Source organism: Arachis hypogaea, chromosome 2, assembly GCF_003086295.3.
Source record: "Arachis hypogaea cultivar Tifrunner chromosome 2, arahy.Tifrunner.gnm2.J5K5, whole genome shotgun sequence".
Taxonomy (NCBI): Eukaryota; Viridiplantae; Streptophyta; class Magnoliopsida; order Fabales; family Fabaceae; genus Arachis; species Arachis hypogaea.
This window is the reverse complement of record NC_092037.1, coordinates 10,239,532-10,311,620: the sequence shown is the minus strand read 5'-3', so window position 1 is coordinate 10,311,620 and position 72,089 is coordinate 10,239,532. Positions and strand designations below refer to the sequence as shown.

The following is a 72,089-nucleotide window of genomic DNA, read 5'->3' as shown; positions in this document are numbered from 1 at the left end:
TATTCTGTTTTCATCTTTGCCAATTTTGTAGAATTTGGGTTTTTAGCCCTCATTTTTATCGTGATCGCGCAGTGAATTCGATTTTCACTTTTTGTCGATCTGTAGCTTTATAATCGGGCGTTGAATGTTTTCAGAATAATACGACTTGAGCGTTTGTAGAGAATCTGAACAAATTTTATTAAAGGAAAATGCAAATATACATGAGGAGTTAATTTCCTAAGTTCGGTGATTTGTAGGTCTTGGCGGGGCGCCTCATTTAAAAACCTTTTTCAGGAAAAAGAGTGCGCCTTGTCCAAGATCTTTTATCATCCCTAGCTATAGTACCTTCTTAGGTTGCAGGCATACCATGATCTAGGAAGCTCTCGCCCGTCGAGTTTGAAAAGTTTGTAGTAGCCCTTTCTCAATACTTCTATGACTCGGAAGGATCCTTTCTAGTTTGCTGCCAGCTTTCCTTCTCTAGGTCGAGTTGTTCCTATATCGTTTTGGAATAGGATAAGGTCATTTTCAACAAAGGCCCGCTGTATTACTTTTCGGTTGTATTTGGAGGTCATTCGTCTTTTCAGCGCCTCTTCCCTTATCCGAGCTTTCTCTCGGATTTCTGGAAGTAAGTCGAGCTCTTCCCTTTGAAGTTGGGAATTGACTTTTTCGCTAAAATGGATTACTCTGGGTGATCCTTCTTCGACCTCCACTGGAATCATTGCCTCCATTCCGTAAGCTAATCGGAAGGGTGACTCCTTTGTCGTGGAATGTGGAGTCGTTCGGTACGCCCATAGGACTTGTGGGAGCTCCTCAGCCCAGGCTCCCTTTGCATCCTGTAATCTCCGTTTTATCCCTGCTAATATAACTTTGTTAGCAGCTTCGGCTTGCCCATTGGCTTGGGGGTGCTCAACAGAGGTGAATTGTTGTTTTATATTCAGGTTGGCCGCTAGTTTTCTGAAGCCTGCGTCTGTGAATTGGGTACCATTGTCTGTAGTGATGGAGTATGGAACCCCGAACTTTGTGACAATGTTTCTATACAGGAATTTCCGACTTCTTTGAGCTGTGGCATTGGCTAGGGGTTCTGCCTCGATCCATTTTGTGAAATAGTCTATTCCTACTATGAGGAATTTGACTTGTCCTGATCCTTGAGAAAAAGGTCCGAGGAGATCGAGTCCCCATTTTGCGAATGGCCAAGGTGAGGTTATGCTGATGAGTTCCTCTGGCGGAGCGGTATGGAAGTTGGCGTGCTTTTGACATGGCGAACATGTCCTTAAGAGTTCTGTGGCTTTTTTTTGTAGGATTGGCCAATAGAATCCTGCCCGTAGTACTTTTTTGGCGAGTGCTTGCGCTCCGAGGTGATTGCCACAAATGCCACTGTGTACTTCTTCTAAGATATCCTTAGAGTTGGAACTCGGCACGCATTTTAGTAATGGTGTTGAAATCCCTCTTTTGTATAAAGTATTATTTATGATGGTATAGTATTGTGCTTTCCGTTTTAACCTCTTTGCCTCTTTCTCATCTGTGGGGAGGGCCTCTGTTGTGAGGTAATTAATTATGGGGGTCATCCATCCCTGATCGCGACCTGTTATGGCTAGGACCTTTTCTTCTGAGATTGATGGCTTCTGTAGAATTTCTTGGATAAGGCTTCTATTGTTGCCTCCTGGTTTGGTGCTGGCTAGTTTTGATAGTGCATCGGCCCGGGCATTCTATTCTCGGGGTATGTGTCGAATCTCATACTCTCCGGGTTGTCCGAGTTGTTCCCTGGTTTTGTCCAGGTACTTTTTCATAGTGGGATCTTTGGCTTGGTAGCTGCCTGTTATTTGTGAAGTGACTACCTATGAGTCGCTGAAGATGATACGTTTTTGAGCTCCAACCTCCCTAGCCAGCTTCAAACCAGCTAGTAGTGCCTCATATTCCGCTTGATTGTTCGAGGCAGGGAACCCAAATTTGAGGGAGAGTTCGATCTGGGTCCCCTAGTCGCTTTCAATTATTACGCCTGCGCCACTTCCTGTTTTATTTGAGGAGCCGTCCACGTATAGATTCCATTATGTGGGGATTTCTGGTGTGTCTGTAAATTCCACAATGAAGTCGGCCAGATATTGAGATTTGATGGCCGTTCGAGCTTCGTATTGAAGGTCGAATTCGGACAACTCGACTGCCCGTTGCAAGATTCTGCCTGCCAAGTCTGTTTTTTGTAAGATTCCTTTTATGGGCTGGTTGGTCCGAATTTTAATGGTGTGAGACTGGAAATATGGGCAAAGTCGTCGAGATGTTATTATGAGAGCGTAAGCGAACTTTTCTATTTTTTGGTAGTTCTGCTCGGACCCTTGTAACGCTTTGCTGACAAAGTATATGAGTTGTTGCCCACTGTTGTCTTCTCGGACCAGTGCTGAGGCTATTGCCCGATTTCCCACTGCGAGGTACAAGATGAGTGGTTCCCGTTCCCGTGGCTGACTTAATATAGGTGGCTGTCCCAAAATTTTTTTAAAGTCTTGGAATGCTTGCTCGCATTCAACTGTCCATTCAAACTCCTTTCCCTTCCTTAGAGTGGCGTAGAAGGGGAGAGATCTTATTGCGGATCCTGCCAGGAATCTGGACAAGGCTGCCAACCGCCCATTGAGTTGTTGTACCTTTTTGATACAAGTTGGGCTTTTCATGTCGAGTACGGCCCTGCACTTGTCCGGGTTTGCCTCGATTCCTCTCTGTGTGATCATAAAACCCAAGAATTTACCAGCTTCTACTGTGAAGGTACATTTTTTGGGATTGAGTTGCATGCCGTATCGTCTTATGGTGTTGAATACTTGTGTCAGGTCGGATAATAACATCTCTTCGTTTTGCGTCTTCACTAGCATGTCGTCTACGTAGACCTCCATGATCTTTCCGATGTGATTTGAAAAAACTTTATTCATTAATCTTTGGTAAGTGGCTCCGGCGTTTTTGAGACCAAAGGGCATAACAATGTAGCAGTAATTTGCCTTTGGGGTTAAGAAAGAGGTTTTTTCTTGGTCGGGTGGGTACATTGGGATTTAGTTATATCCCGAGTATGCGTCCATAAAGGAAAGGTATTTGTATCCGGAGGAGGCATCTACCAGTGCGTCGATGTTTGGGAGCGGATAAGGATCTTTCGGGCAAGCTTTGTTGAGATTGGTATAGTCGATGCACATTCTCCACTTCCCATTTGACTTTTTTACCAAAACGACATTAGCAAACCATAGCGGGTATTTGACTTCTCTTATGAAGCCTGCCTCCAGTAGAGCTCGTACATGTTCTTCCACATCTTGAGAGTGTTCTGGTCCTAGCTTTCTACGCCTTTGTTGTACCAGCCGAGATCCTGGGTAGACTGCTAGCTTGTGGCACATTAGTTTGGGATCTATGCCTGGCATGTCTGCGACCTTCCATGCAAAGAGGTCGGCGTTGTCGCGTAGGAACTGTATGAGTGATTCTTTTATGTCCCCTTTTAGGAGTGTGCCGATGTTGGTTGTTTAGTCCGGGGTGTTCCCGATCTGGATTTTCTCTATTTCTCCTTCAGGTTGTGGGCGGAGCTCCTCCCGCCTCTGAACTCCACCGAGCTCGATTGTGTGGAATTCTTCTCCTCTGCCTCTGAGGTTTAGACTTTCATTGTAACAGTGGCGCGCCATCTTCTAATCTGCCTTTACTGTGGCTATTCCTTCTGCGGTTGGGAACTTCATGCATAGATGCGGAGTTGAGACTATTGCGTCGAGTTGATTTAACGTTGTCCGACATATTAGGGAATTGTAGGCTGAGCTTACGTCAACGACGATGTAATCTATTTTGAGAGTTCTTGACTGACTTCCCTTTCCAAAAGTTGTGTGGAGCGGGATGTATCCCATTGGTTGAACCGGAGTATCTCCTAACCCGAACAGGCTGTCCAGATATGCTCTGAGTTCTTTTTCTTCCAAGTCGAGTTTGTCGAAGGCGGTTTTGAATAAGATATCGGCAGAGCTCCCCTGGTCTATTAATGTGCGGTGAAGATTTGCGTTTGCCAGTATAATAGTGATGACCATGGGATCGTCATGCCCTGACGTGACGCCGGATGCGTCTTCCTTGGTAAAAGTGATCACCGGGATGTCGGGTGTTTCCTTCTTTTCTGCGACGTGGTATACGTCTTTGAGATGTCTTTTGCGGGATGATTTGGAGATTCCTCCCCCGGCGAATCCACCGTGTATCATGTGGACATGTCTTTCTGGCGTCTGGGATGATCGCGCGGTTGGTCCGACGTCTTCTGCTCTTCTTCTTTTCCTTTGTTCATCAACACGGGTGGCCAGATATCAATCTAACTTTCCTTCTCGTACGAGCTTTTCTATGACGTTTTTTAAGTCAAAACACTCATTGGTGGAGTGCCCCCGGATCCGATGGTATTCACAATATTCAGCCCGGTTTCCTCCTCCTTTTTTGCCTTTGAGTGGTCGAGCTGGTGGTATTTTTTCTGTGTTGCAAACCTCTCTATAGATATCCACAAGAGACACCCGAAAAGGGGTGTAATTGTGGTATTTTTTGATTTTCTCTCCATGGTGATCTTCTTTCTTTCTGGAATCTTTATCTTTATCTCGAGAGGTGAACCCGGCCTTTGAGGTCTCTCCTAATCGGGAATTTTCTTCCATGTTGATGTACTTTTCCGCTCATTCTTGCACCTCGTTCAGAGACGTAGGGTACTTCTTTGATATAGATTGACTAAAAGGCCCTTCTCGCAGGCCATTAATGAGGCCCATGATAGCGGCTTCTGTTGGCAGGTTTTGTATATCCAGGCATGTCTTGTTGAATCTCTCCATGTAGTTGCGCAGGGTTTCCCTTTCTCCTTATCTGATTCCCAGTAAGCTCGGCGCATGTTTAGCTTTGTCCTTTTGGATGGAGAATCTGGCCAGGAACTTCTTGGCCATGTCGTCAAAACTCGAGATGGATCTTGGAGGGAGGTTGTCGAACCATCTAATTGCTGCTTTTGTTAAAGTAGTTGGAAAGGCTTTGCAACGAACTGCATCTGAGGCGTCCGTGAGATACATTCTGCTCCTGAAGTTGCTGAGATGATGGCTGGGATCCGTAGTGCCGTCGTACAAGGTCATGTCTGGGAGTTTAAAATATTTTGGGATTCTTGTCTTCATGATCTCCTTGGTGAATGGATCTTGCTCCTTGCGGGTGCTATCTTCAGGAATGGATTGGCCGGCTTTAGTCTTGACATCGGCTTCAAGTTTTAGGAGTTTGTTCTCCAATTCCCGACGTCACCTTACTTCTCTTTGCAGGTCCTTCTCAGCCTCTCGTTGGCGTAGAATTTCTTCCTCAAGTTGTTTTAGCCGATCTTGAAATGCATCTTCGTTTGGGGAGTTCTTTTTGTTGATTTGGGGAGTATCTTTTGGTGTAATGTCTGCATTTTGTGTGGCGTTCTATCCTCTAGATCCGAGTCGTGGTTGTTGTCATGGTTGTCCGCCATGGTGCTGGGATGACTTCCAGGCTCCCCGGCAACGGCGCCAATGTTTCGAGGGTTACCTGAAACTAGAGGTCGATCTCGGACGAGATCTTCTATGCTGGTCGGAGCTGCGGAGTCCGATCTTGATGATGGTGGTCGGAGTCACTGTGTCCGACTCGTTGGACTTGGTGATGATGCTGATCCTTTGTCCCCGGAGGGTGGGGGTTACCTGCAAGGGACTCCGATACTTAAGTTAGCAAGGTTATTAAGCAGGTATTGAGTAGAATCAGAGTATGAGTTATACCTGGGTGCTCTAGTGTATTTATAATGGCGTAGGGTGACCTTCTTAGATAAGATAAGTTAGTTATCTTATCTTATCTTTATCTTATCTTCAAGTGAGGTCATTTTTATCTTCAAGGGAACCACCCTTCTTTCTGTAGGCTTGGGCTGCCGTAGGATTTGGGGTGTGTTCCTCTATTTGGGCCCTTCTTTGGGCTTTCCTGATGACTTGGCCGAGCTCTTTGGAAAGAGGTCGGGTTGCCCTGACCTGAAGAGGACGGTCGCTTTGCCTGTCGAACATCCCGGGTCGGACAGCTCGACTCAGGGTATGAACAATATTCATTTGGCTTTTAGCGGCAATTAAGGTCCAGCCGCCACTAAATTAACCTAATTGCGGAAAGTGGTGGATGATTCAATATTTACTTTTACTGGCGGTTCATCCTAACCGCTACCAATTTTTTTAAAAACCTCAACTTTGATATTCGGATGTAGTCTCTTTTCAAAGATCAACAGAGTATAAACTACTTAAATTCACACTAGTTTCTTCACTGTTGTAATATAAAAATGTTGTCTTTCGTAAAATTAGAGTTTTTCATTAGTATTTAAATTGAATTTGCCTGTATTTTAATTTTCGCTATATTTTAATAAGTTTATTTTGAGAAATATATTTGAGTCACTGTTACCTAAACCGTTTCACTATTTTTGGATTTGTTTTACGTAAAAAAAATTAATTAATTTAAGAATATATTCATTTACTCATGTGAACAAATTTGAAAATTAGATTTTCTCATTTATTATAAGATCTTCTAAGTTTGCATTCAAGCATAAATCTAAAAGAAATATGTAAAATATGTTTAATCAATGCAAATTTCAATTGAGCATATATTAATAGTAGGCTTCTATGAAGTTATACCTTACTAATCATAGATCAATAAATTCTTAAAATAGTGAAATATGTAATACCGCAATCCAAATCATTAAATTAAAAGAAACAATGTAAGTGTTAAAATAAAAGGTCAAATTTTCTCTTTAACATCGTATTGACCTGACCAGAAATATTCGTTCAGGAATCTATTGGCTTCACGTGATAGAGGATCTGATATGTCATCTCCAAACCATATTTTTTGTTCAGATTGAAGCCCTTTTTTGTAACGTGTACGTCATCTTCTCCTTGTTGGTCATCTAAAGTTTTATTATCTTCTTCTGAAACCTTATTTAGATCAAATTGCATGGACATGTCAATTCCAATGGAGGAGATGTCATCTAAATTGTCTGCTGAATCAATCTCTGTCTCATCTAGACTGTCATTAACTATTTCGCATGAATATTCAGCTAACATTGAAAATATCAACCCGCATAAAAAAAACTTAGTATAATCAGAAGAAACAACAACTTCCAAGTCATTAGATAGTAATTTAGAAAAAAAAGTATGTTAATTTGCTAACATAGGCTTCAAAACTAAACAAAAATAAACAACGATTACTATCTCCTTTGTTGACAGTTTGGGCAAATTTTTTGAAAAGAAATTCTGTAATGTGCAATTCTATAAATTTCATTTTCTCTTGTGATGCAATATCCAACTTAACTGCATGCTTTTTTGTAAAGCACATCTATATAATAAAAAATATAGTTCAACATCTTTTTTGATCAATACTTTGTCTTTATGATGAACTTTCTATATTATATATTTTTTACCTTCAATTCAGCAAGTATGTTTTCAGAGCTCGTCCTAGATGCACATGCCATAAAAATATATCCAAATTTCTTCTCATACATTGTTCCTTATTCATAAAGTTCTTACAAATATGAATGTTAACATTGCAAATATTATTGTAGCAAGTTTGTTAGCATATGTCAACTTAACATATGTATTAATCAAATATAGTCTAAGACAAGTTTAACAAGGTATGCTTAATGAACAAATCTACATGATAGATTCGTTAGCCATTTTCAAGTATTGGTTGAAACAATAGCGTCTTGATATAGCCTTCAACCAACACCTAACATTCACTTTGCGAAACCATATGTCTCTAGCAACAGAAATTGCATATTCCAATAAAGAGAATGGAGAGGCCATAGCCATCTCTTTAGCAAATGTTGTGCTTTCACAGCATGATGAAAAGTCCTCCGTTTTCATTTTTCCTGTTACGCTATTGATGAGCGGATAATTTATACGCTTTTTGGCATTGTTTTTAGGTAGTTTTTAGTAAGTTCAAGCTACTTTTAGGGATGTTTTCATTAGTTTTTATGTTAAATTCACATTTCTGGACTTTACTATGAGTTTGTGTATTTTTCTGTGATTTCAGGTAATTTCTGGCTGAAATTGAGGGACTTGAGCAAAACTCTGAAAAAGGCTGACAAAAGGACTGCTGATGCTGTTGGAATCTGACCTCCCTGCACTCAAAATGGATTTTCTGGAGCTACAGAACTCCAAATGGCGCGCTCTCAACGGCGTTGGAAAGTAGACATCCAGAGCTTTCCAGAAATATATAATAGTCCATACTTTATTCGGAAATTGATGACGTAACTTGGCGTTGAACGCCAAGTACATGCTGCTGTCTGGAGTTAAACGCCAGAAAAACGTCATGATCCGGAGTTGAACGCCCAAAACACGTCATAACTTGGAGTTCAACTCCAAGAGAAGCCTCAGCTCGTGGATAGATCAAGCTCAGCCCAAACATACACCAAGCGGGCCCCGGAAGTGGATTTATGCATCAATTACTTACTCATGTAAACCCTAGGAGCTAGTTTATTATAAATAGAACATTTATCTATTGTATTAGACATCTTTTGACAGTTTAATCTCTTGACTGTTTAGCCTTTGATTATTCGGTCTCTTGATCACTCAAGGGGGATGGCCATTCGGCCATGCCTGAACCTTTTACTTATGTATTTTCAACGGTGGAGTTTCTACACACCATAGATTAAGGGTGTGGAGCTCTGCTGTACCTCAAGTTTCAATACAATTATTATTACTTTCTATTCAATTCTCTTCTATTCTTATTCCAAGATATACGTTACACTTAACTTTGATGAATGTGATGATCCGTGACACTCATCATCATTCTCACCTATGAACGCGCGTGACTGACAACCACTTCCGTTCTACCTTAGGCCGGACGCATATCTCTTAGATTCCCCAACAGAATCTTCGTGGTATAAGCTAGATAGATGGCGGCATTCATGAGGATCCGGAAAGTCTAAACCTTGTCTGTGGTATTCCGAGTAGGATTCTGGGATTGAATGACTGTGACGAGCTTCAAACTCCTGAAGGCTGGGCGTGATGACAAGCGCAAAAGAATCAAGGGATTCTATTCCAACCTGATTGAGAACCGACAGATGATTAGCCGTGCTGTGACAGAGCATAGGAACGTTTTCACTGAGAGGATGGGATGTAGCCATTGACAACGGTGATGCCCTACATACAGCTTGCCATGGAAAGGAGTAGGAAGGATTGGATGACTGCAATAGGAAAGTAGATATTCAAGAGGAGCACAGCATCTCTATACACTTATCTGAAATTCCCACTATTAATTTACATAAGTATTTCTATCCCTTTTATTTTCTTTTTATTATTAATTTTCGAAACCCAAAACTATTTAATCTGCTTAACTGAGATTTACAAGGTAACCATAGCTTGCTTCATACCAACAATCTCTGTGGGATCGACCCTTACTCACGTAAGGTATTACTTGGATGACCCAGTACACTTGCTGGTTAAGTTGAACGAAGTTGTGAACTATGGTATTGGCATCATGTTTTTTGGCGCCATTACCAGGGAATGAAAAGCAATGAATTTTGCAAAATGGAATAACAATTGAATCACAATTTCGTCCACCAAGTTTTTGGCGCCGTTGCCGGGGATTGTTCGAGTATGGACAACTGACGGTTCATCTTGTTGCTCAGATTAGGTAATTTTCTTTTCAAAAATATTTTTCAAAATTTTTCTTTCTCTTTTTCGTTTTTCTAACCATGTTTTTTTTCGAAAAAAAAATTAAAATAAAAATACAAAAAAAAATAGAAAATCATAAAAATAAAAAAATATTCTATGTTTCTTGTTTGAGTCTTGTGTTAATTTTTAAGTTTGGTGTCAATTGCATGCTTTTAAAATTTTTCTTACATTTTTTGAAATTCCATGAATTCATAGTGTTCTTCCTGATCTTCAAGTTGTTCTTGACAAGTCTTCTTGTTTGATCTTGATGATTTCTTGTTTTGTGTTGTTTGTTGTTTTTCATGTGCACTTTTGCATTCATATTTTCCATGCATTAAAGATTTCTAAGTTTGGTGTCTTGCATGTTTTCTTTGCATCAAAAATTTTTCAAAATTATGTTCTTGATGTTCATCATGATCTTCAAAGTGCTCTTGGTGTTCATCTTGACATTCATAGCATTCTTGCATGCATCTTGTGTCTTGATCCAAAATTTTCATGTTTTGGGTCATTTTTGTGTTTTTCTTTAAAAATTCAAAAATAAAAAAAAATATCTTTTCCAAATTTTCGAAAATTTGAGTTGACTTAGTCAAAAATTTTCAAAATTAGTTGTTTCTTACAAGTCAAGTCAAATTTTCAATTTTAAAAATCTTATCTTTTCAAAATCTTTTTCAAAAATCATATCTTTTTCATTTTTTTTTATATTTTTCGAAAATTTCAAAAATCTTTTTCAAAATATTTTCAAAATCTTTTTCTTATCTTTATATCAAATTTTCGAAAATTAGCTAACAATTAATGTGATTGCTTCAAAAATTTGAAGTTTGTTACTTCCTTGTTAAGAAAGGTTCAATCTTTAAGTTCTAGAATCTTATCTTGTAGTTTCTTGTTAGTTAAGTCAATTTTAAAATTAAATATTTTTATCTTTTATCTTATCTTTTTCAAAATTTTATCTTTTTCAAAATTTGATTTCAAAATATCTTATCTAACCTCCTATCTTCTTATCTTTTTAAATTTTAATTTCAAAATCTTTTTCAAAACTAACTAACTTCCTATCCCTCTCTAATTTTCGAAAATATCTCATCTCTTTTTCAAAAATTCTTTTTAATTGCTTTAAATTTTAACTTTAATTATATATTATCTTTAATTTTCGAAAATCACTAACCACTTTTTCAAAACTATTTTCGAAATTTCCCTCTCTTTTCTTCTTCTATTTAATTATTTATTTACTAACACTTCTCTTTATCTCTCTTCATCTAAGAATCCAAACTTCTTATATCCCTTGTATTTGGATTCTTCTACCCCTTTCTCCTTCTACCAACATAAAGGAATCTCTATACTGTGACATAGAGGATTCCTCTTTCTTTTCTTGTTTTCTTCTCTTTCATATGAGCAGGAACAGGGAAAAAGGCACTCTTGTTGAAATTGATCCAGAACCTGAAAGGACTCTGAAGAGAAAATTAAGAGAAGCTAAATTACAACAATCCAGCAATAACCTTTCAGAAATTTTCGAACAAGAGAAGGAGATGGCAGCCGAAAATAATAATAATAATGCAAGGAGAATGCTTGGTGACTTCACAAAGCCAACGTCCAAGTTTGATGGAAGAAGCATCTCCATTCCTGCCATTGGAGCCAATAACTTTGAGCTGAAACCTCAGCTAGTTGCTTTAATGCAACAAAACTGGAAGTTTTATGGACTTCCATCTGAAGATCCTTATCAGTTTTTAACTAAGTTCTTGCAGATCTGTGAGACTGTAAAGACGAATGGAGTTGATCCTGAAGTCTACAGACTCATGCTTTTTCCTTTTGCTGTAAGAGACAGAGCTAGAATATGGTTGGATTCACAACCTAAAGATAGCCTGGACTCCTGGGATAAGCTGGTCACTGCCTTCTTAGATAAATTCTTTCCTCCTTAAAAGCTGAGCAAGCTGAGAGTGGATGTTCAAACCTTCAAACAAAAAGATGGTGAATCCCTCTATGAAGCTTGGGAAAGATACAAGCAGCTGACTAAAAGATGTCCATCTGACATGTTTTCAGAATGGACCATATTAGATATATTCTATTATGGTCTATCTGAATTTTCGAAAATGTCATTGGATCATTCTGCAGGTGGATCTATTCACCTGAAGAAAACGCCTGAAGAGGCTCAAGAACTCATTGACATGGTTGCAAACAACCAGTTCATGTATACCTCTGAGAGGAATTCCGTGAATAATGGGATACCTCAGAAGAAAGGAGTTCTGGAAATTGATGCTCTGAATGTCATATTGGCTCAGAACAAAGTGTTGACGCAACAGGTCAACATGATCTCTCAAAATCTGAATGGATTGCAACATGCATCCAACAGTACTAGAGAGGCAGCTTCTGAAGAAGCTTATGATCCTGAGAACCCTGCCATGGCAGAGGTTAATTACATGGGTGAACCTTATGGAAACACCTATAACTCATCATGGAGAAATCATCCAAATTTCTCATGGAAGGATCAACAAAAGCCTCAACAAGGCTTTAACAATGGTGGACGCAATAGGCTGAGCAATAGCAAGCCATATCCATCATCTTCTCAGCAACAGACAGAGAATTCTGAACAAAACACTTCTAATTTAGCCAATATAGTCTCTGATCTGTCAAATGCCACTTTCAGTTTCATGAATGAAACAAGATCCTCCATCAGAAATCTGGAGGCACAAGTGGGCCAGCTGAGTAAGAAAGTCATCGAAACTCCTCCCAGTACTCTCCCAAGTAATACAGAAGAGAATCCAAAAGGAGAGTGCAAGGCCATTGATTTAGTCAATATGGCCGAATGCACAAGGGAGGAGGAGGACGAAAATCCTAGTGAGGAAGACCTCCTGAGACGTCCCTCAAGCAAGAAGGAATTTCCTATAAAGGATCCAAAGGAATCTGAGGCTCATATAGAGACCATAAAGATTCCATTAAATCTCCTTCTGCCATTCATGAGCTCTGAAGATTATTCATCCTCTGAAGAGGATGAAGATGTGACTGGAGAGCAAATTGCTCAATACTTAGGAGCTATCATGAAGCTGAATGCCAAGTTGTTTGGTAATGAGACTTGGGAAAGTGAACCTCCCTTGCTCATTAGTGAACTAGATACTTGGATTCAGAAAACTCTACCTCAAAAGAAACAAGATCCTGGCAAGTTCCTAATACCTTGTACCATAGGCACCATGAGCTTTGAAAAAGCTCTATGTGATCTAGGGTCAGGGATAAATCTTATGCCACTCTCTGTAATGGAGAAGCTAGGGATCATTGAGGTACAACCTGCCTTGTTCTCATTACAATTGGCAGACAAGTCATTGAGACAAGCTTATGGAATAGTAGAGGACGTCTTAGTAAAGGTCGAAGACCTTTACATCCCTGCTGATTTCATAATCTTAGACACCAGGAAGGAAGAGGATGATTACATCATCCTTGGAAGACCTTTCCTAGCCACAGCAGGAGCTGTGATAGATGTCAATAGAGGTGAGTTAGTCCTTCAATTAAATGGGGACTACCTTGTGTTTAAGGCACATGGCCATCCCTCTGTGACAAAAGAGAGTAAGCATGAAGAGCTTCTCTCAGTTCAGAGTCAAGAAGAGCCCACACAGTCAAACTCTAAGTTTGGTGTTGTGAGGCCACAACCAAACTCTAAGTTTGGTGTTAAGACCCCATATCCAAACTCTAAGTTTGGTGTTGGGACTACACTAACATTGACCTGATCACCTTGTGGCTCCATGAGAGCCACTGTCAAGCTATTGACATTAAAGAAGCGCTTGTTGGGAGGCAACCCAATTTTATTTATCTAATTTTTATTTTATTTTGTTTTATTGTTATTTTGTGTTTTATTAGGTACATGATCATGAGGAGTCACGAAAAAATCAAAAAAATTAAAAACAGAGTCAAAAATAGAAGAAAAAAATTTTCACCCTGGAGGACGCACAGGCTGGCGTTCAACGCCAGTAAGGTGCATCTGGCCGGTGTTCAACGCCAGAACAGAGCACCATTCTGGCGCTGAACGCCAGAAACAAGCAACATTCTGGCGCTGAACGCCAGGAATGTGCCTAGAGGAGAAAAGCTGGCGCTGAACGCCAGTGACAAGCATGAAACTGGCGTTCAACGCCAGAAACATGCTTTACATGGGCGTTGAACGCCCAGAACGTGCACCAATGGGCGTTTAAACGCCAGAATGGTGTACAAAGGCATTTTACATGCCTATTTGGTGCAGGGATGGAATTCCTTGACACCTCAGGATCTTGTGGACCCCACAGGATCACCTTAGGATCTGTGGACCCCACAGGATCCCCACCTACCATATTCCCTAATTACACTCTCCTAATCCTAATCACACTCCCCTACTCCCCATGTCACACTTCCCAACATTCCTCACCAATCACCTCAATTCCTCTTCCCAATTGCCCCATTCACCACTCACATCAACCCACTCTTCCCCATAAACCCCACCTACCTTTACAATTCAACTTCTCTTTCCCACCCAATCCCACCCATATAGCCGAATCCATCTCCCCTCACTCACCTCCATTTTCTTCTTCTTCTTCCTCTCTTCTTTCTTCTCTTGCTCGAGGGCGAGCAATATTTTAAGTTTGGTGTGGTAAAAGCATAGCTTTTTTTGCTTTTCCATTACCATTAATGGCACCTAAGGCCAGAGAAACCTCAAAGGGAAGACAAAAGCTTCCACCTCTGAGTCTTGGGAGATGGAAAGACTCATATAAAGCTGTCATAGCTCAGTGGTAGAACATGTGGCTGCAAATCAAGAGATCCCTGAGATACCTCAGGGGATAAGTTATCATCCACACAAATATTGGAAGCAATTAAGGGTAGAAACACTAAAATTACTAGGAATCATTCAACAGAAGCAAGGAAGAGACATAGAGGAGCTCAAAAAGCACCATTGGACCTTCAAGAAGGCGCCACCCTCACTCAGGTGGATTCATTCCTTGTTCTTATTTCTTTCTGCTTTTCGGTTTTTAATGTTGTGTTTATCTATGTTTTGTGTCTCTACTTCATGATCATTAGTATGTAACCATGCCTCAAAGCTATGAATAAAATCCATTAATCCTTCACCTCTCTTAAATGAAAAATGTTTTAATTCAAAATAACAAGAAGTACATGAATTTCGAATTCATCCTTGAATTTAATTTAATTATATTGATGTGGTGACAATACTTATTGTTTTCTGAATGAATGATTGAACAGTGCATATGTCTTTTGATATTGTTGTTTATGAGTGTTAAAATTGTTGGCTCTTGAAAGAATGATGAACAAAGAGAAATGTTATTGAGGATCTGAAAAATCATGAAATTGATTCTTGAAGCAAGAAAAAGCAGTGAAAAAGAAAGCTTGCGAAAAAAAAAATTTTGCGAAAAAAAATAGAAAGAAAAAGAAAAAGCAAGCAGAAAAAGCCAATAGCCCTTAAAACCAAAAGGCAAGGGTAAAAAGGATCCAAGGCTTTGAGCATCAATGGATAGGAGGGCCCAAGGAAATAAAATCCAGGCCTAAGCGGCTAAATCAAGCTGTCCCTAACCATGTGCTTGTGTCATGAAGGTCCAAGTGAAAAGCTTGAGACGGAGTGGTTAAAGTCGTGATCCAAAGCAAAAGAGTGTGCTTAAGAGCTCTGGACACCACTAACTGGGGACTCTAGCAAAGCTAAGTCACAATCTGAAAAGGTTCACCCAGTTATGTGTCTGTGGCATTTATGTATCCGGTGGTAATACTGGAAAACAAAGTGCTTAGGGCCACGGCCAAGACTCATAAGTAGCTGTGTTCAAGAATCAACATGCTTAACTAGGAAAGTCAATAACACTATCCAAAATTCTAAGTTCCTAAAGAAGCCAATCATTCAGAACTTCAAAGGAAAAAGTGAGATGCCAAAACTGTTCAGAAGCAAAAAGCTACAAGTCCCGCTCATCTAATTATAATTAATATTCATTGATATTCTGGAATTTATAGTATATTCTCTTCTTTTTATCCTATTTGATTTTCAGTTGCTTGGGGACAAGCAAAAATTTAAGTTTGGTGTTGTGATGAGCGGATAATTTATACGCTTTTTGGCATTGTTTTTAGGTAGTTTTTAGTAAGTTCAAGCTACTTTTAGGGATGTTTTCATTAGTTTTTATGTTAAATTCACATTTCTGGACTTTACTATGAGTTTGTGTATTTTTCTGTGATTTCAGGTAATTTCTGGCTGAAATTGAGGGACTTGAGCAAAACTCTGAAAAAGGCTGACAAAAGGACTGCTGATGCTGTTGGAATCTGACCTCCCTGCACTCAAAATGGATTTTCTGGAGCTACAGAACTCCAAATGGCGCGCTCTCAACGGCGTTGGAAAGTAGACATCCAGAGCTTTCCAGAAATATATAATAGTCCATACTTTATTCGGAAATTGATGACGTAACTTGGCGTTGAACGCCAAGTACATGCTGCTGTCTGGAGTTAAACGCCAGAAAAACGTCATGATCCGGAGTTGAACGCCCAAAACACGTCATAACTTGGAGTTCAACTCCAAGAGAAGCCTCAGCTCGTGGATAGATCAAGCTCAGCCCAAACATACACCAAGCGGGCCCCGGAAGTGGATTTATGCATCAATTACTTACTCATGTAAACCCTAGGAGCTAGTTTATTATAAATAGAACATTTATCTATTGTATTAGACATCTTTTGACAGTTTAATCTCTTGACTGTTTAGCCTTTGATTATTCGGTCTCTTGATCACTCAAGGGGGCTGGCCATTCGGCCATGCCTGAACCTTTTACTTATGTATTTTCAACGGTGGAGTTTCTACACACCATAGATTAAGGGTGTGGAGCTCTGCTGTACCTCAAGTTTCAATACAATTATTATTACTTTCTATTCAATTCTCTTCTATTCTTATTCCAAGATATACGTTACACTTAACTTTGATGAATGTGATGATCCGTGACACTCATCATCATTCTCACCTATGAACGCGCGTGACTGACAACCACTTCCGTTCTACCTTAGGCCGGACGCATATCTCTTAGATTCCCCAACAGAATCTTCGTGGTATAAGCTAGATAGATGGCGGCATTCATGAGGATCCGGAAAGTCTAAACCTTGTCTGTGGTATTCCGAGTAGGATTCTGGGATTGAATGACTGTGACGAGCTTCAAACTCCTGAAGGCTGGGCGTGATGACAAGCGCAAAAGAATCAAGGGATTCTATTCCAACCTGATTGAGAACCGACAGATGATTAGCCGTGCTGTGACAGAGCATAGGAACGTTTTCACTGAGAGGATGGGATGTAGCCATTGACAACGGTGATGCCCTACATACAGCTTGCCATGGAAAGGAGTAGGAAGGATTGGATGACTGCAATAGGAAAGTAGATATTCAAGAGGAGCACAGCATCTTTATACACTTATCTGAAATTCCCACTATTAATTTACATAAGTATTTCTATCCCTTTTATTTTCTTTTTATTATTAATTTTCGAAACCCAAAACTATTTAATCTGCTTAACTGAGATTTACAAGGTAACCATAGCTTGCTTCATACCAACAATCTCTGTGGGATCGACCCTTACTCACGTAAGGTATTACTTGGATGACCCAGTACACTTGCTGGTTAAGTTGAACGAAGTTGTGAACTATGGTATTGGCATCATGTTTTTTGGCGCCATTACCAGGGAATGAAAAGCAATGAATTTTGCAAAATGGAATAACAATTGAATCACAATTTCGTCCACCAGCTATCATTTTATGTGAACTAACATTTATTAGCAATAACAATATTAGCATTGATTATAACTAATAGATAGCATGATTATCATAAGAACGACATTAAGAACAACAACAATAATAACGAAATTAATACTTCATTCTAAGATAATTATTTCTAGACAAATCATATAAAGAAATAGGAAGCGAGTTTTATTTATTAAAACCAACAATTCAGTAAAGATTTAATTGAATTCTGAAAATATCAATCGTGATATAACTATCAAACTACATACGTCATGAACATTATTAAACACATTAATTATAAAAAGACCACTGTTAACAATTGTTGACTTTAATCCTAGTTCTGTTATGCAACCTCGTCAATATTTTTAGATGCATTGTCTGCGAGGTCTTCTATATCATCATCCCTTGTAAACTGCAAGTCTACAATGTCTCCTGCCGCTGAGATGTTCAACCCTGGCTATGGAGAAAAACCAACTTCAGCTTCTTTATTCTCTTCTCCCATGTCATATAAGTCTTGTGGCTTGACATGAACCATAACACTCCATTCTTTATCTACCTCATCATCCACATAGTATACAAGATGAACCTCTGATGCCAATATATATGGTTCATGGTCCTCTCGATTACCAATGTGTATCGAATGAGAGAAATTAACACTAGTAAGACCCAAACACATTTGAACAACACGATTGAGAACCAACAGCTATAAATCAACTCAATTATGTCTACTCTTTTGCCATAGTATGGAACATTACCAACAGCTACTTTTTGTCACGAATGCTTGCATAACTTCACGTATTAGACGAGACATATACTCCACTATTTTAGATTTTCATCCCTTTCTCCTTTGCCATAGTTCTAAACTTATATTCGTTGACATTGTATGCACCATAACGTGTTGCTTGAAGTATGGGTCTACCGCCCACATACAAGCCATTTAATCTCATTTGAATATTGAGTTCTCTCTATTGGAACCTACTACCATATAACAACCATTCTTAATTTCATCAAAGGTCATTTTATTGTAGTAAATGTTTTATGCTATCAAGGCAATTGGCATAACGCATACTCTATGCTAACCTCTTATTTAAACTACTGAACAAATTTCTTGTGCACAATGCTGTCTATTTTGATTGCAACCTTGTTTGATTTCGTAGACTTCTCTTTGTTTTTTCTTTAAATGAATTATATGAAATAGCAAAATATTATTCACAAATAGGGCACAGGTGACTAGATTTATATCCGATATTTGAAGTATAACATAAGATTACTTACTCAATAAATTCAGAAACAGGCTCGCAGTTGACTAGCACGTGACGATGTGCTTGATGTCGTTCCATTTGACTTAGCTTAAAATGTGTTGCAGCCCCTAACGCCTTTCCGACTTTGGGAACATAGTTTCACATGCATTAGGGGGTACTCCACTAGGTTGATCGTCAACTTGCACCGATCGATTCATTTTAGTATCAATATTATCTAGATATCTAGAGGAGAAAGTTAAAATTTCCTCAGATAAGTACCCCTCTGCAATTGAGCCTTCTGCTTGAGCCCTGTTGCACACATACTGCTTTAAACGACCCATATACCTTTCAAAAAAGACCAATTCATATGCTTAGTATCATAAATTGTTGAACCGAATATTGTAAATGGGGTTATATAGAAACTAAACTCTCTATTGGATACATCCACCAATAATATACTGGGCCACCAAGTTTTACTTCTTTAACAAGATGCACGATAAGGTGTACCGTGACTGTGAAGAACGATGGAGGAAAAATAATTTCCATACGACACATGGTGTGAACAACATGATTTTGGAGTTCATCAAGCTGTAGAGGGTTAATGGCTTTCCCGCAGAGTGCTCAAAAAATGATGGAAGATTGGCAATCACGGCGGCCACGGGGGCAGGCAGTGCATTGTTGACCAGAATTGGAAGTAAATGTTCCATCAAAATGTGACAATCATGACTTTTTAACACAGTCAACTTACGCTATCGCAAGTCAACACAAAACGTAATATTGCTAGAATAACCATCTGGAAAGACAACTTTTTGAAGAGTCTTCAGAAATATATCCTTCTGTGAATTTGACATGGTAAATATTGCAGAAGGATATTTTTCACCATCGTGCGGCCATAACTCTGGCCTTTGCCCATGCATTATAAATCCTTTTGAGCTTTCAGATTGTCCTTTGACTTTCCACTATCATTTAATACAGTAAACACTACGTTATCACAAACATTTTTCTCTATGTGCATTACATCAGGGTTCTGGCGGAGCATATTATCTTCCCAGTATGGGAGGTCAAAGAAAACACTCTTCTTCTTCCAATTAGAGTCACCCTGGTTGGCATCTTCACCACTGCATCTTTTCTGTCCTACACGTTTGTCATCTTTTTGAATGACACGTGAACATTTGATTGTTGCCTCAAGATATCTATTTCAGACAACATCTTTGAGGGATCCCTGTTCACTACCTGGCCGTCAACTCTTACCTGGTCTAATCTAAATTTATGTCCTTGACTTAGAAAACAACGATGACCCATAAAATACTATTTTTGACTAAACGTGAGTTGATGTGCCTTATGATCCAAATTACAGGTAGGACATGCCAAGCTGCTATGCGTATTCCACCCAGATAAGTTTTTCAATCCAAAAAAATTGCTAATAGTCCACATCAATCCCGCAAACATCTTGAAACTGCATTTCTTTTTAGCCTCATAGGTTTCAACTCTATTCCATAATTGCTTCAACTCATCAACCAAGGGCTGCAGGTAAATATCTATTAACTTGGTAATTGTTTTTGCTTTCTCTCAATGTCTTATATTATTTACCTCTGATTTGAACCCTTACTCTGCTTTGCCACTTAAATATAAAATGAAAATCAGGGTGCATTGGTGCAAAGTGCTGCTGCTCTGGGTGTAGGTGCAAAGTGTTTCGCTATTGCTGGTGATGGATTTTGGATAGCTAGTAGGTTACACTTTAATTTTTTTGTCTCTGTTTTTCTCTTTTCTTTGTGTTCTTCACTGTTATTTAAACAATTATACAAATATGCAAAATAGAATTTTGATGAAATTAAGAATGATCTACTTCTGTTTGCACAATGAGCAAAGATTATGAACTATATATTAAAAGAGACCAAACTAGCTAGTTCAAGAGTGCTAGAATAAACATGTTATAAGCAGCACTTTTTAATTACACTTTGGATTGGAGTGGTAACATATTTGAGCCTAAATATTTCATAACAATAAGAATAAATTTAAGGAATCAATTTTTAATTAGATAATATTAACTATTTTTTTGTAAATCCTTATTTTTAGGGGTTTTACAATTTAGAATTAGGATTTAAAATCATTAATCTAAAATTTAGATTTTAGAGTTTAAGATTTAGTATTTAGAATTTAAGATAAAATTAAAAAATTAAAAATTATTTAATATTGACTAAAAAATAATTAATTCATTAGATGTTCAAAAATAATTTATATTATTATAGGAAAAAGAAGTAGAAATTAACAGACCACAATAATTTGCTTGATATTGGAATTTTTGCTAATAAAATTATGCCTTATAATTAATTAAATTCTTTAGTATTAAGGTTTAGGGTGAGCCAATTAGGTAAAGGGATGGTCCATGAAACTTAATGTCTCATGTGAACTTCTATTTTGTGAATTTATTTTTTGTAATTTCTGGTTTGTTATGAAAGAGTTATGCATGTTATGATTTACGTCAACTATTTATGGTTTAGTTTATTGTAAAATTCATGTACAACTTAGATTTAATTTATTTGATTTAAGACTCCTTTATGAATAGTAAAGACCTAGAATATAAGCTTTTTCAACAAGTTCAGTGAAAGTCTTAGTTATTTTTCTCAAAATGTGTTCATGAAAATTGTGCTGTGATATGTTATTATCCTTAACTTTTAACTATAACTTTGTTAAAACCTTATTTAAGTTTGATGGACTTTAATTATGTTTTATTGAGTGATTAGTAAACTTGTTAATCGTTGTAGTTGGGAGTAACATGTAAAAAATTTGTTTTTAATAGCACTAGGTTTTTTTTTGAATTATTTTTAATTCGTGAGTATGTTGTAAATGTTAGTCATAACCCAGTTTAAAAGATATTGTTTACTCTTTTCTGAAAAAAGCCGCATGGAAATATGAATTGGTGTTGTGCCTTTACTTTCAAGTATTCATTGTATTTGCCATGTAATCTTAATAATTTGATTTCATTCTTTTCATGATAGATGTGATAGTTTAGGCTAATAATTTGTTTGGTTACATTGAAATTTTAAAATGATTTCTTTTTTATTATTGGTATTTCTGTAGATTCTACCTCTAATAAGTGTACAACGAATAGTTTGTGTGAAGGTTTGAAAATATGCCGAGGAGATCGCGATACAGCTGCATCCCCGATGCCGACACTGCTGACAAAACTCAGTATATCAATGCTCAGATGTTCGAAAAAAATAGATCATTCCGTCCACCACGTATTGAAAGACGACTAGCTCCGTCAACTCATAATGATGCCGCTGAAGCTTCCGCATGACACACAGAGACTGAACATGTTGCTGAGGCTGCCCAAATATCTTCAAAAGATGAAGATTATGATCCCGAGGCTGATGAGGTTGACTCATGGGATGATCACGTTGACAACTTATATGTTGAACAAGAAGTTGTAGGCCATAACAATCCCAACGGTCGCAAGGATACGAATTTTTGGAGTGTTGTTATTGTCGATAAAATTTTTTCCTATAGTCTTGATTATTTAATTATAATTGGATGACTTTAGTATTCTATTTAATTTTTAGGCAATGATAATGCAACTAAACCTTGTAATATGTTTCTTAGACGACGGTGTCACAAAAAGGATGAACTTGAGCGTCAAGGAGGCTATAGTACTGCCTCCTAGTAGACAGATCATTCTGGAGTTTAATACAGAGTTACAATTGATCAGTCAGGCAACTAGATTATTAAGGGAGTTTCTAGGAAGTTTGGGTGCTGACTTTCAACATTTCCCATTAATGAAGAGTGTTGGAAGACAATGGACATTGCTCTGAAGGAACATGCATACGACACAATTAAGATATAATGTTAAATTTCATAGCTTATTATGTTATGTAAAATGTGATCTATGTCATTATTTTTCCTTTTGTTGACATGCATCGCATTCTGTCTCAAATTTTTAGCAGACCTTTCGATATGAGGAGGATGACAACAGAAAAATAAAGTGGGTAATGATTCAAAGGATAGGGAAAATCTAGAAAGAATCAAGAAAAGCCTTATTTCACAAGTTTTATGACGAGAGAAATAATTTAGAAGAAAATACTAAGCATAAATCATTAGGAATAAATGCACAATAGTGGAAATGGTTCCTTCAATATTGTTTGAAGGACTCTACGAAGGTAAGTAACATTGAATTGGTATTCCATTTAGTGTTGCAATTTCAAACATTTTGAATACATGAATAAAATAATTGATTGACTATGATAGAATTAGAAACCCAAAAAATGAGTCCATTATGTTTCTAAACCTTAAAAAAACAGGGCACTATTAACGAGTCATTAAATTCTGAAATTTGTTGCATGGTCAATTGTATTTTTGTCTTCATTTATAGAAAAAGTGTAGACAAAATGCTCTGAATCAGTCGAAGCAACTTTATACACATCTTGGGGTTTGAAGACATTGGCAAGCCGAAAGGATGAAGAGGTAATTACGTGTCTATTATCTTTCATATATTTTTTCATGTTTTGTCATATTCATTTGTTACATGTACGATCGTGAACTTATTTAATGTGGTCATAGGAAAAAGCACAGCAAAGGTGCATTGGTAAAGGAGAGGTATGAACTATGGTTCATAAAAAAAAGAATGGCTCGTATATGAATGATGATGCACGTGTTGTTGGAATAAGTATTAGTTTATAGTTATTTACATGTCTTGCTCTATTCATGTTGCTAACTTTGAAATCACAATAACCCACTTCTGGTATGTTTGTAGGAAGCGATTGCGAATATCGAAAGTCAAGATGGTTCCTCGAATGAGACTTCACATAATGACTCGGTTGCACGAGTCCTTGGAAAGGAGCATTCAGGACAAGTTCAGGGGTTAGGTTTTGGACCATATCCAACCGAAATTATTCATAATACTACACAACAATTGAACTCTATAGTGAAAATTGAGGAGTATCAAAAGGAGATTACATAATTGAAGGCAGTGGCAGTAGAACTAAAGGCAGAGGCAACAGAAGAGAAGGCAAAGAGATAGACCATGCAGAATCTGTTGAGATACATTATTCAACAGCATGGAGACATGTTGCCACCTAAAGTTGGTGCAGAGCTGGAGTCTTTAAGGAGCGCAACAAAATAGATAAAGATCTTTTAACAACTTTTTTTTGTTTGCTTTATGAAAAGTGCACTTGGAGGACAAATTGCAATTAACTATTTTATTTTGGCATTTATATATATAATTTGGATTATTCTAGCATTGTGTTATGCTTTAATTTTGTTATTTTATTATAATTAAAAATATAATCAGTTAAATTAATACGTATCAGTTTTAGATTAAAATATTTTTTTAATTAGTGATTTTGATATGAAATGAAAATTCAAATAAGGTATGTAAATGGAATACAAAATATTATTTTTAGCAACGGTTATTATTAAAAGCCACAAAAACTACTTTTCTTTATGACAGATTTAGTGGTGGTTAACTGTTTCAAATCAGTTCTAGTCAATAGCAGTGGCCACTAACCGCTGCAAAACGTTTTCATCGCTAAATACCATTTAGTAGTGGTTATTCCAGCGGTAATAGAAAATCACTGCTAAAGGTTTACCAACGCCATATGTTTCAGCGATCAATCAACCGTTGCTATACGTTTTGCGGCCTATTCGAAAAAACAACCGCCATTATCTGCCGCTTCTATTATAGTGTTTAAATGGACTAACTTCGATTTTTAAATATAATTGTGTGAGGGGACAATAAAAAAAATTGTGTAAAATATAAAAATTAAAAAATTAAACAAATCACAATTTCTTTATATATAGTTATAGACAATGTCTCTTTTTTTATTCAATTATTATTCAAATATTTTTTATTATTTAATTACAAAGTTGACACTCTATAATATTTATGTTATATTCTTTTTTACAGAATTAACTAATTCTTTTTAGCCAATATCGGCTAATTTTTAAAAATATTCTGTTTATCTTAAAATCTAAATCTAAAATTATTTTTAATTCTAAATCCTAAATTATAAACCTAAACATTAAAATAAGTTAATACTAATTAAAAATTATTTTTTATACTTTTTTTTAAATTTATATAATATAATAATTTTTATCATTGTATAAATATTTAATAGTATAATTTTTTTTATGCATAAATAATTTTTTTTAAAATGTGGAGAAAAAGATATTATTGTAATGGAGACAATAACAAATACACATATATATTTATTATTTGTTTTCTTAAAATTTAATAGGAGCAATGCCCTATCCTTATATAGGTGGATTCGTCCATGGTTATATTTAGTATAGGAATCTAAATTTTAAATTATATATAGAGTAAAGTGCTAAATTAATCTCCACATTTGAGCCTAATTCTATTTTGGTTTCTAAGATTTTAAATGTCTTATTTACATCCAAAAAAAATTTGATTAGACTCAATCAAGCCCTGCCATCAAGTCATGGTAAAATTAGTAACGACATGTCCTATGTGGACGTTTAATGGGTTTGTGGTTAATAGCGTGTATGTGTTCTCGCGTTGGGACTTAGAACACATACACTCACACTGACTCTTGTTCTTCTTTTTGTCAACCACGAAACTAAAAACAAACCACAAACCCTATCGATCTTTAATCAAGGATTGTGATTCAAGTGTAGAGAGGCGACATTGGCGGTCGCTCGTATAGAAGTTCTACCCAGGCAATTAGTTTGAAACCCTTCAACGCCTAAAGAACGACATGTCAGGTATTCATGAATAAAATCTCCTCTATCCATTTGGTTCCCATGTTAATGCATGATGTATGTGATGCTACTGTGTGTATGATTGGATTTCTTTTATGTTCAATAGTCATTTTTTTATTTGATTTGGGATTTTTTATTTTGCCCTAATGAATGAGTTTATTCCTTTCCGTTGTTGTTTATCAATGTGTGATTTTTATTGAGTAGTTTATGTTTATTTGACAGGTTGTTGAGGAAATGAGTTATTTTAGTGTCAAGATACACCATGGTGGGAGATTTGGGTTTGATGGTGAACCGTTACACTACGTGAGTGGTGAGACTTCCATAGTAGATTATTGTGATGAAGGTAGATGGAGTAGGTTCAAAGCTGTTGAGATAGTAGTCGAACATGGATATTTGGCAGAAAACATCGCTGTGATGTGGTACAAGTCTCCAAAAAAAAATAGAGGATGGACTGAGGATGCTTCCGCCATGTAGAACACGCCGTTACTAATTTCACCATGACTTGACGGCAGGACTTGATTGAGGCTAATCAAAACTTTTTTGGATGTAAATAAAATACTTAAAATCTTAGGGTCCAAAATAGAATTAGACCCCAAATATGAAGGACCAATTTAGTACTTTATCCTTATATATATAATATATAATTATTTTAAAATCAATAACTTTCATTACGTGTGTATCAAAGAAATTTATGATCGGATGGTAATAAATTTATGAACGAGTAGCTTTAGGCACAGTACGACAAGAATTATTTTGTGGTAAATTTTTAACAATAATAATATAATGATCATTATATATTTATTTAATTTATATTTTCATAATAATTACATAATTATCGTTATTATATATGTTATAAAGATAATTATATATTTTTTGTGATTATTAAAAAGCTTTTACTGACAGTTATTGCTAAAACCTTTTAGCGATAAAACATAAGATGACTAATATTTAATTGCCAGTAAATATATTAGTTGTAATTTTTATTGCCGCTAAAAACAATATAAATTATCAGTAAAAATAATTTTTCTAGTAATAACAGTGGTAATGGCAGTAACAGTGGTAGTAACTAAGATGAAAGTGGATGAGAAAAGATTTGAGTTGTAGTAATAAAAAGAGTTGGGAATTAGGAATAACTGGATAAGATAGTGAAGGTTCTTGATGGCTTAGAGAAGGGGGATTGAATCTATGACTTTTTTTTTAATCTTGAATAATAAGTTCTCAAATCAGAAGATGAAACTTGGCTTCTGTTTAGTCTGCGAGATTGATTATGCAGGATACAATTTTATTTTGTCTCATAAATCGTGAAAAATAGAATCAGAATAGGGAGGAAGAAGATAACACAGCCATATATTCTGGTTCAGATGCCTTGTGTAATACAATCTACATCCAGTCTCTACTACAACAGTGGTGGAATTTTTACTATCTTTTCAAGTATCACATACACCAATTTTTCCTAGGATTCAACCCAATCCTATATGGGACAAACTCAGCTTCTACCCAAGCTAGATTTGACTAGGTTCACTCCCTAGATTTCCAACCACTAAGTGCTCATCCAACTTAGCAAGGAATACCTCTCAAGTACATAATACAAAACAGAAATACAATCAAAAGAGATTAGACATAAATCTTAACTTTTCTCTCTAAGTTTCTCTCTTTATATTTTTTCTCAATGACTTTTTCTTAATGCCTTACTTATATGCTTTCTACCACTGAATGAGAATAAGGAAAGATATAACATACAAATAGAATATTCAATAATAGACCATGAAGGAGTTGATGTTTAACAACCTTGACACTATAAGATGAACCGAATTCAGCACTCTCTGATGAAGCTCTCCTCTTAGCAAAATATTTCTTTGATGTAAAAACACTGTCTAAAATGTTGAACTATTATGGAGAAGCTCTCAATGAAACTCAGATTCTGGTTCTCTCTCTTTGCCCAAAACTGAAGTTGATTTTTCTTTTTGTATTGAGTTTAGTTTCCATAGGTAGAGTTTGCTTCACAAAGTTTGCTCATTGAATATTGAGTTAACAGAAGTCTCTCTTTCTTTTTCTTCCATCAGATCAGAAAATCAGGGATTAGATATCAAAGCTAATCATAGCAGAGGAGAGATGAGTAGTAGCAACTTGTTTTCTTAGTGGATTTTCCAAATCTAAACCTTTAATCTTGTGTTTTGGCCCTAAATTTCAATAATAACCATTGATTCACAGCAGGTTAAAGTAACCTCCACTTTCTTCATGTTACCCGAAATAGTTGTGCAGAAAGAAAGGTGAGATCAATAAGTAAGTAACCTGCATGTTTATGGAAGGATTTTACCTTTTTCCTTTTTGACTTGAACATTTGCTTTCGGCTTCAATCTTGATTTGACATAACCACCAGAAATTGTTTTTTTTTTCTTTCTTCTTCTTTGGTACTTATTGAAAAAGTGAACTTCTCTTTCTTCTTTGTACCTTACCCCAAATAACATAGCACCACCAACGGGAAGATGCTCTTCCTTTCAAAAATGGCAATGGGCTGGACTGGAGGCTTAGTCCAAGTAGCTATGGCTCAGATACTTAGTTTCATTATTTGGGTTGCACAATAACATTTGAGCTTTTTTTTCATTTCACCTTGAACTAATTATGAATTTACTTATTTTACTTGTGAAGTTCCTAAGTCTTAGTTAGTGTTCAGTAACGTTGGGTATAGTACAGCTTTAAATTCTTTTGAGCCTTTCTTGAATAAGCCTTTCTTGAATGTCTTTGTTGGGCCAAGAGGAGCAACAGGGGCGGAGCTACATTGTAGCAAAGGGGGGCAATGACTCCCTAATTTTAATTTTTTATATGTAAATTTCAGTTTAGCCCTCTTAAAATTTTATTTTAGTCTTATTTTATTATATAAATATTTTTGGTCCCCTAATTTTTCATCTAGCTCTGCCCTTGAGAAGCAACAACTTGTTGCTTTGCTTAGTATCCAAAGTTCAGCCAATATGCTTAACATAATGATCATTCATCTTCTCTATTATGGACCTACAAAATAAAACACATTTTAAATAACTTTAGACTTTTAAACCAACTACCTATCAATGTTTGTCATCACTAAAATTTAATATATAATTTCTCAAACTCAAGAGATAGGTTAGGTTTTTTTTGGGGTCAAATTACATTAAAAGAGGCTCAAACCCGACACCTAATGTATGGTGGAGGAAGACATATCCCATTTGAGTTATAATTTATTGGCAGATAGAATAAGCTATGTTAGGTGGGATAGTGGATATGTTTTTTAGGATTTGGGTATTTTTTTTAATTGAAATATATTGGATACAAAGTTATTTTCATTGTTTGTGGATAAATATATCAGTATTCTAAATATTTGTGTGTAAAAATAGTAGTTTATCCAAAATATATTATATCAAATCAAAATTATTTTAATTATTAAAAATGTGATGTATAAGTAAAATTATGCTTTATTCATCAACAATATGAGTATATTAATTGTAACAGTTATTCACAATTATTAATTAATATAGCAGAAAATCATCACATAAATGATTGTAACTTAGCGACGATTATTTCAATTGTGACGATTTATAACGTTACTAAAACTCCAGTAGTTAGCAACAGTTAGACAAATGTTTTAGTAATAATTTAACCAGTGGCTGAAAAAAATGCCACTTAATACGCTTTCGACACTTCCATTAGCGACAGTTTTTGAATTATTGTAAAAATTTTTAACAAGAATTAAAACCGTCACTAAATAACAAATCAAACCGTCTCTGTTTTTATTTTCGTCTTGGTATTTCTATTCGGAGAAGAAATGCAAACAAAGCCTAAGGTGGTAAAATAACTCACAAAATAGTGAACACACCAAATATTCTTCTAAAAGAAATATTAAAAAATTATTAAAATTTATTATTTTTCATTATTAATTAACTATAAATATTTAAAAATAATAAATTTTGATCGTCGTTTAATTTTTTTTTCTTGTAATTAGAACGTAAATCATCACGTACAAAACAAGAGAAGATACGTGACCTAGCTTATTTTGCTTCCACATTGTTTGGCACACAAAACATACACAAATATACAACTATAATTAATAATATAATTTTTTTCTATTATTGAGAAATAAAAATAGAAATAGGCACGAAATTGGGAGGTGCAATCTTCACATACAGTGGAACTATATTGGGAGAATAGTTTAATGGAAAATAACATTATTGGGATACCCTTCCATCCCTTACATACCCTTCTTCACCCACTAACCTTCTTTTGTAGCAATCATCTAATATCAATTGGTCCCATGCATATGCATATCTATATGCGCACTTCAAATTTCTAGAGAATCTTCAATTCCTTGACCCCACTACTCAATTTTTATTCATTTCACGTTTTAAGGTAGTAACGTAATCAACATATAAACACAATGTTATTGGTTAAAGCAGAGAGAAATTAATACTACCATGTATTTGTTCAATAGTGGTGTTTCATGTATATGCATGCCGTGTCTTTATTAGACGTCGATTTAATTATTTTTTTATTTTCTATAATTTTATTAAATTTATAATTAAATTTTTATATTTTTTAATTGAATTTTTATATTATTTTCAATTTTATAATGAATTTTTTTTAATATAAAAAATATTAGAGTTAATTGAATATTTATCGTGAATTAAAGATATTCATAATTAAAAATCTAATTAGATCTTTGATTACATATATTTTAAAAGAAATATTTTATTAATTTTAATATTTTTAATACTAAAAAAATTAATTATAAAATTAAAAATAGTATATAAATTTTTTAGTTAAAAAATATAAAATTTTTTAATTAAAAATTTAGTAAAATTATAAAAACTAATAGAATAATTAAATCATTAGATGTTTTTCACATTTGAGATTTTAAAATGATTTTTTAGAGGAATTAATGTCTTTTTTATAATTTTTATGAGTTAAACGAGATTAGTTAAAGTTTTTATACTAGAATAATCTAGTAAATATAGGCTTTTAAAAAGAAGCAGTTAGCATTTTATCAAAAAAAAAAATCAATTGAAGGTGTTGACATGGTAATAAATATACACTACTATAATTTCACCTTGACATGTGTTTCAACTTAATTTGTCACGATTCACATAAAATTATTTTTATATAAAAATAATAATTAAAAATTATTAAATAATAATTTAATAAAATATATTAAATTATTTAATAATTTTTAAATATTATTTTTACATAAAAATTTCATGTGAGTAGTCATCTTCTTAAAATAAAAAAGAATTAATAGCTAATTGATTTATATTTCTGTAAGAGAGTACTATACATTGTTAATACACAATGAGACAATATACTTATTTATATGCCTAATCAAATAACTAAAACCTCCCTATAACTCCTAATGAGCCTAATCCTAACTACTAGAACTGAACTAATATTGGGTTAAGGTCAAATTAAATCAGATGCAATTAATTAAAGAGAACTTTTGACAACGAACCTATTAACAACTATATCGATTAAGACATACATACAATTATCTCACATCCACATGGAAAGTGAGAAAATTATTAAACCTAAAAAAGTTGCTAAAAAGAAAACTAAACTCACCATATTTGATAGAAAACCAAAACTAATAAAATAATAAAAAAATCATATTAATAAATCATATAATTGTCTACTTTTTTTTTTCAACAATATGTCAATAATTTAATAACTTATTATATAGTGCATATAAGTTAGGCTGTGCACAAAAACTATTATATAAAGCCATGTCATTCACACTCTAAACACACACCACCCTCCTTCTTCTTCTTCCTCAAATATTTTGTCCTTCTCTCCTTCTTCTTATACCTAAATTTCTATCCAAAAAAAACCAACCTCATCCACCATAATTTAGATATAACACATATATTTCTCCTAATTATTATTCCTCCCAACATATACACCAAACTAAAACCACTTTAATATAAACTTGATTAGCATAATCAAACACATTTATTAATATTTAGTACTATATATAACACATACTAGTCATACATATTTTTAGCACCATTAATTATATTTGTACTTATTATTAAGGATAAGATATACTATTATTAGAGAAAAAATGGGTAATGTTGATTATTCATCATCATATCCTTCATCTATGAATAGTGATGAGAGTGAACAACATCCTCGTGTGGTTGTTCCACCACCACAACCATTTTTCAAGTTTCTAAAATACTCAATGAAGGAGACATTCTTTCCGGACGACCCGTTAAGGAGGTTCAAGAACCAGCCTCCTTCAAAGAGGTTGGTTCTTGGACTCCAGTACTTCTTCCCAATATTTGAATGGGGTCCGAGTTACACGTTTCAGTTCTTGAAATCGGACCTCATTGCCGGAATCACCATTGCTAGCTTAGCCATACCTCAAGGAATCAGCTATGCTAAGCTTGCAAACTTGCCTCCAATTCTTGGATTATGTGGGTATTATATGTATTTAATTAAGTTTACTTTAATTTCTCTCTTATGATGATCATCAAGAATATATAGAATTATATACAATATAATCTCTTTTAAACTCAACTTTTTTTAATTTCTTTAATTTTTAATGAAGAATAATACTTTAACTTAGTAACACAAAAGATTTTCTATATGTAGTTTTATTTTTCCTTTTAGTTGAAACTACATATATCTTCTTGATAAAGGCCATATAAATATAGTTTAATATAAGTAATTAAATTTTATCATAATAAGAAGAAAAATCTATCACATTTCTATTGCATTGTGTGCTATTTTACAATAAATTTTAAGAAAAATAATTTTTAAGAGTTTCCTAGAGCAAGAAGTTTCCTTCAATTCATCCTTTTTCAATAATCCCCTAAGCTAGGAGACACATGAATTATTATTGTCTTATATTGATTTTTTTTTTCTTTTGGATAATAAATATCAAATCTTAAATTTTTTTGTTATTATAATTTTGATATTATATTATGAAATCATCTCTTATTCTAAATATTTAAACGGATAAAAAGAAGAAAAATCAATCACATTTCTATTGCATTGTCTGCTATTTTACTATAAATTTTAAGAAAAATATAACTTTTAAGAGTTTTTTAGAGCTAGCAAGAAGTTTCCTTCAATTCATCCTTTTTCAATCCCCTAAGCTAGGAGACACATGAATTATTATTGTCTTATATTGAATTTTTTTTTTCTTTTGGGCAATAAATATCAAATCTTAAACTTTTTTTAATAAAATTTTAATATTATATCATAAAATTACATCTTATTCAAAATATTATATATATATATATATGAATAATTATATCCTTAATAAAAAAATTATGTATCTTATAATTAATAATAAGATAATTTTCTTTCTTTTTTTAAAAAAAAATTACTTTCTCTGAATAATTGATGATAATTATAATTATTGATTGATGGGAGCAGATTCAAGTTTCATACCACCATTGATTTATGCAATGATGGGAAGCTCAAGGGACTTAGCAGTGGGAACTGTGGCAGTTGGATCTCTTCTTTTGGGTTCAATGTTGTCAAGTGAAGTTAATCCAATTCAGAATCCAAATCTTTTTCTCCACCTTGCTTTCACTTCTACTTTCTTTGCTGGAATTTTCCAAGCTTCATTGGGTCTCTTCAGGTATATTTATAATCTTAATTAATCAAATAAATTCAAATCCAATATTCAACTCAACAATAATTATTATTAAGCATGCTCATTTTCATTTTCACTAACTCACAATCATTATAATGTCTTATGCAAAATGTGCACAATAAGGTTAACATATTATTTTAAATTTTAATATATTTTCAGAAGTAAAAGGAATAAGCAAGTGAATCATTTAAGTGGAAGAAAATAAATGATAAAAGAAAAAAAAAAGAATGTTTGAAAGGAAAAAAGCAAGGTAATGCGATCTTCGGGACTTGGCAGTACATTGTATGGGGGAAGATTATTTTTGTCCTTTCATGTTTGTCTTTTTCAAACATTTAGAATTTTTCAATGAGATTCCCCCACCCTCCTTCTTTTTTTTTCGTATAACACGTTATTATTGATATAATTTTATCAATAATAATAATAATAATAATAATAATAATAATAATAATAATAATAATAATAATAATAATAAATGTATCTAAATATAAATTGTATTAAAATATATTAAATTCTTAATGTACCAGATTCTAGAAGTGATGACAAATATTTAAAAAAAAAAACAGAATAATTCATGATTATAATCTAATCAATAGAAATAGTGAAAGACTAATAAGTAGAATAATTATTGATGAATAAATTGGTTGGAGTGCAGGCTAGGGTTTATAGTGGATTTTCTGTCACATGCAACAATAGTAGGGTTCATGGGAGGAGCAGCCACTGTGGTTTGCTTACAACAACTCAAATCCATTCTTGGTCTTCAACATTTCACTCACAGTGCTGATATCATCTCAGTTATGCGCTCTGTTTTTTCCCAAACTCATCAGGTATGTAGTGCAACCTTTTATTATTATTATTATTATTATTATTATTATTATTATTATTATTATTATTATTATTATTATTATTATTATTATTATTTTATCCTATGCCTAAATACTAGAATCTGTTATTTGTGAGATATTTATTTATTTAATGGAACAATAATAGAATGTAGATTTATTAAATGTTCAGTTTGGTCCTTACAATTATGAATAATTAAATATTTAAATTATTTTTTTATTAGTTAGATGATATTATGCGATATAAATTATTTTGTTACATATTATTATCTAACTGACGAAAAAGTCAATTTAATTTATTATTTAAGAATTAATTTAAAATTTTTAATCTTTTGATAATTAAATTAACACACATCTAATTTTTTCAGAGACTAAACCATAAATAATGATTTTTTGATAAACTCTCAAATTAGTCTCCAACAATCTCAAATTAAAATTTTTGTCACCAAGAAATTTTTATGATTCTAAAAGTTCTCAAAAAATTATTCATATTAAATTGAAATTATTTTAATTGTTAATCTTAAATAATAAATTTTTATAATTAAATATTTTCCAGGTAGCTCCAAAATTGGAGTATATAATATTCATTTTTTCCATTTACTCTTTTGACTCTAATAGTATAATTTATTTTTACTTCGTTGTTGGTTTATGGCAGTGGAGATGGGAGAGCGCAGTGTTAGGATTTACCTTCATTTTCTTCCTCCTTCTCACAAGATATTTTGTAAGTAATGCATCTTCACATGCACAAAATCTAATACTTAGTTATAGAAATTAATATTTATTATCTTATAATTAAATTAAATGGCATAATAATTATGTGAATTATTATAGAATATGAATTTGGGTATGTGACATATAAATGCAGAGCAAAAGAAAACCAAAGTTGTTTTGGGTATCAGCAATGGCACCGTTAACGTCCGTTATATTGGGAAGCTTTCTCGTCTATTTCACTCACGCTGAGAACCACGGCGTTCAAGTGGTGAGTAATGACCACTATGCCCATTCTACTTCATTAAATAATAAATTTAATTTTGATGTAATGTTAGTTTTACGTTATCTAATTATGTAATACTACGTCAAAAAAAATAACTATTTTTTACATTAATTTCGTAAATGATAAAATATAATATGATTAGATGATTATGTAAAATATTTTATACTATTAATTTATCGAAATTAAGCTCTTAAATAATAATGAATAGGTTTAATTACTTTGTTGATTTCTGTAGTTTTATCAAATTTGTAATTATATTTTTATAATTTTTTTATTTTCAATTGAGTTTTTACATTATTTTTAATTTTGTAATTAGGTCATTTTCATATCAAAAACATTAAAATTAACAAAATATTTTACCCAAAAATATGTGGTCGAAAGTATACTTAGGTTCTTAATTGTGGATATCTTCAATGTGCCGATAAATATTCAATTAACTCTAATATTTTTTACACTAATAAAATTAAAAATAGTATAAAGATATAATTGAAACGAAAAAAGATATAGGAACCTAATTATAAATTTGCTAAAACTATAAGAATTAATAGAACAATTAAACCTAATAAATAAAAGATGAATATATTAAAAATGAAATTAATAATTTTATTATATAATTGCAACGAGTTTTAACTCAAATGACATAATATTCCATCTTCACTTTAAAGTCTTAAGTTCGAGTATCACTCCTAATTTAAAAAAAAAATGTTTGATGATCAGATAGGAGAATTGAAGAAAGGGTTGAATCCACCATCAATGACGGATTTGGTGTTTGTGTCGCCATACATGGGCACAGCAATAAAAACAGGGATTGTTGTTGGAATCATAGCACTTGCTGAAGGAATAGCAGTTGGAAGAAGCTTTGCAATGTTTAAGAATTACCATATTGATGGCAATAAAGAGATGATAGCTATTGGCACCATGAATGTTCTTGGTTCTTTCACCTCTTGCTACCTCACAACAGGTAATTAAGGTTATGGAATTTTGACAATACTTTAAAATTTTAGTTAAAATTAATATTTTTTATTATTTGATAATTTTTTTATTTTAATTACATTTTTTATTATTTTTTTAAATTAAAAAATTATTATTAAATCATAAAAAATATAACTTTAATTTTAAATGTAGTTAAAATTTCATATATAGGCATTGTATGTAGCCATTATAATCATAGTTAGAATGCATCATAAAAATATTACTCGTACGTAGCAAATATAAATAAACGTCATAGATTATGTTTTTCTAAAATAAAAATTAGTAAAATAAGAATTTAATCACCATTAAATTAAGAGAATAACATTAATTACATATAATGTAAATTATAAAATCAAGGATGATTAAATCTTGAGTTTTTCATCACTAGCTAATCCACATATACTAGTTTTAACAAAAATATATACCCTTTTAAGTTATTGTTTTTGGATGGTTGGTTCAAGTAGTATGTATATACTTGAATCTCATTGAAGTATATATGTAAAGGTTTTAGGTTTAAATTTTGTAAACGAAAAAAGGAATTTTTATTTTGAAGAGTAAACTACATTACTACACCACAATATAAAGATTTTTGTCCCAAATAAAATTATTTCTTGTGTAATAAGATACCTATAATTTTTTTTCAAAAAAAAACAGAAGAATGCAATTGACAACTCTTAGCTTTTAAATTCAATATTTGCAATTCACCATTCATAAATAATCAAGAAATGCAAAAAAAAAAAAAAAACTATCATTAACTGTTCTTCTAGAATTAGTCTTTCAATAAAATTTTTCTATTAACATAATTATCTTATAAGAGAAGGGTGAACTTGAAAAAGAAATTATCAATAAGGGCCTTTAAAAAAAAAAAAATTATTCGACAATAATCCCATATTGTCAAATTTTATGATACATGGATATTGGTACGGATACGGGACACACCGACATAAAAATTTTAAAATTTTATAAGATATGGAAACACACATACATATAAAATATAAAGTATTTTTTAGATAAATTGTAATGATATTTTGATATTTTATTGATATTAAAATATAAATTGATTTTTTAATTATTTTTAATATTTTATTTTAATTATATCAAATATTTAAAATATTTTTTATTTTAATAAATAATAATATATACTATATCTAAATTTATTTCAAGAATAAGATTAGACACACTGATACGTAATAGTATTTAAGTGTGTCTAATCGTGTTAAATTGTATATATTAAAACTTAAGATATAAAAAGCACATAAACAAATAAAGGTGTTTACAACAGTTAATTAATCAATTGCATGCATTTCTTGAGAATTAAACTAAAAAAAAAAGTGTGACATATAAAAATTTAAAAATATTTTTTTTAAAATTATTTCAGGGCCATTTTCACGTTCAGCTGTGAACTATAATGCTGGATGCAAGACAGCAGTATCAAACATAGTGATGTCAATTGCAGTGATGCTAACGTTGTTGTTCCTAACACCATTGTTCCATTACACACCCCTTGTGGTGCTAGCAGCCATTATTGTTTCTGCAATGCTTGGCCTCATAGATTATGAAGCTGCAATTCATCTTTGGAACGTTGACAAGTTTGACTTTTTTGTGTGCATGAGTGCATACATTGGTGTCGTCTTTGCTAGTGTTGAAATTGGCCTTGTCATTGCGGTATGCATCAATCTACTCAATTTTCTTTTTTTTTTCACAAAAAAAAATATTATTTCTCTCGTACTATCATTTTACTGATTTTTCAATTCTAAGTCTTAAATTTTTAATTAAGTCTTTATAGTTTATATTCTATAAGTATTTTTCATTCAGTTACCTCCAATTTAAATATATATTTTGTGATAAAATTTATTTGGATACAAAAATTTCAAAAAAAAAAAAGGCAATTTATACACATGGGCTTGATGAGAAAATTTCCTAACTGTTTAGAAACTTGGTTAGAAATATTTTAATTATAAAAATTAATTGAAAAGTTGTATATAATATAAAAAAATATATACACATTAACTATTAAATTAATTATTATGTACTTGTGTATAAAAATATATATTGTTTAATTTATTTTTAATATGTATTTTATATTTTGACATATATTTTATATAAATAATTGATTTGGTAGCTAGTTTTAGCATGATATAATATAAATACTTATTTACAAAATTTATAACTATAAAAATCTAATTGAAACTAGTACAACAACTATGAGAATTTTTAGTCTAATTCAACTTCTTTCACAAGCATCTCTGACAGAGCTTTTTGTGATAAGTTGTTTTGATTATCTAAACACAATAAATATATAGGGTTTGTGAAAATTAAATTATGTGCTTATTACTTGTGTGCATTTTTCAGGTTGCATTATCTGTGCTTAGGGTACTTCTATTTGTTACAAGACCAAAGACATTTGTTTTAGGGAACATTCCAAATTCTGGTATATACAGAAATGTTGAGCAATACCAAAATGCAAATCATGTTCCTGGAATCCTAATTCTAGAGATTGATGCACCAATTTACTTTGCCAATGCAAACTATTTAAGAGAGAGGTAATTACCAAGAAACCTACATCATCATCATAATAATAATAATAATAATAATAATAATAATAATAATAATAATAATAATAATAATAATAATAATAATAATAATAATAAGTGGATGCTAAATTGCTAATACTTTTTTTGTTTTTTCAAAAAATGGTTATTTTTCATAGGATCACAAGGTGGATTGATGATGAGGAGGATAGAATTAAAGATACTGGGGAGACAAGTTTGCAATATCTTATATTGGATATGAGTGGTAAGTAATTAAGTATTGGATATGAGAATTAAGTAACTAAGTATATAGTAATTATGGAAAATGATGCGGAAATGTTTGGTAACTAAAGAAAATTAATCAAAAACAGTCATAACTTGTCTTATTTAATATTCATTAATCGTCAACAATTAATAGATACTACATAAGATAAGTTCTGTTTTTTTTTTTTATCTTCCTAACATTATCGAATTATCGAATGATTTGTTGACGTATCATGTCTGCACGAAATGGGTCCACTTGGTTTTTTTCAGTTTCGACAGCTTGTGTCTGATTGACACATTGATGAGTAGCGCGTATCATGATTTAAAGAATAATATTATTTGTACATTTGTCCACCTCGTATTTATTTTAACATAAAAATAATATTATTTGAAAAGATTAATAGTAAAGATTAAAATTTGTATGTCTTTGTCATTGTATGCTGGTTAATTTATCACTCTTATGATGATAAAATAACGAGCACACAATAAGAATAAGAAATATGAATCATTCTATCATTGTTCTTGTATAACATAAATGCAAGAAGATCTTTTCCCTTAACTAGCAATGTGGTTATCAAAATTGAAATTCTGAATTTGTGTGTAATTTGATTGGCAGCTGTTGGGAACATTGATACAAGTGGCATAAGCATGCTTGAAGAGGTCAATAAGATTGCAGATAGAAGAGGGCTACAAGTAAACTCACCCTTTAATTTCTTGTGTTATTATTAGATAGTACTAAGGATTTCTTGGGGTCATTTATTAGAATGCTTAATATGCTTTATTTTATTTTTTTTAAATATTTTTTTTCCAATTTGTGTGTAGCTTGTTATGGTCAACCCTGGGAGTGAGGTGATGAAGAAACTCAACAAATCCAAATTCCAAGAGAAAATTGGTGAAAAATGGATATATTTGACAGTTGAAGAAGCTGTTGGAGCTTGCAACTTCATGTTACATACATGCAAACCAAATTCCAAGAAAGATGAATCAGAGGGTTGGAACAAAGTCTGAGCCAAAAATATCAAATTAAAAGATGTGGCATGAGTTTTTGTGATTCATGCTGAAGAATATATATATATATATAGAGAGAGAGAGAGAAGCACAGGGTAATTTATATATAAAAAAAATGAAAGATTGATGTGTGTTTTTGTTTCTCAAGAGTTTGCATCCTATGTTGGAAGAAAATCTGATGTGTAAATCAATATGTAATAAGCTTGATGATCTATTGAAATGGAAAGTATCTCCATGATTTGTGCTCTAAAACTATTTCAATTGAAAGATTAGGATAATGATCCTCTAAAATTATTAAGAAGCAAACAATTAGATTAATGAAGAGCTAAATGCGATTAAATTTTGGACAATGATTCTTGAGACCAGTCACAAATTCAAAAAATTTTATTAGTAAAAACAAAAACATATATAACATGACAATTATTTTATTGTTATAAAATATCATTAATTTTCAAATTATCTAACTAATAAATTAAAATACTAAAATAGCAATTTAAATAATAACACATAACTTAAAACTCCATTTTTCTAAGTTACATATTTTAAAAAGATTGAATAATCTTTTCATTATTAATACAATCAAATTTATCAATTTTTATATATGTCACTAAACAGTTATTTAAAAATTCAAAACTAAAACAAAAACATGAATCCACAGAACCACAATGATGAGGAAAATAAGTAAACAACAAACAAAAACATGAATCCTACAGGCTACAGCAATGAGAAAGAATTGGAGGGAATTATTCAGAGAAAGGATAGAAAAACAAAATGGTGAAAATTCCATCTTAGCCTCTTCTTATGAATATATATGAGGCACAAAATGTACAAAAGGATCAAAACATGTAAGGATCATTTATACCATCTATTATAAAAAAGGAAACTTTACAAACAAGAAAGCTAAATGTAATGTCTCATGTTATTTGAAATAATACTATGCTAAAAATATGCCGAGAAAATGGTTTTGCTAACTCAGTCTCCTTTGGTTGGAGGTCTCACACATGCACAAAAACCTTTCTTCTTCTTCTTCTGCTGGTTGTTTCTTGCGCCGCCGTAGAGATAATCGCGCAAAAGTACTCGAGGACTTCGATCCATGAATCTTGCTTTCTCCTTGTTTTCTTTTCCACCATCAAGTTTCAGAAGCAGAAACTGCAGTCTTTGAACCTCTAGCTGTAGTTGTCCTATTTTTTCAGATCCTCGCCGTGCCTGTTCCAAGACTCCTCTCTCTTTGCTGACGCTTCCGCTCTCATCCAAGTCTGCCGAGTCCTTCCTGCCGGAAGACAGTGTACCTTCTTTGACATTCTTTGTCAGTTTACTGTTGGCATCGGACAGCTTCGTGACGGTCTCTTGAGCAGCTTCAAGTTGTCCTTTCGCAGCATCATAGTCAACACCTTTTCCCTTTGCGCTTTTCTCAGTAATCTCCATCTTCTTCATCAAATCTTGTATGGTTATTTGAAGGTTTATCAACTTCTGCGCATCGGAATCAAGCCTTTCTAGAACTTTGCTCTTGTTGCCTTCCTCGTGTGCCTGCTTCATTCGTCTCGAGATCTCTAATTTGTCCACACTCAACTCCTTTTCCACCAAAGACTCCGACGAAGGATGCTTACTTTTCGAATCCTTGGTTGCTCCTCTTCGATTGTAGCCACCCGGTTCATCCGTGAAATTCGGTGTATTGGCACTTTCCCATAAGCCGAGCATCTTATCATCAGCCTCAGGTGTATCTCTCCTACTTATCCCATATGATGAACACTCAGAGATTTGATCAAGCATGATGTCTTTTGGCAGAACTTCAATCTCAGTTACAGGAACATCTGGCCTTGATTTCCCTGTTCTCAGGTCTGAAGCGGCTCCATTCCGATTCTCATTCGCTTCATTCGCTTGAGAAGCATGCCTGCTTTCATTTATCAGCTTCACTGCTGTTTCAATTGCCAGGATCCTCCTCTGCAGGTCTGCGAGTGCATCCGGTGCCACGACAGTCCGATCTTCACTTGTTTGTTGACCACTTTCAGTGTTTTCATGATCTACCAACATCTTTTGAACCTGAAAATGGTTTCCATAAGAAAATCAAATTGCATCAATTACCATAAGAAATGAACAAAAATAATGACCATGAACTAAAATATTGAGAAATTATAATACAGTTTAAGAAAGAAACACTGCATATCTTAGTACCTTAGATTCTTCATGGTCATGAGGTTTTCGATTTGTAACAGTCTGCATTTCCAGAGATGTTACACTATCGGTTAAAGCGGCAACTGCCGGGACATAAGCAGCTAACTGACCATGCAGTCTTCCATTTTCGCCTTCCAACTGGCTAACTCTTTCCTTCAGCTGCTCGCTTTCCAGTTCTTTAGAGTGGTTTTTGCGTTCAAGATTCTCGCATGCATCGGATAGTTCACAGACCTTCCCTTCAAACAATGTTTCAATGACAGAAGAAATTTGCAGTTCAGCATAGAGTGTTGTAGCCTGAGTTTCCCATTCTTCAATCTCGTCCGTTCCCTTCTGCACCTCATAACTCAACTCCTTTTCTCTCAACTTAGTTTCACCAAGTTGTTGATGCAGGTGCCTCATTTCATTCTCCAACTTCTGATTCACTTCGCAAAGGTGTTCGAGCTCTTCGGTTTGGCGATCCTTATCCGAGGATAATTTCAGAATTTGATTTGCCTGGTCTTTAAGTATCCCCGTCGCCTCATCATACTTAAACTTCAGATCTTCCACCATTCTATGCAATTCTGTTTTCTCAGCCAGCAAAGCATTAAACAGTGTGGCTGCTTCCAAAAGCTCATTTTCCTTTCTGGAGAGCAATTCCTTTTCATTTGTAATCTCACAACTTAATTGATCATTGACAGATTCAACTAACTTCAATTCAACATTTGACTTCACAAATAAGTCTTTGAGATGTGAATTTTCCAATTCTGAATGCTCTAATTTTCCCACCATTAGTTTCAATCTCTCTTCAAGGTCATTGTTTATCGAACAAAGCTTCTGATGATCTTCATCTAGTTCTTTAAGTTGCATAAGTTTCTCGAAGATAATGTTCTCGTAGATCACAGAAATATTAGACTGAGCTATTATCTCGCGGATCACAAAACACATTTCTTCTTCCAACTTACTTTTCTCTTCGCCAAGATCTAGAAATCTTCCTGTCAAGGACTTTTTCTCTTCAAATACTTTGCTATTTTCTTCATTCAAGAATTTGTTTCCCTCTTCCAAGTCTGCCACCTGTTTTCGCAGAGTCTCTATTTCGGATGTCATTATTTCCATTCTCTCTTCTCCCTTGTATATTGTCAACTTCAACTCCTGATTCTTCTCCAATATCTTCTGGACCTCGATTTGCAATGCCAAGAACTGCTTCGACTGGATCTTGAATTCCTCGTCGAGTGCATCTCTTTCTGTCACAAGATTTTCTAACTTTTGTTTCATTTCCCCAAGGAACATAACCAGAACCGAATTCTCAACGGCCACTTGCTGGCTTTCACTGAAAACTGTGTCAAAGGACTCATTTACATCTTGAAGCTTTTGATGTATACGGTTTAGAAGCATCTGATCTTCTTCATGCGTATCTTCACGCAAATGTTCGCCATCAGTGTTGAGAGTTTTCAGTACCTGAAGCAGCCCAATTCTTAGTATTCTGATTTTCTCAGACAAAGAATCCACATCACCCTGTTTCCGAGCATTTTCGGTCTCCAGTTTAGATATCATTCTCTCAGACAACTTTGATGCCTCCAAAAGCCTCTGACTCTCAATTAGAAGGGAAAAGTTCTTGTTCTCCAAATCCTGAATACTTTTCTGCAAGATAAAAATTTCCATTTGAGCATGCATTGCTCTGTCCAGTTCCTCCTCATATTCCTTCTTCTGGAGATCTGCATCTTCTTGTAGAGCATGAATTTGTGATTCCTTCTCAGCCAATTCATTTTCACTCAACTTAGTGACTCTGGAATGCTCTTCCCTCACGGAATATAGGGAAACCAGTAACTCTTCTACCTTTTTCAGTGCAGACTCTCTCTCTCCTTTTAATTCCAAATGCTGCATCTCCAATTCACTGTGCTGTTTTTCAAGATCTTGCAGTGTTTGCTGTGTGATGTTCCACTGTGAAAGTAAGGTTTCTTTCTCAGAGATGACACTAGACTTCTCATTGTCAAGTAACTTGCACGTGTCTTCTAAGGTCGTCGACTTTACCTTTAATCCTTCAAGTTCAGCATTCACATCAAACAGTGAATTTTCTAAAAGTTTGTTCTTTTCTGAGAGATTCTCCAGATTTTCAGAAGTTGTTTGTAACTGGGAAAATAAGGCGGCCTTCTCGGCAAGAAGCATTGATTTCTCCGCAAGCAAAGATTCGCATGTTTCTTCCAACGCCTTTACCTTTCCTCTGACGCTCTCTAGCTCGGCATTCAAGTCTGAAAGGGAATTCTCTAGAACGGAATTTTTCTCTAGAAGTTTCTCCATGATCTCCAGTTTTTCATGAAGGGCTGCTTTTTCACCTTTGTCAGTCTCGACCGTCTCCTTCAACTTCGTGTTCTCGTCTTGTAATTCTTTCACAGATGACCCGAAACACTCTGGATCAAAGCCCGTTGACCTCACTTCGACCATCAGAGTTTCATGTCTTTTATTCATATCATTAAGCTCCTCCTTAAGACAGTAAATTTCTTGCTGAAGAGCATTTCTTTCATCAACTCGCAGCTCAACCTCCTGCTCCACTTTCTTTATAGTCTCCCTGAGTTTCAATATCTCATCCTGCAAATTCTGGATAGATAGAGATGAAGAAATTTTGAGCTCATTTAGAATCTTGTTTTCCTCATTGAACCTGTGTACTTCATCCTGTAAAGCCTGCTTCTGTGATTCCACATTCTCCAGTTTTTCAGCCTTACCGTGAAGGTCGGCAGCAAGAGATCTAAGCTCTTCCTGAGATTGGGCATGCAAATCCTGAAGAGTTTGGAATGCAGTTTCGGCCTCAATGAACCGCAGCCTCTCCTCTTGTAAGCAACTCCAAATTTTCCCCAACTCTTTCTGCTTCTCACTTAGTTCTTCATTTTGAGATCCCATCTTTTGGGCTAAAGACTGCAATTCAGAATGCAGAGTGTGATTTGATGTCTCCAAGAGAAGACACTTCTCTTCGGAATTGCGTAACTTTTCAATCCCTTCATTTATCTGGGAATGTAGCCTACGAATTTCCTCTTCGGCACAAGAGAGTTTATGCTCCAAACTGGAAATTATCTCCAAGCATTGCTGATAACGCAAAGCAGCATCTTCCTTCTCTTCAGTGAGTTTAGCAATTTCCAACTTCATTGCCTCGATTTCATGTTCAGCTGCATTAGCCTGCTCAGTAATTCTTCTTGCATTTTCCTCAGCTTCTTTCAACCTCTCCTCCAATTTCGATAATGTCTCCAGACACTGTTGATATTGAACAAGGGCAGCTTCCTTTTCAGCTTCAACTCTAGCAAGGTCCTGCTTTAGAGACTCGACTTCTGTTTCCGCTTTAGCAGCTCGTTCATTGAGTTCTCCTGCATCCTTTTGAGCAAAAGAAATATTATTCTCCAGATTAGATATTTTCTCCAAGCATTCCTGATATCGAAGAAGACTAGCTTCCCTTTCAGCTTGTAATTCTTTGAGGGCTTCCTTCAAGGCTTGAACTTCAGCTTCAGCTTTACTTGCTCGCTCATCAAGTTTCCGAGAATTCTCTTGTGCAGAAGAAACTTCTGATTCAAGATTAGATAATCTCTCCAAACTCTGCTGATACTGAAGCAAACCAGCTTCCTTTTCATCTTCTAATTTAGCAATGGCTTTCTTTAAGGCCAAAATTTCTGTCTCAGTTTTTGTCACCCGTTCAGATTCTGACAAGGCTCGAGTTTTTTCATCGTGGCTTCCATTGTTTAGCCCTCCACCATCCTCTTGTGAGTCATGAAAATCGAGACCCCTTCTAGCATTTCCTTCTGGAAACTTCGAAAAATTTTCATGTTCTCTGGGGATAGAAAGATCATTGAGGTGTTTTAAACCTGTTTTGTTTATAGAAGAATCATGATCTTCAGTATTAGCTCCATTGAGGTCGAATGCACGTGAAGGGTGCCGCGAATCAGGTGTGCGTGGCTCAGTCTCTGGTAAATCATCTGTCAGCATCATTGGAACTTGATTAGGAAATGCTTCGGACATTGTTCGATGTGCATGGCGGATCACTCCAGTTGCATGGTCATATCTTTCAGCCAATGCCCGATAAGCCCGATAAAACTCTTCGACCAATTTCATAAGCTCTGGCCGTTTCTTATAATACATTTCTGCTCTCCGTGCAAATGAATCAGCATCTTCTTCAATAAGCTTAATCATTTGCTTCACCTTGACATCCATGTCTGAGAAACAGAAGATACCATTTTGATAAGTTCACATGCATCTAAAAGCATAGCAGCAGATGGTATGTTAACCGAAAAATGTTATCACAACTTTCTGGCCATTAAGCAAATAAACATGATCATTTGAAAAGACATACTTGCTATTTTTTCTATGATGAAATAAATCCTGTCTTCGAATGCTTAAACATCTTTCGTTATTAAAACAGAAAGAAAATAACTTCTAATAAGATTCAAAAGATGTAAACAAATGCAAAGTTGCATATTTAGAGAAAATGTTTCCATATATAAAGCCATTAATCACCTTAAAATGCCTCAAATTGGAAAACCGTTTGAATCAGATTACATCATTGTGCCAGACTAAGCAAACAACCAAATATGCTTGTCCGGTTCAATATTCCAAAACTTATAGCAAAGTAACATATCTCACTAATTATGCATAATATTATGATAGCAAAGAAAGAGAAAACCTTAATAAGACTTCCTTTAGAGTTCAATATCATGAACAATTAGTTGATCCATAGATACAAACAAAAACAATAGATATTTGAAATTCATTTCTCCCAGATTGGTGGAAGGCATTACCAGTCAGATTTTCTTGGAGCCATTTTGAATTCTTTGGGCTTATGTGGCTGTCCCACCACCATGAATACATTCTCCTAGAATTCGCATGAGCTAGAGTCGCCATCACGACGAAACAATCAAACCGGCCTTTTCGTCTTCTGATGCAGCTGCAAGGAACTCAATCCTTTGGAAGATTGTGTGAATCAAAACTAGAACCACACAGCAATTTGTGTGTTTTGACCACAAAGTCAACACAACACAACACAGTTTCTTCTACCTGTATGCATTCATTGGAGCAAAAAAACAAACAGAATGAAAGCAACACAAAAGGTTTAGTTTCAGATAAATCAAAGCCACCTTTCTTTTTCTTATCTTCTGTCAAAAAGATCTGAAACAGAACAGAGATTACCTGATGAGTTTGTTCCCAATTTCCAAAATTTAATGGGAAGAAAGAAAAATAAAAATCTGATGTGCCTGAATAATTACAAAATTACCTGACCAAACACAAAATTCCAATCAAAACAAGAGGAAATAAAAAAAAAACACAAAACACAAAACAAAATTTAATAATAAATAATATGATAAATCAACAAACTCCAGTCAAACTCTAACAAGAACTATGATGATCATGATAAAAAAAATGGCAACCATATAATTGAAGCTACCTGGTCAATCAAAAAAATAATCAAACTTGAAATTAAAAATAAATAATAAAAAACAACTGAAGATCGGTATAGAAGTGAATTGAAGAACAAATTAAATCAATCAAGAACTTCCAAAAAAACAAAGAGAGCATAATTGAGATGAAAAGTAACTCACCCCCCAAAAACAAAAGAAAACAAAAATTGAAACTTTGAGGTATTGGGTTGTGATTTCCAGTGGCGGCGATGAACAAGTTCAGCTGCTTTATCTTCTTTATTTGTTTTTGTTTTTGTTTTCTTTTATTGTGTGGTTTTTAGTTTTTGTTTTTGAGTCACCCCATGTTGATGTTGGTTAGATCTGTGTGTTGTGTGCAGAGAAAAACACAACACACAAAGCTTGCTGTCTTTCTTTCTTTGCGTTTTTGTTGGCTTTTTGATCATGTTGGCTGCATAGGTTGGTGGTCATGTACTACTGTCTTCAGCACTCAACAAAAGGAGAGGAGAAAAAGAAACAAACAAAAGTAATATTATGCTGAAAAAAAAATATTTATAAAAAAATTATCTAGTTTAGGAAAATAATTTTATTGAAATTTGATAATATTATTGTCAGTTTAATTTTAATATATTGATAATATTTTATAAAATTATTTATTTTTTATATAAAAATATTATTTATATATTAAAATTAGTCATTAATATATTTATATATAAATATATATATAATTTATTTTATTTTTAATATATATTTATATTTTAATATATATTTTATATTATTAATTAATTTTAATTATTAATTTTAATATACACATAATATAATTATTTTTAAATAATTATTCATATAATCAAGATAAAATATAATAATTTTTAATGAAGTGACCTTACATAATTATTCGTAGTAAAATTATTTTACAATACAATCTATCATGATTAAATTCATATATTATAGAAAAATGTTATTTGTATGTATATTTAATTTTAGTTGTAACTATCATACTCAAATACGTATAATACCATATATTTTTACTTTATATTATTGCTATTATTTGATAGTAACTACTATTTTGGTATACGTAGTGTTACTCATAAATATTTTGGTATAAAATCATTATTTTATGATATAATTATATAATAACACATTAATGAATCTAATTTATTTTCATACGTATTTTAAATGATCCTGAATTTTGTAATTAAAAAAAAACAAATTAATAAATTTTGTAATTGACTAATTAACTATTCTTAATTAAGTAAGCCTTAAATAAATTTATATATATAGGTTATGCTTTTAACAAACTCATATTTTTAGTAGACACCGAAAAAAAAACTCATATTTTAATTTTTAATTTTCTAAAGTTTACTATTATTATTATTATTATTATTATTATTATTATTATTATTATTATTATTATTATTATTATTATTATACTTTTTTCCCAGTAAAAAACATCCGGATGCTAAGGAAAATCCCAAGCCACAGTAACTTTTTTTTTCACCCCTTTCATTTTTTTTTTTCCTGATTAGCACTCATTTTTCCAATTGATGAATTTCTTTTTCAACGAAGGCTAGAGACAAGTTTTTAAATTATCATGTAAAGTTGTAAACATTTTTCTGTGGAATTTAAAGTAAAAAAAATTATTTGGGCATCTGGTAGGTAAATTACTTTGACCATCAATAAATCTTCATTAAATATCAATTTATTAATGGCAACACGTATTTTATTTACCACAGAGAAAGAGAGCTTTTTCAACAACTATAAAACAGAGAAAGTTTCAAAAACATTAAATGCAAAATTATATACTTTATCGGTTTCAATATGTAATTGCTATTTGTTAAGTTAAAATCTTGTTGAAGTTTGAAATTAAACTAGAATGAGACCCGCATGATGCGTGAGACGGTAAATTAATAATAGTATACAATAAATATTAAAATTGTTATATTTTGTAAAATTAAATTAAATATATATATAAATTAAAAATAAATTTAAAAGGTGTTTTATTTAAAAAAATTTGTAATACAAAGTATTTGGATGTTAGAGTTGTACAAAATAAAATTTATATTTGGTGGCTTGATTTTTGTATTTGTTTTAATTGATGGACTTAGCCTTCTTACGTGGTATTCGTCCTCCTTTTTATTTATTGGTTGTTGTTAGAGTTGTTGCTTTCTTCTTTCGGTCGTAGATTCTTATGAATGCATATTCTTTATGAATTGTTGAGTTGTATGCACTTTCTTTTGTGTTGTTTGTTCCATCTTTGCATGTATGTTCTTCTTCCAAAGATGTGTCTTGAATTTGTATGGTTTTCTTTTTCCTCAATCTCTTGATGGGTATGTGATCTTCGTCTGATGATATTAGTATTGGCGAAGTTGGTTCTTATAATCAATGAATAATTTAAATTAGAAATAAAAATGATGTCTTGAATAAGTGATTTTTTTTAATATTACCTGTTTTATTTGTTGTAATGGGTGTTGAGGTTCAGTATTTTTAGTTGGAACAAATGTCTTGGTAACAATGTATTGTTGAGAACCTTCTTTGAGATTAAAGTCATTTAATTTGACTTCAAATATAAGTGTGAGGTTGCACAAGTTTTTCAATTGGGGTGACGCTTCAATATCATTACTTTCTTGGAGTGTCATTAGATTTGAAACAGTTGTCCCCAACAATTTTTTTGCTTCGCCATCAAATAATACAAAAGTTGTTGTAGCACTTTAGTCTGAAACCTTTAATTGAATTCTGAACTTAAAATAAGTATTAGATTAGTAACTAATAATTTGATAGATGAGATTATGAAAAGTATATAGAATTACCTTATGGTTAGATATTGTGGTGTTTGATTACATGTGCCACAAATTTAGTTGTCTCCTTTTTTATATGCTTTCTTATGACACTTTTCACATTCAACATAGTTCCATCCAAATTTATCATCAATTTCGTTTATAGTTGCTAAAATTGTGAAGATCTTTTCCTATTCAATTTATGTTATCATTAGGTATATGGTATTTGAGTAAGTATGAATGTATGATGCATGTTGTGAGTTTTTTTTTGTCATACCTAATCATCAAATTCCCATTGCATGGCCATTAGATCTTGAATAGTTATTTGATTTCTAATTATTCTGCTCTGAAGATTTGTGTTGGCATTGTCTTGACTTGGTATCTCCATTATTTTTTCATATTGATCAATCCTATTTAGGATTTTGTTATATTTGTTAAATTAAATAATTAAATAAATAAATAAATTTTTGAGAGACTTATTAGTTATAAAATACCCATAAGTCAGCTGTGCGAATTATTCAAACATACGAATTAGATCTCTCACAACTTTCTCTTTAAGGGGGCTACTTCCATCATCATTGTTGAACACTCCTAATCTATTTGATATCTCATTAGCTGTGTCATGGATATAAAGTTGTGCAAATTTACCTTTTCTCCCATCTAAAGGAACCAAAGATCCAAGAAAATGATAATTTTGACCATTAATGTAAAAAGTATATGGGCCACCATCAGGGACGGAGCTAGATTAAAGATTAGAGGGGGCTAAAAATATTTATATAATAAAAAAAGACTAAAATAAAATTTTAGGGGGGCTAAACTGAAATTTACATATAATTTACATGTAAAAAGTTAAAATTAGGAGGGGTCATTGCCCCCCTTTGCTACAATGTAGCTCCACCCTGGCCACCATGTTTATTAATTTCATGATCAATTTTTTCATCCATAGACGTAAAAGCAAAGGCTACATTATAGATGCGAATATGCTTCCTAAAATTTTTTGCAATGTTGCTTCCATGGTAATCTAGTAAATTATGTAGCAAAAAAAGAGAAAATTTTAACAATGGCAATTGGACTCTTCCTTTCAAGCAACAAATGGAGAATTTCGAATGAGTTGTATTTCTGATTTTGTGGGTCTTTTCTTTGTACTAAAGTATTGCGCCACAATACTCACAGACACATGTTGGTCTTCCAAAATTCTATACTTCATTAGTCAAATCTGTAAAAACTGAAATAAAGAACATAATTTAAATGATATATTTGCAGTCAAATTAAATTAATACCTAAAGAATCAGTTTGTAATAAAAGAGTTCAGTCAAACATTTAGTTGCCTTAATTTTAAGCTATAATGTTAAGGGAAAAATTAAAAAAAAATTTGGCCACTTACTTGGGTGTTGATTTGCTCGATTAGAAACAACCCTCGTTGAGGAAGTAGTTGGTTGAATTTCTGAATTACGTGTTGCTCGATTAGAAACAACTTTCGTTGAGGAAGTAGTTGGTTGAATTTCTGGACATGCTACACTGCTACCGTGTTAAAAAAAAGGAAAAGAATTAATTATGAGTAATGAAATTTAAAATTTACTTTTGAAAAAATAGAGAGAAACTATTGTTGAAAGTAGGTATACTTAAATTTTGATTAGATCGAACAGATCTTTTTTGATTTAATAATTGCCTTCTTTTGCGTTTTACCTCTCGAAACACAGCATATCTTTCCATCTCATTATTTGTATTATCTGCGGAGTGGAAGATATACAATAAAACAATAAAATCACAACAGGTCTTGAAGGTGAGCTATGAATACATGATGATTGTCTACCTGTAAACAAAAAACTTCAATAAAATGTAGTTTTAAGCAGAAAATATACCATGAAAAAATATTAAAAATACAAATAGGCTTCTCAATTTATTTCTCAACAATTGGATTGAACTAATGGATTGGACAATATTACACAATAAAACTGGAAGGTCCATATTTTTTTACGGATTGCAAAGTTATTATTGATGTGATTTTTTTTAAAAAAATTATCCCTTTTTTCACATATTTCTATGATTTTAAATATAATGCAAAAGATTTCATTTTCATTCTACATAATGACAACAAAGAATTACAATAAACTATACAAATTTTTTCCTATTAATTAGCTATGAGTAGCAATAATTAAAACAAAACATATTACAAAATAATTTGTACTCACCCAAAATGAAAGCTGAATTGACAATACTTCTTAACTTAAGACATTCCTTTCTCTTCCAGAGTTGCAAAATTATTATTGAAGTAATTTTTTTAAAAAATTATCTCTTCTTCACACAAGATAGAATTTTAAATATGATACAAAATATTTCATTTAAATCCTACAGAATGATTCGTAAACAATTACAGCAGAATATTTATTACCAAAAATTAATACAAAAAATAGAAATACTCCTTAACTTAAGACATTTTTTTCTCTTAGAGGGTTGCAAAATTATTATTGAAGTAATTTTTTTAAAAAATTATCTCTTCTTCACATAAGATAGAATTTTAAATATAATACAAAATATTTCATTTAAATCCTACAGAATGATTTGTAAACAATTACAACAGAATATTTGTTACCAAAAATCAATACAAAAAATAGAACAAAATATATTATAAAACTTTTTTGTATTAACTTAAAGTGGAAGCTAAATTGGCACTCCTCCTTGACTTAAGATATTACTTTCTCCTCATCCTTACTTGTCTAAATTGGATAGATCTAAGTGTTTCAAATAACTGTATTTTTACATTTTTAAAATAGGCATCAAAATCACCTTAGGAATCAATTTACAATAAAATAAAGGTGTAATCAAAATTATGTTAAACAAACCAAACTGCATAATCATATGTTGGAGGCACATATATTCTTGTCTTCTTTTTTTCGAAAGGATTGCTCTCCGACTCTTTAATCTAGCTATTTTGGATATTAAGTTTTTCACTCTGTCATTGCCACTGAAAATTCTTCTACAACAAAGAGAATAAGACATAGTCAAAGAATGATAATCCATTCCATCTAAATTATGAAAGTAATACTACACATGTGGAATAACAATTTGAAAAAGAAGAACACATAAATGTAAATTGTGGAAGCAGTACTCCACGTGTAGAATAACAATTTATAATTTGATGCTCAAATATTGCAATGGACAGTATATACTATATAGAGAGTAATAATTTAAATGGACATTAATTTTGGTTGTGATTGTTGAATAGAACCCGTTAAAAAAGAGGAATACATAAATCTGTGCTACTTGCAATGATTTCACAATTAAAATATTACTATTAATTACAAATAAATAGGCTATTGAAAATGTTATTAAACAACAAAGTGAGAAGAGTAAAGGGCAAATTGAAAAATCTATAGAAAAATACATGGGATCTGGAATCGAGCTCCAGCAAAAAAACCGCAACAGGAGGACTGGAGTTTGGCCTGGTTTCTGCAATTTATGCAATGCGGCTCCGCTGGAGATGGATATCATAATGGACAATTTGTTTCGGGAAAAGCGCAATGGCTCATGGGACCGAAAGAGGATGCAGGAAATAGGATTTTGGTATGGAGAGGTGTTGAGAGGAAGAGGGTTTTGAGAAGTATGAGAAAGGTAATAGGCACTTTGGTTTTCCCAATTTTTTTTTGGGTAAATGTTAATTTGTGTTTTTGTTGTTTTAAAAATAAGAGTTGATTTGGAAAAAATTATTTATTGTGTGTTAAACTGCTGGTTTTTATTGTATTTTTTAGTTTTTTGTATATTTTTATTTTTTTTTATTTAGAAATAATAGTTGATTTGGCAAGATTTAAGTGGTTGATTCTAAAATTTTTGCAAGTAAGTGACGCTGCGTTAATAGGAAAAGAGAAATGGCTTAAAAATAATGTAGATAAATTTATATATCTACTTTTATATATTAAAAATAGATGTGTACCAATTTCTCATGTTAAGATAATATTATTAACAAGCAAATAATTGTAAACCTATTAAATACTAATGTAACGCTAATTTTTCCTAAATTTTAGAAAGTTATTTAAATTAAAAAATTAATAAGAAGTAACATTAGAGAAAATTTTCTGAAATAAAATTAAAAATATTATTATTTCTCAAAAACAATTATTTCATGTTTATTTACTTGGATTCAACATTTTTCTTTGATGCAACAAGTTTGTCCATTGCATTAATAAACTATTGAAAATAATAAATTTTTTCATTAGTATGGCAAATTTGCTCTTATTTTCGTATTTTATTGGTATATTTTTATTTTTATTGGGAAATTAAAATGCCATTCTGTCCCTTTTTTCTCAATTTATTATTTAATGATAAAATCAAACTCTGGTCCGAAGGACAAGAAGAAAGACAAACATAACTACATATGCAGGTAAATACAAATATACAATCCTCTCTTTGTAAAAACAAAATATTAGAGTTGGATTTTTTTATTTTTAATTTATTTAACTATGTTTTAGCTTTTTTAATAAAACTTTAAAATAGAAGATAGTAAAAATAAAAATAAAAACTAATCAGGTCATAAAAATTTTATTTTCATCTCTTTTATTACTAAGTATTAAAATTTTATGGTTAACCAGCCCAACTTAAATTTGAAGTCAGCTAAACTAAAATATATAATGGATAAAGGAAGATATCAATGATTGGTGGGGAAGCTAATTTATTTATCCAATATACATCTAGATATAGCTTTTGTTGTGAGTATAATAAGCCAATTTTTACATTTACCTAGCCGAAAACACATGAATACTGTTTTTAGAATCTTAAGGTACTTGAAGGAATTGCCTAGAAAAGGGTTATTTTACAAAAACTGTGGACATCTTCTAGTAAAAACCTATACAGATGCAAATTGGGTTGAAGATGTCATGGATAGAAGGTCAACATTTAGGTATTGTATTTTTGTTAGAGAAAACCTGATTAGTTGGAGGAGTAAAGAAACAGAGAATGTTGTGGCACGAAGCAATACAGAAACCGAATTTAGAATAGTAGCTCATGGAATATGTGAAGCACTGTGGGTAGAGAAAATCTTACAAGAACTAAAAGTTCTCATATCTCCACTAATAAAATTATATTGTGACAACAAATCTGCCATTTTTATTGTCCATAATCCAATTTTGCACGACAAAACTAAATATGTTGAAGTTTACAAGCATTTTATAAAAGAAAAGATTGAGAGAGGATAGATTTGTATCTCATATGTTCTGACTACGGAACAATTAGCAGATGTTCTAACTAAATAATTACTCAAAAAGACCTTTGATAGCATAATAAGTAAGTTGTCAATGAAGGATATTTTTAAACTAGTTTGAGGGGGAGTGTTGATTAGATCAAATCAAAATCAGATTCCTAATTTCTTTCATAAATCTTTTCTGTAAATAGAATTAATTATAATATCTTTTCTTTTTTAGTTTAGCTTAATTTTAAGAATTTTATGATTAAAAATTTGTCCTTTATTTTAGGTTAATATTTTTTATTTTTTAATTATTTTTATTTATGTAATTTTTCTATAAAAAAGATGATTTTCATTTGATAATATATAATATTCAAATATTTCAAGTAAGGTATATAAGCCATTTCTAAAAAATCTTTGGAGAAGAGTTTGCTTGTTAACCTAAAATTTAACAAAACAAGAAAATAGGTGAAATTCAAAAATTATTCAAGCAAAATTTAAAGACACTTATTAAATTTTTAGCAATTTTAGGTATGTATAATATGTTTTTTAGCACAAAAATTCTATGATAATGCATATTACTTAATGTTTCTATACGATATAAAAATATATAATTACTATAAATTAATAGTTAAAAATTTTATGAAAAAATATTACCCAAAAATTTTAAGTTTGGTTTTCAAAATAATTATTTTTGAGTTATTTATTTACACACATGCTTTAATTTTTGTGTTAACGGAATCAAATATATAGCTCACTCACACTCGATTTGATCGAATTTAATAACTATATGAATAAGAATTATAATAATTATAATAATAATAATAATAATATAATATAAAAATTAAATATAGATATAGAAAATAATAAATATTTTTTAGAAAATGTCAATTAAAAGTAATTTTTATTATATATGGGTATAAATTGTTTCAAAAAATTTAATATAAATGTGTATTAATAATGTTTTGTACATTATTGACCGGTAAAATCTTATTAGTATTATGTTGTATTATTATATATAAGTCTTGGCACATAATTAATTTAATATTTAATTACTTTTAATTATAATATATTAATAATAAAAAAAAGTAAAGAAAACATGTGAAAGTGAATGATGACACTTGTTAATTGGTGAATGAGAAAGAAAATGATGAGATGACACCGATGACACATCACAGCCGTCAGCCACCCCCTCGCCGCCCATATCTATCTTCAATTCATCATTTTTATTCATAATTCATAATTGATTGCTACTTAGTTGTTTTTTCTTTTTCTTTAGATTGGTTGTTAAAAATAGTGTTTTTTAATATATATATTATAGGAAGCATTTCAAGTGCACCGAAAATTCCGGTGCACCAATTGTTTTAATTCTTGATCTGAATTATAAAAAATATATATAATATATATTAATTCAAATCAACAGTTAAAACAACTGGTGCACCGATATTCTCGGTGCACTTGAAATATTTCCTATATTATATTTTAAGTTGGGCAGTGAGTTAGTCTCCTAATTAGACAATAGAATATTCTCGACCGCACACACCCGTAATTTTGTATCTATTATATTAGCAATTCGTGTTATTGTGTCTACAGTAAAAATCGATATAAAAAAGAGTTACATTTTGTTTTTTGATTTTATTTAATTTAATATTTATAATTATATATAATATTAATCATTTATTTCAGTAGTAATTAATAAACACAAACAAAAGTAAAAAAAACAAGACAAGTTATTACAATTTATAGTCTCTAAATTTTAGACTCCAACCATTTCAGAAATTGGTATTCGTCTATATAACTTATTTGTCAAAATTTAAAGGGCACAAAAGAAAAAGACTCAGTCAATGACTCCATATCAAGATCCTTTTTCTTAGAAGTTTTTTTCCTTTTTTTTTTTCGGCCTCATAGTTAAATAAAAATATCTTTTGTTCTATTTGATTAGAAAAGATTGTCTTATGATATTTATCTATTTTTTATTTTTGGTATAGTTTCAACTTAATTGACTAATTTTGCTAACCCAAAATCCAAAGTCATGTGTACCCTTTAATTACAATCACGTTGAACACGAGCGTCCTTTTCTTTTCCCCATAATAATCCAGAATAATCCAAAGGCATGCACCATGTTACACACATATATATTATAAGGAAAAGTATAAGGAATCAAAAGTTTATCATCCAAAAATTAAATAAAATTATATTAATTTATATTAATAATTAATTAATTTTAAATTTTTTAAATTTAAAATTTAAAAAATTTTAAATTGATTAAATAAACCTAACGAAAACCTATAAAAATCTTTCTCTTTTTTTTTACATTAATCTATCCACTTTTAACAATCACAAATTCGAAAAATATATAAAAGAACATCTATTTAATATGAAAAATAAACATTCTAATACTTAGTAGAAAAAACATCCATATATATTAACTCGTAAAAATTTTGAATTCATCCAAAAATATTTGGCTAGATTTTGGCTGATATGCTTTTAGTTTCCTAGCTTTACTCATATTATAATAACAATTAAACCAAATATTTCGATATTGATGTTCATGTGATGCATGCATGTCCGCAACTCTTCTTTCAACGATTATTATTATTATTATTATTATTATTATTATTATTATTATTATTATTATTATTATTATTATTATTATTATTATTATTATTATTATTATTATTATTATTATTATTATTATTATTATTATTATTTCTCGAATTAACATTAATAAAACAACATTAGATGGAGGCATTGTGTGAGGGAAATATATAATTTTTTATATGGAATAAAAATGTGCGTTTTGTAAAACCATAGAATTTTTTATGAAATAAAATTGACTTAAATATATGGATTATTGCCATATTGAATATTTTATGTTAATCCTTTACTTCAACTGATGAAAAAACTTGTGTTTTGATTATTAGGTTATGATGGGAACTTATAATTTTGGACGCTTATCATTTTGTATTCAATGTATATTTTATATTAATAATTAATTTTATTATAAAACTAGCATAATTATATATATAATTTTCATGTATAAAGAGTTTTTTCCAGTTTAAAATAACCATATATAACTCTTATGATATTAACAAGCTTAATCATTCATGACCAAGAATGAATCTAAAATTTTGATATAGAAGGGTCGAATTTTATACGAGTTTTTTAATTTTTTTGTATTATATTTTTTATTACATAAAAGCATTATTGAGTTAGTTTTAGAAAAAAAAATTATCAATATATAAAAAATATAAGAGAAATTATATTTAGTAAATTTTATTTTTAACATAACAGTTACATAAAAAAGACACAATAATATTAATAATACTCTATAAAATTATAAAATACCAATATATTTATAGTGTATTTAATTAAGAAGTTGCATATATATTTTATTAATTAAAATTAGTTCTTTTAAAAATTTTAAAAAATTAATAAATTATAAACTATTAATTATTTCAAAAATACTGTACTTTTATAGAATATAAGACACAAATTTTAAAATAAAGTATAGTTAAAATAAATTATCATGAAAAATAAAGTAAAAAGTTTTTCTTTTAACAATAAAAATTTAGAAGAAAAATTATAAATTTTTTAGAAAAAATATTTAAACTACGTCATGTAATTACTAAAACATAACGATGTAAGTAATTATTAATTTTATATATAATAATAATGATATTAAATATGTTAATATTTTTGGGAACAACAAAATATTTAACAACAAAGATACTCACTTATCTATATAATAGTTAGTGGCACTATATAAAACATATATTAATGTAATAACAAAGTGTGTATTTATAGTGTATTCAGGAACGGACATACTGGCAGCACAGATCCAGAAATAATATTATGGGGGCAATAATATATATAATATTAAAAATTATGTAAAAAAAATATATAATATAATATATTACAAAAATATATCGATAGAGAATATATTTTAAAATAAAAAAAATGTATATACTTTTGACTAACGAAGTTGTCGATTTTTCGTATCATAAAATTTACCGATAATGGAATTTGTGTCAAATTTTTTAGTAATTTTCTTTTCAATATAATTAAAAGATAATTAGTAAGAAATTCATCTTTTATTTTATTTGTTTCTAAGTTATTTTTCACAATATTCATAGTTGAAAAAGATCTCTTAATTATAACAGTTAAAACAGAGAGAATTAATACCAAATGAATAAAAAAAGACGGCCACAAGAAGAAAAAGAATTCATTTGATGAGATTTAAAAATTTTTATTTAATTAAAAAATATTAGTAATAATATATTTTTCAGATTTCGTTAATATTGTTACTTACTTTTTAGATAAAAATTATTAATATTTAAATTAAACTGGACTTTTATTTATACTAGACTAAATACTAAATAATTTTTTTTAAAAAAAAATTAAATTATACATAATAACTTATTACTATTAAAAAAAGCTGGGGGGGGCCGAGGCCGCCACTCGCCCCCCTTATGTCCGTCCTTGCATACTGGGGAGAGTGGAGGTCTTGATCCCCTCAAACTTTTAAAAAAAATTAATAGTAATAAGTTATTAAGTATGATTTAATTTTTTAAAAATTTGTTTAATATTTAGTGTATTATAAATAAAAGTCCAGTCCAACGTAAATATTAATGATTTCTAATATCTAAAAAGTAAGTAACAATATTAAAAAATATGAAAAATATATTATTACTAATATTTTTTAATTAAATAAAATTTTTCAAATCCCATAAAGTGGATTCTTTCTCTTCTTGTGATCGTCTTTCTTGATTCATTTGATATTAATTCTCTTTGTTTCAACTGCTATAATTGAAAGATCTTTTTCAGCTATGAATATTGTGAAGAATGACTTAGAAATAAAATGAAAGTTGAATTTCTTGCTAATTGTCTTTAATTATATTGAAAAAAATTACTGAAAAATTTGACATAGATTCTACTATCGATGAATTTTATGATACAAAGAATCGACCACTTCGTTATTAAAAAATACACACATATTTTTTGCATTTTAAAATATATTCTCTATCGATATATTTTTGTAATACATATTACATTATATAATTTTTGCATAATTTTTTAATATTATATATGTTATTAGCCCCATAATAATATTTCTGGATTTATCCATGAGTGTACTCATCATTTTCTCAATAATATATTATGAGAGTTCTTTAGATTCTTCTTCTTTCTCTGTTCTCTCTCAACTCACCTTCCCATTCTCTTCTCTGATCCATAAAAACTTCAAGCAAATCCTAAGCTTCTGCAAACTCCACTACGTGAGCGACAATAAACACGGTCTCCTTCAAGCTCGATGACGATAACTTTGTGCCTTGAAAGCGTCAAGCGTTGGCGTTCATCAAATCAAACGGACTAAATGAGCATTTCAATCTAAAAAAGATTCTGAAGCGATACAAGACTGATGAAGATCGCGAGGAAGAAATTGAGACTCAGGAGTAGTTCATCGATTGGGAGCAAGATGATCAATTCTTGGTGTCGTAATTGTTTGCGTCGATAGATCTAAGCTTCACAAGTCAGATAGTAAATTGTGAATTCACATATGAGATCTAGTATAAATTGGAAGATTATTTTTAAAACGGTTGGAATCGAAAGTGAAACAACTCAAAACACAACTCAAGACTGTAAAACTGTAAGGATCTGTGGCCGATTACATAACCAAGCTTAAGAAGGTAATAAATGCCCTATTTGTCCTAGGTGCACCCTCTTTCAAGTGAAGAATTTGTTGAAGCAATGTCTCAAGGTTTAAACGAAGAGTATAGTGCATTTATTACTATGATTAACGTGAAATATGATGAACTAACAGAAAGTGAGGTAGAATCACTACTAGTAAGTTAAGAAGAATTAGCTGAAAGGTTTAAACAAACTGTAATAAGAACAATGCATGTCAATTTAGTTCAGGGAACAGATCAAAAACCATAGAATCAACAGTTTAACTATCAAGAGTATCAACCAAACTTCTAGCAGTAGCATCAATTTCAAAGAAGAGGTCAGAATTTTAGAGGAAGATTTAGAGGAAGAGGAGGTTTTGGTGAAAGATCTGGTTTTTATGACAATTCTAGACCGCAGTGTCAGTTTTGTGAGAAGTTTGGACATACAGTATGGGAATGTTTTGATAGACTCAATCAAGACTTCCAGAATCCTCATGAGGCTGTGACAAATACACCACTTCTACCTTCATCCTCCTTTCATAGAGCATAGACCGATCAACAAGCTAGAGTTATGCTTGCAGCAGCACAGCAAAAAATACCTTTCACTGATAAAGCCTGATACCTGGACACTAGCACATCACATCATATCACATCATCTGACTTTTGATGTAAATAATTTGATTACAAACTCAGAGTATAAAGGAACAGATCAAGTGTTAATAGATAATGGCCAATGTATGAACTTAAATAGCATTGACAAAACTATACTATTTGCTTAGTCTAATTCCCATGATTTTAAATTGTTAAATCTACTACATGTGCCTTCCATCACCAAAAATTAATTAGTGTAGTTAAGTTTGCTCTTGACAATTACGTCTTTTTTTAGTTTTATCCGTTTAATTGTTTTGTGAAATATTAAGAGACCAAGAAAATTCTGTTAAAAGGGTCTTTTAGAGGAGAATTATACCACTTTAAGAATATTAGAGTACTTGCAAAGATAGCACAATCAGATGCAACATCTCACACATCTGCACTGCATAGAGTTTGTAATCTCAATCCTTTGAATTCATGTCCTAGTCCTGTAATAATAGACAACACCAATAATGTAAATACTACATGTAATGATTTTAATATGTGGCACAAAAGTTTAGGCCAGTCCTCTACAAGAATTGTTAAAAGAGTCTTATAAAATTATAATATTAGATACATAAATAAAACTAAATTTTTATCAAATGACTCACTGTGTGATGCTTGTTGTCAAGGTAAATTGTACAATTTATACTTCTTAGATTCTCAAATAGTTTATGATCAACCTTTAGAATTAGCCTTCTCAGACATATGGGGTCCAACACCTATTGTCACTACCTCAGGCTTTAGATACTATATCATTTTTATTAATGCTAAGATTAAATACACTTGTCTATACCTCCTCTAAAACAAGAGTCAAGCTCTTCAAACATTTATTCAATACAAACTGTTGATAGAGAATAAAATTGGTCACTGGATTAAAACGCTTCAAATGGACAATAACAAGGAGTACACCTCACACAATTTTTTATTGAACATAAAATTTTACATAGATTAAGTTGTCCATATATCCATCAGCAGAATGAAAAAACTAAAAAAATGTTGGCATGTGATAGAAACTTCCCTAACACATTTCTCACAAGCCTCCATGCCTCTCAAGTTCTAGGATGAAGCTTGTCTCACTACCACTTACCTCATTAACCTGCTGCCATCTGCCATTACACAGTATAAGTCACCATATGAGTTTTTGAACAATAGAACTCCAAATTATATGTTCCTTAAGGCTGTGCTTGTTTACAGAGATAGGACACTGAGACAGAGACACAGACACAAAATCGTGTTTGACAGAGGAGACATGGATAGAGACAATGTGTCCAGAGACAGTGAATTAGTATATTTTGTGTCCATCCTGACAGAAAGGACACATAGACACTAATAAGAGATATAACTTATTTTTTATTTTTCTTTTATTATTCTTGTTAAATTTTTATAATTATATTTTTTATTATTATATTTTTCATCTCAAATTTTTTGAATGAAAAAAAATGAGAATAAATTAGATTTTCATAATTTGTTCTAGTTTATCACCAAACAGAATATAAGAACACAAAATTTTGTGTCTCTGTCCCTTATGTCTTGTTCTCAGTGCTTGTACTATTCTGTTCTCAGAAACAAATGCAACCTAAGGTCTTTGGATGCTCTTGTTTCCCTCGACTTCGACCCTATCAGCAACATAAGTTCGATTTCAAGACCCACAAGTGTCTGTTTTTTGGATACTTACCACATCACAAAGGATATAAATGCCTATGTTCCCTCTGAAAAAACTCTATATGTCAAGACATATAGTCTTTGATGAGTCTGAATTCTCATATCAGTCTTTGTTCTTTAGTCAAAAGCCAACCCCAAAGGCATCAATACCCTACATATCTCAACCTACAACACTACCCATTACCTTAAACAAAGCCCTTGCGTTACCTAGCAAGAAACTAGAATTCCCTCCTAAAGCCTCGCCAATCTCAGCAGCACCAACACCATGAGCCAATTCACCAAATCCTGCCACAATCATAACTCGTCAAGAGAGTCAATCTTCCATCTTCCAACTAGAACCTCACAATGCCACCCTCTTACATGTATCTCCTACGTTTGCCTTACCTAGTCCATTGCCAATACTATTTGTACTGATTTTTGTCCATTATTTGCTAACACTTGTATCTTTAACTCTACTTCTGAGTTTTCCTTAAGCAATGCAAGGTTTACAACACAATTAGCCCAATCTACCACTGAGACTGAGGAAAGACTTGGCAGAATGCATCCCATGGCTGCACGGAGCAGGGCAGGAACTTTCAAGCCTAAAGTGTACTCATCACAGCTTAACTCCTCTAATCCAGATCTCACACAAATCGAGCCATCTTTAATTGCTCAATCCCTATCTTTACCACATTGGAAGGCAGCGATGGATAAAGAATATGTTGCCTTGATAACATGCAAAACCTGAAAATTAGTAAATGTCTCGGCACCTGTAGAACCAATTGGATATAGGTGGGTTTTTTGCATAAGGAGAAAACCAGATGGTAGTGTACAGAAGTACAAGGCGCGGCTGGTGGCAAAAGGGTTTCATTAGAGAGAAGGATTTGATTATGGTGAGGTGTTCAACCCAGTTGCTAAGCCTGCGACAATTCGTGCAGTTTTGGTAGTGGTGATGTCAAGACAGTGGAAAATATGGCAGTTCGGTTTTAACAACATCATCCTTAATCGTGAATTGTCAGAAAATGTATACATGGTGCAACCTGAAAGGTACAGTTTTAGCACCAATCTTGTGTGTAAGCTTGAGAAGGCATTATACAGTCTCAAGCAAGCTCCCCGTACTCGGTTTCTAAAGTTGAAAGGCACTCTTAAGGGCTTTGGTTTCACAAACACCACATCTGATCCATGTTTATTTGTCAAACACTCCTCCCTCTCTACAATCTATCATTTAACATATGTCGATGACATTCTAGTTATAGGTACTACTGTAAGTGAAGTGAACAAGCTGATTGTTGATTTAAACAAGGTCTTTACACTTAAGAATTTGGGGAAAATGAGTTTCTTCCTTGGCACTGAGGCTGAAAAGTCAGCCATAGGCTCCCTAGTGTTTAAGCAGTCTAAGTATGTACGCAATTTACTCATGAGGGATGACATAGTTGATGCTCGGCCTATGCCCACTCCTATAGTGAGAAGTCTCATGCGTGATACCTCTGGTGCAGTCTTTGATAAGCCATCGTTGTATCACTCTGTGGTAGGTGGATTACAATACGCTACCATCACAAGACTGGACATTGCGTTTACGGTGAACAAGGTCTCTCAATTTTTACACACTCCCTTGGAGCAACATTGGAAGGCTGTGAAGTGTATTTTGTGATATCTAGCAGGGACAATAGACATGGGTTTAGAGTTTTATAAGAGTGAGAATTTTAGAATTTTGGCATTCTCTTATTCTAATTGGGTAGCAGATACGGTGGACGAAAAATCTCACATGTGATACTATGTGTTTCTAGGCTCGAATCTTATTTGCTAGTTGAGTAGAAAGCAGGTTTCAGTGTCCAGGTCTAGCACTGAAGTAGAATTCAAGGCATTGGCTGATGCCATGACAGATAACATGTGGCTACAAAAGTTGCTATTTGAAATGCATCTTCTTCCGAGTACAGCACCTACTTTATTTTGTGATAATCAAAGCATCGTGTTGATGAATCGAAATTCAATCCACCACAGCAAATTAAAACACTTTAAAATTATCTGCACTTTGTCTGAGATAGGGTGGTTCAGCAATAGGTAAATTTTGTGTATATTCCTTTCTTTGATCAAATTGTGAATGCTGTTACAAAACCATTGTCTCATAATGCGTTTGTGAGATTTAGAACCAAACTGAGGTTGGTTTCTCAACCTTCCTCAGTTTGAGGGGAGATATTAGAGATAAAGTATAGCTTGTGCTAAGTGTAGCAAAGTTGTTAGTCAGTTAGAGAAAGATAGTTAAATGAGGATAGTAATGCTAAGTTTGTGACTGGTTAGTGACATTATATAAGACATGTATCAATGTAATAACAAAGTGTATATTCATAGTGTACTCATCATTTTCTTAATAATACATCTTAAGAATTTTTTAGATTCTTTTTCTCTCTCTGTTCTCTCTCAATTTACCTTCTCGTTATCTTCTTTAAAGAGTCTCTGGTACCTTCACAATGGAGCAAGAGGTGTTAAGGTTTATAGAAATATGACAAAGACAAACATACAAGGTAGAGAAAAAGAATTCATAATGGTGGATAATAATCATAGCTATGGAGTTATTAATTATCTCAGGTCGGTTGGGTGTTTTAGCTTAAGATCTTTATCTTTTGTGAATTTTAGTTGCTAAATTAAATTCGTACCACCTCAAATATTATTGTGCTCTTATGCACTCATCTCACTTTTTTCTGTGGTCTGTGAGTGTAATAATAAAAAAAATATTATTAAAAAATAAATAAATTTTTAAAAATATGAATATAGAAATAATATATAGATATTAATTTGGAAAGGTACAAGATATAAATGTATAATATTAAATTAATTAAAAAAATTTAATTTAAATTCATTACATAATTAAAAATGATGATGTATAAAACCATTGAATTACATAATTTTTTTTAAACACCTATCATGTATAAATATACTACTTTAAGATTTAAAAAGCCAAATCCCTTTATATCTGCTTCTGTCATAGACTATCTATATATACCACTTTTTTTTTAAATAACGATGAATAAATTTGTTTAAATATTCAAATACCACGTATACAAATATAAAAATTTTCAATTTCATAAGTAATTGTTGAAGTTTTGGTGTTTATGATTTATATAAGAATTAGAAAAGTTTAATATACCACCTTTTTCATTTAATAATGTCCTTCACACACATATATACACATACGTAATTACTTAGAATAATGTTACATGATCAATAAATATTATTAATTTTAGGGTAATTTATGTTAGTAAACCAAAATTGTCTCAAAATTTTTTAAATTCTCCAAACCCAAAAATATTACCTATATACTCTTAACTATATTTTTATATAAATCAAAGCTAATAAATTCGAATTAGGGTAATACGTAGTAAATCGAATTTAAAGAATTCGAATTACTTGTTGAATCAAACCTATCACTAAATGAAATTAACAAGACTCGATTTGCCCCCATTCATAGTAAATTAAATTGAGTAGTTTCGATTTATAATTTGCTGATAGGTACACATCGTAATTTGATTCAAATGGTTTCGATTTACCACCCATAGTAATTCAAATTCAATAGGTTCGATTTACTTGCAATTGTGACCTAAAGTAAATCGGATTCAATAGACTCGATTTGCTTTCAAACGCCCATAAATATAATTTGAATCCAGTTCATTCGAATTACAAACCAATATTCTAACCCCACCCAGCCCCACCACCCCTCCCAAATCTTAGAGAAAAACCCTCAAAAAATTCAAATCTGTATACATAGAGGATGATCCGATTTGCCTGTATCGGTTAGATAGAGTTGCGCACATTACTGGTACCGTCCAGAAAGAGGTTAGTGAATTTGATTTTTGTTTTGAACATAATTTAGTCGTGCTAGTAACATTAGCATGCTTGTAGTAGTTGTTTAAAGTCGTTAGTTATGAATTAGCAAATTATTTTATACGATATAATCGCTAGATAGAAGTAGTAATATGTTGGTTGGTTAAATTTTGAGAACTTGAAATGGTCCCTAAAAAGGTTAGTTAGGATTGTAGGCTATATTAGATTTTTTAAGTTGATAGTTTTATATTCATCGATATTTAGATTAGGAGTAGGGTTTAATATAACCCAAGTATTGTAGGCATGATGTTGATTGAGTGTTGCGATATTTTTTAAACATTAAACATAAATTTTTTGTTAGATTTGTGACTCACGTAAGTCCATTTAGTTTTAGCATTTTTTATTTTGTGTGACCGTGTTAGCCATTATTGTAAAGGATGATTTAAAAAGAGTAAAGTATCATTTTTGTCCCCAACGTTTTAGGTAAATCCTATTTGTGTCCTTAACGTTTAAATCGTCCTATTTGTATCCCTAACGTTTGTAAAAGTGATTCAATGTTATCATGCCGTCAATTACACACCATGAAGCTTTCGTTTGAGTTTTAAAAATCTCTTATTCAAGTTAGAATACAAATATCTGGGATAGAATCGATGATCCACTCCGAAAAGTAACTCATCAAAAGTTGAAACTAATTCCTACAACATTTACATAATTCACTTTTCTAAGGATATAATTGAATCTAAATACAAATAGTGGGTATAATATTAAAATCGAACACATCCAAGTAAGACCTAATTGAGAATGAATACATCCAAGTGAGAATAATTGAAAAATATAATCTGATTTGTTAGTATAATTGATAGTAAGATAATATTGAATCACTTTTATAAACGTTAGGGATACAAATAGGACGTTTTAAACGTTAGGGACACAAATAGGACTTACCCTAAACATTGGGACAAAAACAATACTTTACTCATTTAAAAATTAGAGCGTGCAATGTTTAGCCTATTTATACTTTGTGAATTGAAAGTTGTTTTGTTATGATTATGAAAAAAAAAAATTTCTATCTTTGTCCAGCCCCATCGTTGTATCACAGCATGAGAAGGCAACACGGTATGCCTTTGGATGACAGGATCATTTCGTACTTGCATATGGCTGGTTTATACCATTTTGCAAGACTAAACGAGACTTGGTTTAAATTGGACAAGCAACTGGTGAGCGCATTCGTAGAGAGATGACGTTCGAAGGCACATACATTCCACATGCCGTTTAAGGAGTGCACAATCATACTGTAGGATGTAGCGTACCAGCTAGGGCTCCCGGTCGATGGTCAGTATGTCAGCGAATGCCTGACTAACTTTAAGCGACATATCGAGGGTGGCTGCCCAGCATGGGCATGGTTTAAGGAGCTGTTAGGTGTTTTGCCTCTTGCGAACCGCATCGACAAGTTCACAGTGAAGTGCACTTGGATGAGTTCCTGAACTAGATGCTCTGCCACCCACAACTGGAGTGGTCCTTGCTATTTCATCTTCACTATCATCAGCTACCGTGGCGCGCTCCACCTCATCATCATCATCATGCAGTGCATCCTCAACCCCATTCGGTACTCCACCCTCTTCGAAAATCGGGACCATAATAATAGGAATGCTGGACATCCCAATCACAACCTCCCCTAACGGTCCAGTATCACCGATTCCTGCGTCACCACTGCGGTTCAAATTAAATGCAAAGGACGAAGATCCAACTAAAACGGCCTCAGGTGCAATCACCGGCATAGCTAACGAGGCCCCAACAGGCATGGAACTAGAAGAGGCTGGATGTTCTAAAGATTGAGGATTCCGGTTTGAACTTCCAGAACTACATACCACATCCACAAGTTTCGCCAACAATTTTGGGGTCCTCACCTTGGAAAACTGCTGACGACAATGAAACAAAACTTGCAAATCTTCGTCACTACTTGTGATGAATGAATCGTACTTCAAATCATCGCGCAACACCGAAATTGGTATTCTATAGAATAACTTCTCCACCCTTTTCACGCCATACAACCCACCCTAGTCTCTGGAGTATAACATTCTAAAACTCAGTGAAACTCTTTGAAGGTTTGAGAAAAACACTCAACAGGTCCTTATCAATAAATTTAATCCCTGGTCGCGTTTTCTTCATAATGGACCCTCTGTAGTGCACCAGAATTAAAAAACCTTCATCACTAACCATTGTGAATCTTAATATGGTGAAAATTTCACGTTCAGCTCCTATTTATATACGTTAGGCCTCTATAAATCGAATTAATTGCATTCAATATATACATTATAGTATAATACATAGTAAATCGATCCTAATGGCTTCGATTTACTACTACCCATTAATCCCTGTAAATCGACTTTATTGGCTTCGATTTAGTAAGTGTTATAAATCGAACTAATTTGATTCGATTTACCAAGGACCACATAAATCGAATTTCATAGACTTGATTTAGTAGAAAATGATATAATTCGAATTTTTTAAATTCGATTTACTACCTGAATTAAAATAACATGTAATTAGAATTTATTGAATTCGATTTATATAGATTTGTAAATGGAGACATCCAGATAATGTAATTAGGTTTGGGGAATTCAGGTAATTTTAGAGTAGATTTGATTTATAGGAGTAAATTACCCTTAATTTTAGTTAACACTCAATGAACAATAATTTACACATATTGACAAGAATTTTACACATAAGAATCAGATAACTTGTATATATATTTACTAGAATTGTATACATAAATTAACATATATAATTTGTACCCATATTTTTTAAAGTTTGCACATATAAATTAGTAAAATTTATTTGTTAAGAATAATTTAATATTTTATACTAATTAAATAATGACCAAAAATACTAAATTTGTTGTCTCCAATTTTTTATATTACTAATCTCGTATTTATTAATATATATATATATATATATATATATATTCTAAGGTAAAAAATTTGTATACAGTTATTTTTATATAAAATTTAATATTTAAAAATGGTTAAATAATTTAATAAATTTGATTAAATTATTATTTAATAATTTTTAATTATAAGCTTTATAAAGACAATTTTACGTTAATATTCACTTCGGTACAAGATAATAGTACAGCCCCTTTAAAAAAAGGTAAATTAAAATGATAATACATCTCTCGCTAACCCGTAAAATTAAAACCTTTAAATTTTAAAGTAACTTTCAATTTAAAACAACTATAATAATGTAACTGTATAAGCAGAACCTATAGATTAAAGTAGCTATAATGTGATATTGATGCACAATAAAGAAACATTTCACGTGAGGATAGATCCACACATAATCACATATATAGCAGCAGGAAACTATAAAAGCGAATTTATTTTATTTTGTTTTAAAGGAAAAAGGAAATTTAACTTTATAAAAGCAGATCCACCAACCACATGCTCATTGCAAAAACACAGACATAAAAAGCATTAAAAAAAAGTCATATTCACTCGCATTTTGTCACTTTAATGGAATTGAAACAGGTAAGATAAAAAAAAGTGTGACAAGTTTGCTTGATTAAATGTATGAGTTTCAATTCATTTCTCTCAGGATTAATGAGATTTGTAATTGTAAGTAGAAGTTTAGGTTGAAAATAGATGTAGGGATTTAGTGTAAATTAAAAGAATGTGAGTAGAAATATACCTAAATAATAAAAGAACAATATCAAATTTATCATTTATAATCCACAGTAAAACTATTTTTTATAGTTACAATCACTCACATAATAAAATTAAAAAGTTAAAGAATTAGTAATTTTAATTTATATTAATAATAAATATTTTTAATTAGTAATTTAATATCTTAATTCAGTAATTTAGTACCATATTTTTAATTAATATTTTAATATATTAATAAAAAAATAAATTCTGCTTTTTTTTTCACGTTACGTTGCTTATAAAATTGTTTAAACTTCTATATAAAATACTACATGATTAGAATGTATTACAATATAACTATAATATATAATAGGGACAAATAACAGTAATAAACTAGTTTGGATGAAATTTTACATGATTAAACTAAACAAAAAAATGAAATATGGATCAATCAAAAGTATGTCTCTATATAATTCGAATTAACCCCATTCAAACTAAAAAACTTAGTAATTTGAATCAACCCCATTCGAATTGGTAAAAGAATTGTAGTTTTAATAGTTCGAATCATACTGACTCGAACTATGTATAGAAAGTTCGAATCACCCTAATTCAAATTATGCATAAGAAGCTCGAATCTATCTGCTTCGAATTATATAGTGAAGAATTCGAATTATAATTCGAATTTAGCTTATTTAAATCAACTTGATTCGAATTAGTGTGTGTAATTTGAATCAAATTTATTTGAATTAGTATTTGAGTATATGATTTGAATTACTATAAATATATAATTTAAATTGTATTAATTCAAACTATATAAAAGAAATATTCTTAATGAGACCTTGTAACATTTTTTACTTAGTAAAATCATATACATATACTCGATGCTTAATTTATATGCGTCATTTGCCCTATATAATATTTACTTGAATAATGTTAAGCCTTTAAATGAATAAGTTAAAAAAGTACCAATAATGAGGACTAATATGCTCCAACATTATAAATAATGTCACCACCAAATATAATAATAATAACAAAGAAGTATCAATTTCGGGAAAAAAAACAATTAAAATAAATAAAAGACTATATGGTTCTCAATATTGAGGTACATATATAGTGGCCCCATGCATTGTGTATATAACTATATATATATATGTCCTGAATGTAAACAACATATATATATTGGTAATAAATAAATAAATAAACGTTCATTTTTGGATTTCATTCACCGAGCAATGTTTACACTTTAGAAAAAGAAAAAATGTTAAAAAAATATATATTCGTAGCATTATTGTTGTTATGGTCAAATAGTGAATAATTTAGTTAATGGTGGAATTTTCCTTTTGATTTGATGTTGACTTAGCTTATATATTAATCAACCATCCAACAGATTCAATCCATGTCAGGAAGGTAATATTATAGTTAGCAAGATTAGGATGAAGATGTAAATAACAACAAAATATATAACATCATAGCTAGTCATCATATCAATAATATTCATTGATATATTGGGGAAAAATATATTAAAAATATATTAGAAAACCATTACCTATAGCTCACTCCATCCACAAAATGACACAATAGATTCTTGTCTTTTCACTCATACATAACCCGCGTTGCATGCATCATTTTGTTTAATTATTTACATAGTAAATTTCCAATCTCATTTTCACAAAATTGGACATATAAGGAATAAA

At 32.0% G+C, this 72,089-nt stretch overlaps 2 protein-coding genes across 2 annotated transcripts; one reads left to right on the top strand and one right to left on the bottom strand.

Annotated features, from left to right (window-relative positions):
- Positions 1-30,695: 30,695 nt before the first annotated feature.
- Positions 30,696-39,759, top strand: LOC112737175 (sulfate transporter 3.1). Its single transcript, XM_025786948.3, has 11 exons — positions 30,696-31,709; positions 32,677-32,884; positions 33,552-33,723; positions 34,394-34,459; positions 34,604-34,717; positions 35,450-35,693; positions 37,083-37,369; positions 38,057-38,247; positions 38,415-38,500; positions 39,116-39,192; positions 39,322-39,759. Exons 1-11 carry the CDS (start codon positions 31,355-31,357, stop codon positions 39,505-39,507), a joined length of 1,986 nt encoding a protein of 661 aa, XP_025642733.1. The 5' UTR covers positions 30,696-31,354; the 3' UTR covers positions 39,508-39,759.
- A 509-nt stretch (positions 39,760-40,268) lies between these two features.
- On the bottom strand, positions 40,269-47,584 carry LOC112737166 (protein NETWORKED 1D). Its single transcript, XM_025786937.3, has 5 exons — positions 47,229-47,584; positions 46,819-46,903; positions 46,431-46,686; positions 41,680-45,848; positions 40,269-41,547 (listed from the first exon to the last, which is right to left on the bottom strand). The coding sequence occupies exons 3-5, from the start codon at positions 46,531-46,533 to the stop codon at positions 40,480-40,482; spliced, it is 5,340 nt and encodes a 1,779-aa protein (XP_025642722.1). The 5' UTR covers positions 46,534-46,686; positions 46,819-46,903; positions 47,229-47,584; the 3' UTR covers positions 40,269-40,479.
- Positions 47,585-72,089: the final 24,505 nt, after the last annotated feature.

Excerpts from the sequence above, each read along its gene's own strand:
- LOC112737175 (XM_025786948.3), top strand. The coding sequence starts at position 31,355 with ATGGGTAATGTTGATTATTCATCATCATATCCTTCATCTATGAATAGT. Across the intron at positions 33,724-34,393 it reads TTTTTTCCCAAACTCATCAG|TGGAGATGGGAGAGCGCAGT; the intron begins GTATGTAGTGCA and ends GGTTTATGGCAG. Across the intron at positions 37,370-38,056 it reads AAATTGGCCTTGTCATTGCG|GTTGCATTATCTGTGCTTAG; the intron begins GTATGCATCAAT and ends TGCATTTTTCAG.
- LOC112737166 (XM_025786937.3), bottom strand. The coding sequence starts at position 46,533 with ATGGCGACTCTAGCTCATGCGAATTCTAGGAGAATGTATTCATGGTGG. Across the intron at positions 45,849-46,430 it reads GCTCCAAGAAAATCTGACTG|ACATGGATGTCAAGGTGAAG; the intron begins GTAATGCCTTCC and ends TCTGTTTCTCAG. Across the intron at positions 41,548-41,679 it reads ATGACCATGAAGAATCTAAG|GTTCAAAAGATGTTGGTAGA; the intron begins GTACTAAGATAT and ends AACCATTTTCAG.